At 33.4% G+C, this 61851-nt stretch overlaps 1 protein-coding gene across 6 annotated transcripts; it reads left to right on the top strand.

The window, feature by feature from the left end:
* Positions 1-14414: 14414 nt before the first annotated feature.
* LOC127734847 (protein FAM184A-like) lies at positions 14415-29822 on the top strand. Of its 6 annotated transcripts, XM_052244883.1 has the most exons (6): positions 14415-14608; positions 22744-23652; positions 25410-25433; positions 26574-26609; positions 27331-27573; positions 29377-29822. In XM_052244883.1, the coding sequence occupies exons 2-6, from the start codon at positions 22825-22827 to the stop codon at positions 29506-29508; spliced, it is 1263 nt and encodes a 420-aa protein (XP_052100843.1). In that variant the 5' UTR covers positions 14415-14608; positions 22744-22824; the 3' UTR covers positions 29509-29822. The 6 variants fall into 6 exon arrangements, with proteins under 6 accessions (XP_052100843.1, XP_052100844.1, XP_052100841.1 ...); XM_052244884.1 differs by lacking the exon at positions 25410-25433; XM_052244881.1 differs by lacking the exons at positions 25410-25433; positions 26574-26609 and adding an exon at positions 24579-24680.
* The last annotated feature ends 32029 nt before the right edge of the window (positions 29823-61851 follow it).

Raw genomic sequence — 61851 nt, 5'->3', positions numbered from 1 at the left:
CGGTGATTTTTCATTTCGTATTGGGAAAGAGTTGTTTCTGATGACGTACAGTTGGTTATTTTCATTCTATCATTTATCGATTGAGCGGTGGATTAGAATATTTATTTAAAGATGCATATATTTTCAAGTGGCTTTTTCATTTCATATCATATCGCCGAAGATGATGTTTAGAAAGTCACCAAGGTTTTAAATGAACACAGTATGTTGAAGCTATTTGAAATACCAAGTCTTAACAGACAATCGTCAAGCCAAAAAAAATCGGAATTGCTTGAACTTCAAATGGGATGTGACCAGATGCGTCGGTGGGCTTAACACGTCATCATTCGTCATCATATTCACTCAGGCAATGGTGTCAAACGGACGAGTCAAATATCTCAAGTTAGTTGAGAAACTAAAATAGTGTAAACATTAAACTGCTAAAGAATGAAGACATAAATATTAATTAAAAACATATTACAATATCACAATTTCCACTCAAATGGTTAAAAGCGCCTTTCATATTCGAACAAAAAAAAAGAAATTTGCACACTTCAATAGTCGAGATTATTTTTCAGTTATGCCAGTAGTTGCAGTGTTGATTTGGAACCAAGAAATACCAGAAAAAAGTTCCCTTTGTGAACCAAGTGGTGTTTTTTAGAACTGATAAAACACTTGATTAAAATTTCCTTGTAAATTTCTATCATCTTATCCAACAACATCCTAAAAGGAAACAAAAGCATCAGATAGAGGAACAACTGAGCGATGTAGCTTGAATGATCGCTCTTACATATACATAAATAATACAATTTATTATTTCTCCACCTTCCCTCACTATCAATTTCCAGTTGTTGATTGAGGAATGAAAGCGGCCTTCTGTGTATTTGAGGCATCCTTTATTTGAATTTAAATGGGATAGAAGCGATTTTAATGGCAAAAATCATTGAAACACTCAGTGAAATGATTCATTTGTAAATTGGAACGTTAATTAAAAAGAAAGTAATAACTTATTTTCAATCTTCTTGAGAAATTCATATTTGAAATCTTAATTCTTACGAGTTAAAGATTAATTGATTGGTTGTTGTTTTCTTGACGTATAGTGGCAAATATTTCATGTATATCCAGGTCAAATACAAATTAAAGTTGCTACAAGGTCGATCAACCGTAATGAAGGGCGGGCATTTCAACTGCCTCCGGAAAATTGAGGTGTTGGTAAAGGTAAAAAGTTAAGCCTTGCATCAGATCAACGACAACTCCATCAACGAGTTGTTCAAAGGTTTATTTTAACACAGAGAGCGTGGCACTTTCCATACACGAGGCATACGATTTAACTTCCGCACTTAGACTGGACGTTTCTGCGTATCTATACATCCCTCACAGCCAAACGGACATGGGTTTAATTGCCTGGAGAAGTCCAAGGGTGACTACAATTCTATACCTCATTTAACCCATAAGTTCAAAAAAGAGGGTGTGACGTTTGTTCCTATAGGATGCCGACTGTCTATAACAGAGAAAGCGGGCAATCTCAATTGATTTAACCTATAAAACGTTCATAGATTGAGCAAAATCCGTTTTAAAGGCTCTTACTCGAAATGATATTATTCGTCCTTTTATGTGTTATTTTACGAGTTTGAGAGAATTTGATTTTATAAAACGATCGTCAATTTAAGTAATTACCTGACACTGTAATTTTGGATTAATTTTATATATACATTCATCATTAATGCTTTCAATTTCAAGCCAATTACACAAGCTCCGATCGCCTGCAGTGGTATAACAATTAAAACATTGAAGTAACTAGATAATGCAACTACAAACCCATGGATCCTTAATCAGAATGCTTATCACTTATATTTTCACTTTGCTGACTCAGCCTAGGAAACCTTACTTTGGTCAAAATATGCATACATACCTACGATATGCATCAAGCCAGGTTATATCAAATTAACTTTAATTCATTCATATTTATCATCAAGCAGTATATGATCTCTGACCAGCGCATGTTAAAAACAATAAAAGGAAGAAATCTATTTGTTGTACTTTTTGACTCTACGTATCGTGTAAGCATTCATTTGTTTTCTTTAAACCATCAGAAAATGCTTAACAGACTCACACTGGCGTAATGCACTGCGTGAATCATGATTTCCGAATAATTCTAATTTTTTTATGTACTCTGTCGTCATATCAACTTTTCCAAAATGTTGTGTTCATTTTCGAAATCGAGATTAATTTAACGTGAGACCTTTAAGACAAAAGAACAAAAGCTCATATTTCATAACTCACCAAAGACGGTCTCTTTTTTTAAGGATTCTAATTTATAGATACATATCTCTATATATGTGAATTTTATACACATGTGTTGCATAATATCACAAAAAAGGAATAGACTATAACGGGCACAGCTATCTAACAAATACTACCATATTTTGTCCAATAATTTCATTGTTAATAATAATGACTTGCTGCCATTTATACAAAAGCCGTTAGGTATTCATCACATTCGCACGAAACTTTATTCATTACCCCTTTCAAAACTCCATTCTCTGTTCAATTTATGTTTGGAAACCACTGTTACAAACCCTCATTCAAACCAATACAAACTTACAGCTATCATTTCGGATATTGCAAGTCACAGACTTTTCAAACCAGTTTGCATTGGAAAAGATGAAAAAGAGAAAAGATCTTTTCTTAAACTTTCCTTTGCCAACAAAGGTCTCGATGGCGTCAACTTAGGCAATATCCTTCATCATAAATTAGTTCAGTCGAAAATACCTCCTTTTTTAATGATCAGTCTGTACCAATAATTTCTTATACCTATACCAAACCAATTGCAACTAAAATTTTCAATTACAAACACATTTTGCAGGATCTCAACATTGACGACTTCAAGTCTAAACCTCCTGAATGCACCTGTGCTAGTTCCCAATTCACATATAATCCGGCTGGCCACGTTATTATCGGAGACCTCAACATTGTCAATAACACTTCCCTGCGAAATTTGTTATCCTAATAAATAAGGTCCGAAATATCGTGAGCCTAAATCCATCAATTGGAAATACAACTTCAAAATACTGATGGATTCAGTCGAGGATTTTGCCAGGCAATGGGCTAAACACGAGAAAGAAGACGTAGATACTCTTTCCGAATGGATTGAGGCTGTGAGGTCGTTGATACAAATCCGAATTAAGAACCTAAATGGGTCTATCAATACCCGCGCTACGTCAATTTCTAAAGACTCAAATGTTGCAAAATAATTGTCCTACCTCCATGACAAATATGTTGTTGTCCCCGCAGATAAAGCCCCAAACAACATCGTTTTTGTGTGTAAATATCATTACATAAACTGCTTGATAAATGAATTAGGTATTGACAATTCACTTGGAAACTCAACATATACCCTCACGACACTTACCAAAGAGGAAATCCTGGATAATCATAGGTCTGTTCTATGTTCCTTTGGAATTTCAACCAAAGATGACGAACTGTATCTTCCATCACTGTATTGGATACCTAAACTACATAAGTGTCCTTACAAACAACGGTATATTGCTGGGTCTTCCAAGCGCTCCACGAAACCTCTCTCTAAATTATTAACATCTAAGTTATCAGCAATCAAAGCTGGGCTCCAAAGTTATTGTGAAACTGCCTATTCTAGAGGTGGCGTGAATCAGATGTGGATACTAAAAAATTCCAAAGATCTTTTAGAGTACATATAATCTAAGACTCTCTCATCTTGCAATAGTATTAAAACATTTGACTTTTCTACACATTACACTAGTATTCCCCATTCCAAACTAAAAGACAAATTGAAAGAGTTGGTATTACTTTGTTTCACTAAAAAGAATGGCGAACATAGATACAAGTATCTTGTCTTGGGGAGGGATAAATCCTACTTTGTAAAGAATCACTCTGATTCAAACAAAAAATTCTCTGAAACTGACATTATCAAGATGCTTGATTTCTTGATTGACAACATATTTGTTACGTTTGGAGGACGTGGTTTTCAACAAACTGTCGGAATTCAATTGTGCCCCTCTTCTTGCCGACTTGTTCCTTTATTATTATGAGGCTGACTTCATACAAGAACTTCTTAGGAAGAAAGATAAGAAGTTAGCAATATCCTTTAACTTTACGTTCCGCTATATACTAGTAGATGATGTTCTCTCACTAAATAATACAAAATTTGGTGACTATGTTGAACGAATCTATCCCATCGAACTAGAGATAAAGAATACTACAGATACAGTTAAGTCTGCCTCATATCTTGACTTACATCTAGAAATTGACAATGAGGGTCGGTTGAAAACAAAACTTTACGACAAAAGAGATGATTTCAGCTTCCCAATTATGAACTTTCCATTTCTATGTAGAAACATTCCAGCAGCGCCTGCATACGGAGTATATATCTCCCAATTGATACGATATTCCCGGGCTTGTATTTCCTATCATGATTTCCTTGATAGAGGATTGCTGCTCACAAGGAAGCTATTGAACCAAGAGTTCCAAATGGTGAAGTTGAAATCATCCCTTAGTAAATTTTACGGACGCCATCACGAGTTGGTTGACCGTTATGGAATAACTGCTTCACAGATGATATCGGATATGTTCCTTATGTCGTAACTACAATACCCTTCCCCTTTCACGAATGTGACCTACCGAATAAGAGTATGTACCGGATTTGTAATTACATAAACAACACGACGGTTGCCACATGTGGAGCAGGATCTACTTACCCTTCCGGAGCACCTGAGATCACCCCCAGTTTTTGGTTGGGTTCGTGTTGCTTAGTCTTCATTTTTCTATGCTGTGTCATCTGTACTATTATTTGTCTGTCTGTCTTTTTATTTTTGGCCATGGCGTTGTCAGTTTGTTTTCGATCTATAATTTGACTGTCCCTCTGGTATCTTTCGTCTCTCTTTTAGACAACCAAGGGATACACCAAAAGTCTGTTAGATAAGTGCAAAAAAAGAGCATGCCCGTTTTGATTAACAAAAAAAAAGAACGAAAGGAAACTTCCAGCGAAGTAGTACGCATAGAACTTATATCAACAATAAGTATGTATTTAACGTGAAAATAAAAGGATGGACACCTAAAAGAATGAAAACAACGTTTTTACAATTAATGTTTTCGAAGCACTTTTCTAGATCTGGATTTACTTCATCAGAAACGTTAAAAGCACACGGAAGCCATGGATGTATACGATCCGAAACAGTTGAAGAGCTATATGACCGATATAAGATAATAACCAAATCAATCTATGGCCAACTTTGCCTGAGGGAGTTGAAACCTTAGTTTGTAAATAATTTCTTAATTTATAATCGGAGAAGATTTAGAAAGGTTTGCTTTGGAGAAATTTGTTTTTCATTCGTTTGATGTGTTTGAGCTTTTGATTTTGCCATTTGATAAAGGACTTTCCGTTTTGAATTTACCTTGGAGTTCGGTATTTTTGTTATTTTACGTTTTATATCACAAGAATAAATACATGTCTGGAATTACTGTAAAATAAAGTATGCATATCAAGTACAGACGTTTTACGACCTCCTTTCAACAATAAATGTTGGACTATTGTTTCAAAGTCATTGATAATTCCTTATTAAACATGTTTGGAAATATAAATTTCAATGAAAATAATTAAACAGTAAATCAATTTTGAAATAAAATGTATTGCCACAGCAAAATACAATCCATTTTATTGTAAAATTATGTTAGTTCTAAGAGCCTAGAATTTGCATTGCAATAAATTTCAGAGATGTAAAAGGTTGTGTTTCAATTTAAGTAAATATTTATGATATGTCTGGTCGGTCTGAATAGTCTACTCCCATAATTTTAACTAGGAAACAATGATATTAAAACCTGGATTATTTGATAATAATAAACATTGAATAAATCCGATGTTTAATGGTTGCTGTCATGAATTTCATACCCGAAGCATACATACCATGCAAAAATCTATGCATATATATTACATTGTTACATAACTTTCATCGATAAATAGGATTTTTCGGATGGAATCGATGTATTGGTTAGACTGCTTTTGTTTTAGGATTTTGCTTTTAGGAAAAGGAATGAAAATAATTCCATAATCGGAAGATTTTGACTATAATACAAAGGTGTACGTAAAAAATACGGCAAAGTAAGTATAAGTCTAAATGCTTGTTTTTGAGAAACAAGAATTCGAAATATCGGATAATAAAGATAGTATTGAAGTACTTCAATAGTAACAACCCTAATATTACCCTTTTTCCACGTGAAATCATGATATTGGACTTCTGTCAAAACAAAAGTAACGATATCTAGTTAGTACCTTCTAGAAAATTATTGTATAGACTTAATTTAACTGCATCTGCTTTTAAAAATTACTCTCAAATCTATAATTTCTGACAGCAAAAAATCTGTTTGAATTTCATTTATCTTATATCAAACTGATGTTGATGGTTAGAATCTTATTTCAAATGTTTATTCTGTAGGGTAAATCAGACATATTTACAGTTGGAATTTCGCCAATAAAAAGACTACATTGAAAATAGTGACGAAAATAGCCTTAGGAAGGATTTATGTGTAATCGATTAATATTGATTACTCTAATTTTTGTATGTAATCGATTGCAATTGATTACTTTATCAGAAGTTATTACATTACCTTTCGATTACTGTCCATTACATGCTACAAAATTATAAAAAGATAAAACACATTTATGTTGCTCAACATATATTTATAATGAAAATTCAGTACTTTACAGAAAAAAAACAGCATATAAAGCATAGTTTCTCAATGTTATGTTGACAGTTGTTTTCTAGATGGAAGCTCTTACCAAGGTTCCGAAATATCTTAAAAGTTCTTGAAATTTTTGTTTTCATCAACATGAGTGAGTGGTGATAAATATCTTGCCGTGATTGAAACTGTCTAAAATTTGAAATGTGAAACAAACAAAATATAAAAATAAGTTGAAGTTTACTGGTGCAGTAAAATTGGTACCTTTAATGTTATTGTGAAAATATTAATAACTTCAAATTACTAAAAAATTAACCATTATCAAAAAATAACCTAAATCTTTAGCTTTCCAAAACTCTGATTACTGGCCCAGCGGTTGGGAAGAATAGTTATTTCCAATATTCCGATGAAATGAAAAAAAAAACAGGAATTTAATTTAAGTTTTGAGTATATTTAAAACTTTTAAAGGCATTTTATTTGAACATTCCCCTGACACAATGAAATGGTATTTGATTTAAAAAGCCGGACCAAAATATTGGCTGTGGAATAAAATTAGTTGTAACTCAAATGCATTTCTTGATTTAAACTGTAAATTAAAAAAGGATAATTCCTCACTAAAATATTACATGATTTACAGTCATACTCACAATCAAGAAACATATTCCTACATTTTCTTTGTACTGTTGTGTCACCTAATGTCTACAACGCATCTTTTTTTTAAATATTTCCCAAATCATAAGAACGTCCTTTCATCACTAAAACTAATCCATAAATGAAATGCCGAAAAAGGAAGTCATGCATCAATTATAAACATTGCATTGACAATGAAACTAATTCATGAATACAACCAATCAAGAGATCATTTGATCCTTGAGCACTTTTCAATATTCTAAGTTTGTAAGAGAATGATAATCCCTTACTTCATGATAAGTACTCGCTAACGCTCGTACTTAATCAGGAAGAAAGGAATTATCATTCTCTTACATATATCATGGAAGTTCCTGTCAATATAATACTTCCATGCATATATACTAAGACATAATTGAAATAAAAAAAAATCTGCATCGCATTGATTAGAAGTCCTTGATAATCTAATTAGTAAAGACAAGATTGCAGTTGAGAATTCTTTATTCTCTATTCAAAATCATACACAATACATATTTTAGTGTCAAATTGGATACATGTATCAATTACTGAACAAGAATTTCAATGCATTTTTTCATTGTCAATAGGATTTTGTAATCCATCTTAATCTGTATATCGTAACATTATGATGAATCAAATGTTTATCTATTCTATTTTAATCTGATTTCTTAGTTTTAATATAAAAGGTCTTAATGTATTGACAAACATTAAAAGTTATTTAAATTATTTCAAAAGCTATAAATACAGTAAAATTTGTTAGATCTGGTTGAATATAATGCAGCTTGAGACAACAGATCTGAATAAGGCATTTGATAGAACTCTCAAGTCATATTTATACATAGACTGAAGCAAAAATGCAGTTGTATATTTTCATTTACACTAGGTTATATTTCATTAAACTATTTTACTAAAGTAATCGAAATGTAATCGAAAAGTAATCGATGATTACATAACAATTTTTGCTGTAATCGATTAAATTTGATTGATAGAAACCCTGACATTTAAAAACACATGACCCTTCAGGTACTGAATCTGATTTAACCGCACGTAAAGAGATATATTCATTTTCAGTTGAAACACCTGAAGTTCACAAAAAGTAAATCAGCCACCAAATTTCCAGGTTTTGATGCCATGCAATGTCCTTTTACAGTCTTATCCTGGACGATTACAATACTATTTTAAGGTCTCTCTCAAGCAAGCGTTTTGTCTGTTTTTTTTTCTGTACATTCATTTGCAGACTCCATCCGTCCTTCACATACAAACTAATTTAAATGAAGACAATATCACCAAATAAAAAGCATTATTTTCCGACATCTTAGGCACGAATGTTGATTCCACATTGTACGAAAAGGTCTTATTGATAGCGAGACAACATGGGAGTTTAATAGTCACGTAGAAGATCTGAAAAACCTCTTAGGACTGTATTGTATCTCTACATTCCACACATGGTTGTGGCAATCGAGTCTGAAAAATTCATATGACACCTTATCAAAGAAGTAACTGACCAACAACATTTTGAAGGTCACTTCTGTAATAAACTAGTAGAAATCATTAACAACAACGTGAAGGACTGGGTTGGCAGGTCATGTAGTGTCACACTGTCGAGTTTTTCATGCATGCTTCACATTTGATTAGACCTCAAGTTAGTATTTTTGGAACTTCAACACATCTATCACATCGGATTGAGCTTGTAAATAGTTTCACAAAAGCTTTTTAAGTTCAAAAGATTATATCCAGAATCAAAAGTGCTGATATTTGGAGTTAGATTTTTGTCCAACTTTTCCAAACTAAAAAGATGAACCTCAATATAAAAATAACAAGAAATAACAAGATTTCCAGTGAGACAGCTATCCACCAGAAATCAAATGATGTGGATGTTAGTAACTATAGGTTACCGTACTTGCAGTTATAAATTACTAATTGCAAGTTCAACGCGTTACAACTTACGAATAACTTATGTTTTCATATCCTAAAATATCAATCAGTACATAACCAACGGATTTAGTCTAAAGACGTCATAAACAGTCCGACTGAGAAAGCATGACCATGCTTAGTGCAAAAATTTAAGTATCGACAGGATGTTAAAAAAAAAATATGGTCCGTATTTTGACCGATAATTGGACTTTTATTTTTAGTGCATACATGTATGTACATGATTACAATATTTCGTTACGCTACATTTTGATTTATATTATTTCGTTCAGCCTTTTTAACAATTTTATTTTATTTCTTTTCGTTTCGTTTCGTTTCGTTGAATCCTTTTACGTTTATTTTTTTTTTCGTTGATTTCTATTTCGTTTCGCACTTTATAGGAACCCATACACTACACAGATGCCCGTTGTGAGCAGTTTTCTAGTTCTTTTCTCTAATCCCTTACTTGTAGTTACATTAAAACTTTGCTGTTATCGCTTTTACTTTGTGTCAGCATTCATCCTGTATGAAAGCTCCCAACAAGTTAATGAAAACGTCTCTGGAGATAATTATGGTTTAGTCAAATAAAAACCAAATATTCAGATAAATGACAGGTGGGTCAGTCCTCCGATTTTGTAATACCCAACATTTTCATGAAAATGGTGAATATAGAAATATCAGTTTTATCTTTTTGCGTCAATCCAAATTAGATCAGATATATGGTATTGTTAATCATGCATCAGAGTTTATTTTTTATGAATTCTTTTCCTTGATAATTACCTTTTCATTTATACATGTAATTATCTAATACATGTGCATATACTTGGATAGTTTGTTTGTTTAATATTTCGTTGATATACATGTATACACAAAAAGTGTCACTGTGTGGAGAAAGAACAGTAACTCAAACCGTCATGTCCGCTAAATATTGGAATTATCTTAACAAAAACAGTAACACGGTGAAACAAACTTGTTTTACTGAATAAATAGTCATAAGTAAATATACATGAAAAGGATGCACTATTGTAAGGGTGCACATTAAACAAGTCATGCAAAATTAGGAAACAAAAAATATACAAAAAAACACAGCTATAGTTTCTGTTTGATCTTGCAATTTTACATGAACAAAAAGCTAACTCCTTACAGAAAATTAAGATTGTGTGTAATTCTGAAGGTATTGAATATTCAATACAGTGTCCCCTACCGGCAGAAATATTGAATAACTTATACACTCTGATTCCTCTCTGATGATGGATTCATTCATCATTCTAAGAGTTGACAGAGAATCATGTTACAACAGTTATCAGATACATAGCAGAAAACTTTCTTATGGAGGTGTTTGTTCTTACACTTCAATGCAATGGGCATTACAGCTATTACATGATCAGAACCAAGGACTTGATAACGAACTTTTCAAGGCAGAAAGGGATCATTCACTGTCAGTTCTGGTACTTAATGTGTATATATAGACCTCCATTGGTTGCTCTTAAAGACTTCAGTAGAAACTTACTACAAGTTATTGACAAAATAGTATTAACACTACCAAAGGCTTACCTTCACATCTTTATCCTTAATTGAATGGCAGCATGTTGGGAATATGGAACAGGGATTACTCTATCTGCTATCTTCCTACTTCGATTATGGGTGACCTAAATATCAATATTTTGAAAGAATCAAATAACTTATTAATAAAAGCATTGGCTACAAAAGATTTCTGTCAAGTTGTGTATTCATCAACTCATATATCTGGCTCCTATATTGACTATATATATATATAAACTAAAGGACAAAGTATATGATGCTAGAGTAATCCCTGTTCCATATTCCCAACATGCTGCCATTCAATTAAGGATTAAGATGTGAAGGTAAGCCTTTGGTAGTGTTAATAGTACTTGTAAAGTGAGATTTTGTTTGCCCAGTGACAATATGCAGGCGTGGGGTAAATGAGCGTGCTCACAAAGATTCTTTAAGTTACACTTATTTGGGACAAACATGAGATTGATAAGGAAGTTTGGTGATTTATCATTTCATATTGGGAAAGAGTTTTTTCTGATGACGTACAGTTGGATATTTCCGTTTTATCATTTATCGATTGAGCGGTGGATTAGAATATCATTTTGAAGATGCATATATTTTCAAGTGGCTTTTTCATATCATATCACGTCCCCGAGGGTGATGTTCAGAAAGTTACCATGGTTTTAAATGAACACAGTATGTCGAAGCTATTTGAAATACCAAGTCTTAACAGACAATCGTGCAAGCAAAAACAATCGGAATTGCTTGAACTTCAAATGGGGTGTGACTAGATGCGATGGCGGGCTAAACACGTCATCATTCGTCATCATATTCACTCAGGCAATGGTGTCAAACGGACGAGTCAAATATCTCCAGTTAGTTGAGAAACTGAAATATTGTAAACATTAAACTGCTAAAGAATGAAGTCATAAATATTAATTAAAAACATATTACAATATCACAATTTCCACTCAAATGGTTAAAAGCCTTTCATATTAGAACCAAAAAAAAAACAACTTCAATAGTCGAGATTATTTTTCTGTTATGCCATTGGTAGTTGCAGTGTTGATTTGGAACCAAGACTTACCAGAAAAAAGTTCCCTTTGTGAACCAAGTGGTGTTTTTTAGAACTGATAAAACACTTGATTAAATTTCCCTTGTAAATTTCTATCATCTTATCCAACAACATCATAAAAGGAAACAAAAGCATCAGATAGAGGAACAACTGAGCGATGTAGCTTGAATGATCGCTCTTACATATAAATAAATAATACAATTTATTATTTCTCCACCGTCCCTCACTATCAATTTCCAGTTGTTAATTGAAGAATGAAAGCGGCCTTACGTGTATTTGAGGCATCCTTTATTTGAATTTAAATGGGATAGAAGCGATTTTAATAGCAAAAATCATTGAAATACTCAGTGAAATGATTCATTTGTAAATTGGAACGTTAATTAAAAAGAAAGTAATAACTTCTTTTCATTCTTCTTGAGAAATTCATATTTGAAATCTTAATTCTTACGTATAGTGGCAAATATTTCATGTATATTCAGGTCAACAACAAATTAAAGTTGCTACAAGGTCGATCAACCGTAATGAAGGGCGGGCATTTCAACTACCTCCGGGAAATGGAAGTGTTGGTAATGGTAAAAAGTTTAGCCTTGCATCAGATCAACGACAACTCCATCAACGAGTTGTTCAAAGGTTTTTTTTAACACAGAGCGCGTGGCACTTTCCATACACGAGGCATACGATTTAACTTCCGCACTTAGACTGGACGTTTCTGCGTATCTATACATCCCTCACAGCCAAACGGACATGGGTTTAATTGACTGGAGAAGTCCAAGGGTGACTACAATTCTATAATATACACCTCATTTAACCCATGAGTTGGAAAAAAGAGGGTGTGACGTTTGTTCCTATAGGATGCCGACTGTCTATAACAGAGAACGTCTACAAAAGATTACAAACAGTTCAAAGTTAAAACACCAACATTTTTAATTTATCAGTTTCAGGTAACTTTTACCTATCATAACCAGCCCTTTTTGCACAATGAAAAATATCCGTTCTAAAACAGGATAGCTGTACTAAGTATATCCATTCTCTTTTATTAATAAGTGAATGATTTATAGTCTTAGTCAATTAAGACTGGTGTCGAAATCGCACCTAATAGGTGTGGGAACTCGCAACCCCACTGTTGACAGTCCAGTGATACATCCGTTTAACTAGTTAGACCAACCTTTAGCTATGCCCAGCATTTGGGGGAAGTTTATTCCTGAACCTGCTAAAACTAAATTCTTAGATGCAAATCCTTATCAAGGTTTCAGTCTTCGGCCTGATAACATTGATACATTTCGGTACATGTATATACATCGTTTACTATTTTATTTGTAATGACCCTTTAGAGCAACGAAGTAAAGTTTGGGTAAAAAAATAAGTACCAGCTAACTTCTTTCAAGATTTGTTGCAGCATTTAAGCGATTGGATTTCTTCAATTAAGACAAACATGCCATTGCTTTAACGAATTTATTTCCCTTCATAAGTAAAAGGGAGGCGAAAGATACCAAAGGGACATTCAAACTCATAAGTCGAAAATAAACTGACAACGCCATGGCTAAAAAAAAAGACCAACAGACAAACAATAAGTACACAAAACACAACATAGAAAACTAAAGACTGAGCAACACGAACCCCACCAAAAACAGGTGCTCCGGAAGGGTAAGCAGATCCTGCTCCATATGTGGCACCCGTAGTGAAAATTTGAAAAATGAACAGAATTTATTTAATCAACCAGCATAGTAACATATGCCTTACATTCTTTTTACAATTCATAAAAGTTTATAGATATAAGAAGATGTGGTATCAGTGCCAATGAGACAAAAAAAAAGTAAACCATTATAGGTCAAAGTACGGCCTTCAAGTTCAATTCAAACCATAAAAGGTCATATGGTTACATTGATGACACTGAAAATATTGCTTGTACAACTAAAAATGTACGTGATATATGTGCTTTTATATTATTTCATTTCGATAACTCTTTTTGATGAAAAAAAGTTGCTCTCAAAACAAATTATTTTAAGTTTTTCAACCAATTGGAATCTATGAATTGAATAAAACATATTCAAATTCTTAAAATCCGTTCGTAGGCTGAACAAATATTTACATATTAAGAGATTATAAATCACCAATGAAAAACATTTTGGAATTTATATCCGAAATGTCATGTAACGGATCTAATTCGACAGCCCAATATTTTTAATAAAGATATTTTTCAATAAGCTTAAATATCAAGCGAAATTTCAGTATACTGTTATGAAAAAAAAATATATTTAAATTAAATCACTAAATATATTCAGAAGAAAAGAACCAATTTAAATCGAATCACTTCTATAATACACTTTAGTCAAAAGATAATATTTTAATCCTTGACGTACACCGTAGGACATGATTACTTAAATAGATAACTTGTAACCTTTTCAAAATTACGAAGAATAAAAGAAAGAAACAAACTGTGGCTTTGTCAAGGAACGAACGGTGCGTACTGGCACAAACAATAGATAAGTCAAGAAGGGACTCTTTTAAGACCTAGCGAGACATAACGGTAAACAAATTGTGATTTAAAAAATAGGTGAAGAAATTTAAATCGTGTATTGCTTCTAAACGAAACAACACAGGTAGACATTGTGTACGTATAAACACGATCACATATTTAGACAGACGGGTATTTTGATACTAAACACATGGTGTCAGATTTCAGTGTTCAATATTTAGATGTCTATTGAAAATTCTATCGTTTGAACGGAAGTATAAAACATCTCGATGTTAGTTTGATTACCATGGTGATACAAAGTGAGTGTTGAGTTTCTTTCAATTCTTTTTTTTTCTAGTTTATGAATTATTTATGTATATAGTAGATTTTTCTTTCGTATATTTTTTTTTCAGATTAAATATCTCGTACGAACATGAATCACTTCCAATGCCTTTTAAATCACGTTTGACATTTGCCTGTTTGATTTAAAACGCATATTTCTACATATAAATGAGTTAAATATAGTATTTTCTTTCATACTTATACGTGCATTGCAGTAAGATTAACGGTTTCCAGACGAATAATTAAGAACCCACCTTATTAAAAGATATACCTAGGCAGCTAGTAGTGTGGGTACAATGTCTGATTTTAAGTGCAAGGGACTCTATGTCACATGCTCCGTTTATCGAAAATGGATACACATGCTGCCTACAGTACTGTTGCATTTAGAAAATGTACTATTATATATGTGTGTCGTTAGGTTGCTGTCTTGTTGAAGTATAACCTACATCTTCGTTTATTCATATTAAATATTAAAAAGAGGCGATAGATGTCAAGGGTTAGAATCAAAAATAAAAATCGATGAAAAACAAAAAATACGACAAAAGACATACAAAAGTCTATAAAACCCTACGTAGAAAAATCAAAGACTGAGCAAAACGAACTCTCCAAAAACAGTGGGGAATATAAGGTCACGGTTCTGGAAGGGTAAGCAAATTATGCTCCACTAATGACATCCGTAGTGTATTCTTGAAATACGAATATTTTGAACATAAATGATTTTAATCTCTGAATTCAAAATAAACTCATTTTAGAGAGCTTTTATCATTTATTTTGAAAAAAAAATTATTTTAATATTTTCAAATCCTGTTAAAATAATTACTACTAATACTCATGAAAACAAAATTAATTGTAGAAAATAAAGATTAGTAAAGTAAAGTATTTAGGTGTTCGCAGTTATATTACATGTCAGAAGTCAGCAACTCATTGACAACAGACAAAACAAAATTCAAGTTCAGCATACTTTTTCTTAAACAATGAACTACTGAAAATAAAAACAAGAAGATTCGAGACAATAATACAGGGATTTATACAACTATAGCGCCCTGAAAGGCCTTGAACAATGAGCAAAATCCTTAGCGTTCATCCTGCACAACCACAAAGACCCACTGATGGTTAAGTTCTCTAGAAGTTTAGCAAGGTTCTTCGACGTGCAGGTAGCGTGACACTCTTTTTACACGAGGCTGCAAATTGTACCACCTTATTCTGACTATACGTGACTGCGTATTTATGCATCATGCATAGCCAAAGGGACGCCCTTTTGAACGTGGGTTTTATTGCCGGGCGGAAGAAGTCCAGTCTACCCATGTTAACCTTTGGGGTTGTATGTCAAAAGAAAATGAACGTTCATTTTTTTTCCAACTAGGTGTACTATGATAGCTATATTTCATTACTTCTGGTATCATTTGATTCTGAGATGTGATCTTATATCTATAGTCTATAGTCGATTGAAATTGCGTCAAAGGTAACTGTGCTGAAACAAATAGTTCCAAGTATGGTTCTTTTCGAGTTTTATGCACATGTTGTCTCTAAGATATGAATTTAAAAAAATGTGAGGTGCAGTACTTTAGTATACATCCATATAGTTTATAGTTTAATCATATACTGCGTAATGTTCAGCAGCCGGTTGTACGAACGTGTCATTAGTCTAATGAGTCATTAAGTCTTCATTAGCCTAATGCATCATAAAGGCTTAATGAAGACTTAATGACCCATTAGGCTAATGCCACGTTCGTACAACCGGCTGCAGGCCTCGTTTTTAATCAATCGCTTTTAACGTTAATTTTGATTATTAAAGAAAATGTATGTATGTATTGGGGAAACGCATGTGGAAATTTATAGTGATAATAGAATATACAAAATATGGCGGTAGGTTTAAACTCTAATTGATATCCCAAGTAAGAATCAATCCATGACTTAACAATATTCAATTATCAATTTATTCTAAAATTCATCTTTCAATAACAAAAAGTTTTTAACCATGTCATTCTAATTACATTTTCTGAGGTCTGTAATTAAATTTTCATTTCAATTTAACTGTAATGGCTCCTTTGACATTAAAATCAAACTACGTGTGCGTAAAAGTTAAAATTTTCTCGATAAGTCTACGTAAGCTTTGATAATATCTTTGTCGTTAAAGTAATTACAGACTCCGTTTTCAAAATCAACTTAAAAAACAGTTCATTTTCTAACTAAATATTGTTTAAGTTATAATGTAGTACATGTTAGGCAGGAAGAGAGACTTTCCATTCGAAAATATACTTGTATTTACTGCGGAGTATTTCAGAAGAAAGTCACGATTTGTTTTCTAGTTAGGCTCAGAAGAACTAAACGGATTTTCAGAGTGAGTGAAGTTTGTCCGTAGGTTAGCAAGGCCGTAACTATCATTGAGGCAAGTGAGGCAATTAGTGAGGCAATTGCCTCACTAAAATTTTGACACTGAATTTTTTTTTTTGTGTATTTGTTTATGGTAATTAAATACGAAATATAGTCATTGGTTTTTTTCTGTCTCAACCTTAATTTCTATAACTTCACTTAGAATAACTAATGTCGGGAATTAAAACTGCCTGTTGTTGAATGACATTTTAAACTAATTTCATTAACAAAAAAAAATAGTGGAAAATAAACTTAATTGCATGAACACGTGTGCAAATATTAACCACAATTGCTTCAAGAATAAAAAATGGATTTATTTGTTGCTTTTTAAAATCATACCCTTTAGCAGTGAGCTTAATTCGACATTTTTAATTTCCAGTTGCATTATAACTACCATAAGCCGTTTTCAACATGTGTTTTAAAATCTTCTACAGTGTAAAGTGTTTAAAATTAATCTTTATGTTAGTAATACAAGTGCATTTGCATATTCATTAAATCTAAGATTGAATTAATCGTCTTTGTCAGAATTTAAATTGGTGTTAACGAGCATTGGGACTAGTAGGTATTTTAATAATCGAGGTCATTTTTAAATAATTCGTGATTTTGATCTTCTAATCTCACGCATAGAGACGAGAAATTATTTATGTATACACGCTGTTTATTCAAGACTTATCCGGTTCCATGGGAAATATTTCTTATTTGGAGTAGTATAATTATGTTTTATATGGATATTTGTTCCAACAGGTAAGAATATTGAACTATTTTAATAATAAGACGAAGAATCTTTTAGAAACTTTTCATAGCTACGCCCCTATTGTGCAGTAACAAATGCAATCATTGATAATCCCCTCAAATAAACTACAGATTCGGAACGTTCAAAACAATCAACGTTCGTCATATTATCAATAGAGGTCTCTTTTTCATTTCAATTCAAAATTTCATTATTGTAAAACTGATTTTTCTCGAGATTGAGTAATTTTATGTTTTGTGTAAGCTTAACATGTTGAATTTATAGGTTACGTGTCACTTATATCAGCCAACTTGGACATCATCTGTAAAATTTCGAATTTAAAGGTCACTATCTACCTTACCCATCCCCCCAAACAATCTGTGATGAAGGAAATATTTTATCCCAATGCGCTGCAAGATGTTGGCAGGAAAGATTACTAACCAATGCATAGATTGAGACTTAAAGGGGGGATTGTTGAGATCTTAACAATAGTTTAACCCTCCACATATTTACGCTCCATATATGTAGGTGTCTGTCGTATGTATTTTATAGTTTGACATATTGTAGACACATGTCTGTTGTTGTAGACAGTACATTGCTCTCAAGATATCCTTTGGGTATTTTTGTCTTTGGGTTGCAGTCTCATTTGCGTATTCTCCACACCGCCTTTTATTTATATCATATAAATACAGGTTAAACAATAAGATTAGTTCAAACGAAGTAAGTTAAAGAATAATAAAAAAAAAAAAACAGTTTTGACGAAAATGTAATGTCACGCTCTTTTGTTTTGAAGTACAAATATAATGGGAAATTGACTGTTTTTTTTCTCTATTAGACCCCAAAAAGTTGAATTGATCAAGGGGTTTAATCAGGATACAATCAGATATATTATGTAATTTTTACGGCGTCTGTTTTTGTAGAAAAAAAAATAGCAAGTGTGAACCTGAACTGCCTTAACACCTTTGAACATATTAGCCACTCAGTAACAATAGTATATAAAAAGTAACAGTTTAAGATAGATTAATTATTTGTTAAATACTAATAATCAAATATTTATACTCGTTGCTTAAAGGCTTAAAGGCATTCAACGAAAAGGATGAAATATAGAAGTTATTTTTTTAGCGAGATGACCCCCATTTCCCCTCGCCCCAATTTTGATATGTCACAAACTGATATTGCAAAATTTAGATCTGTGACTGTGTATATATGCAATCCACACAGTCACGAGGGCCACTTGGAAGTATCATGAAATGCAGGTAGTTCAATAAATGGTAGCTGTAATTCAATACTCTTGGGTTTTTTTTCGGTGTGGCTCGGATGAATGGCAATGCAAGCTTTCAATATACAATTTCAACTCTTAATAGAATACAAATAACTTTTGACGTCCTACATTTTGCCCAAAAACTTTTAATCATATATCTTGACCTTTTTTGTTAAAGGATGGATTTTAGGTAAGTGCATTGCATATAACTTAAAGTTTTTTCACCTTTTTTTAAAAAGATGCCGAATTACAACAAAATGAAGTAGTTTCACCTGTTTATGTTCCATGACATGGAATCTAAATGTAGTGTAGAAATATGGCCACATAGACTTCTTCCAGCCGGCATTCAGCATCTATCTGAGACTTGGTGGAGGTACTTCAGTCTATAGGCGTGCTGGATTTATAAATACACAGCCACGTCTCTTCCCAAATACGCTCTTGTTTTGCATTGGCTGACTGATGATTACTTTCCTCTTCTCTAAAATTTATCAATCGTTTAGATATAATAAATTGATGTATTGTTAACGTCTCGTAATAAATATATTTCCCCAAACTGTTATCCAAACATGGAAAAATCGTATAACCTTTAAAAATTAATCAGTCTAAAAATTTGTTTGCATATTCAGGCAAGAACTATGTCAAATTCTTTGGAAGACTCCGTGTAGAATTTATTCACTATTTTACTAGACTAGGGACGATTAAGAACTTGACATATGGATTAGACACTTGTGTATTGTTAAAGACCATAGATTACCCTCTACATGTCTTTAAGTGGTTGTTGTCTTATTGACATATAACCCCACATCCCGTTTGTATCCATATGAAAGATCTACTTCCTCATTTAAAAATACCAATATTCGAACTATAGATAAATAAAACGTATGGCACTGATTTCTGTGCGCACGACGTACGTGTTATTTGAATGACCTATATTCTGTACGCTCGAAACCAAAAGTTTTAAAAGTTCAAATAAGAAATATAAAATCTTTGACAGCATAAAAACAAAAAAGGCCTATCCAGAACGATCAAAATCGTTTGAGATCAACTGCTCGAGAGAGTTGGTTGGGTTTGTGTTGCTCACTTTTTTTTGTTTTCTTTATAGTGTTTTGTGGAATTGCTTGTCTTTCGGTTTTTGCCACGGCATTGCTAGTTTTTTTTACGACTTATCGGCTTTGGGTGTCCCTTTGGTATCTCCCGCTCATGTTTTGCAATCTTAATGATAATAAAAATTATATAATTCATGAACTGGAAATTAACAAACAAAATGTCTCAAACATCGGTCATGTTAGTACTGAAGCACTGTGTACTTGGCATATGACACCTTGGAGAATGATAGTGTAGTGGAGGAGGTACCGACATAAAAGCAGTTATGTTACGAATAAGCATCTTAAAATGTTTTTTTAACATGTAGATACATGAACAATGTCAGGTTTGATTTATGAAATATATATATATTTGATAATGGTCTGCCTTCGTTACTGATCTTTTTTTTTAAACTGGCAATCATGCAACAATGTAACATAACCGGAAACTTGTGATTTGATGCAAGTAAAAAATGGATTTTGAAGTATATTATATAATTGATAAAATAATATATGATCATGTAGGATCATGTACAGTAGTGATTTCATTTCCTATACAGATACAATATAACAATAGAGTTGATGCATTCTTTTCAAAATCCACCACATGGTACCTGATGGTATTTGTCTATTTACGAGTTATGAATTATCATTTTTTTTATTTGCTAAAATATTTTCTAACAATGAAGTATTGACATAGACCTTATAGTGGAATCAATACTCGATTGCATATATGACTTGAAGCCAACTGATAACGTTTAAAGTTCTATCTTATTTGTCAACTATTGTCCCCTATAAATGAATGGTGTACCGTGTAAAATTGTCAATATTCTCAGGTGTAATATTGTCTTTTCAATTTATCACATTATATAACGGGTTGAATCAATATATTTTAAGAATTCGGTCGTTTATTAAAAAGTCAAATGACAAAGTATTTAATAGTTATTGGCTAACGTTATACATTGTTATTCCTCCCAATAACTATGCAATTTGTTAACTGAAAGAATATTTTATCATTGGAATGAGTCATTTGATATATTTGCAGTGAAATGGATAATTAAAAAATATTGTTATTTAATATTGTAACGGTTAAAAAAAGGCCACAGGCCTCTTGACCAAGCGATATTGTATCGGACTTTGACAAAAAATACAGATGCGTGTTTATATATAAATATAGGGAGTTGTGGCAGAACCTGTAGAGATGTATATGATTTTTACTTTTTTCTACCCACCGTCTTGATCTAACTTTGAGATACATTATATATTTGGTCACCCGTTGAAGAGCTTTGAGTAGATTGAAAGAAGAGAATTAATAATCCAAATTTTTCTTAGATATATATTACCCCAAAGGTAGACTGGGTTATATAGATATGGTCATCGCTTTGGTTTCTCCGATAAGTTCCGAATTACACCCTTGCTGAAGTGGGTTGTCAGTTTGGCTCTGTGGGATGTATAAATACACAGCCATGTCCGATCGGAATGTGGACGCTAAGTGTATAGAGAGTGCCACGCCCGATGTGCTTTATGAACTATTGTAACGACTCTCTGAAGGGTCCATGGGTGACCTGTTGTCAGGCAAAATTTCTGTCCGTTTCCAACATAACCTCAGTTAAATGTTTCCAGTGGCAATTAAAATTTCCTGCCCTCGTCTCAGTCGAATCCTACTTTGCAGAACCCACTCATTGTATTAAGTATTATTTGTTCTCGTCCTGCAAATGCGTGACATATTTACCTGGACGCTAAGCAAACAACAATCAATCAAACCTTTTCTTTCAGATTTTATTTACCACCCAGTATTTCATGAGACTTGTTTTCTCTTACGTACATTCATCCTATATTATTTCTGTTCCAATTAAAAAAATATAACAAATATATTGAACTACGAGGCAAGCTGAAAGTCAAAGCAGAGTGATCGGTTGTTGTTTGCTTAGCGTTCATTGGCAAATTTGCCATGCATATTCAGAACTAGAAGAAATAATCAATCAATTCAACAGGTAGGTCGGGCAAAGTGGGGAACTCGCCTCCCCCGAAACTTCGGATTATAAAGACTAAATTTTTACGGGATTTGTACAACCTGCACGGCAAAACGAGGGCCTTTCTCTAGCATGTGGTTTAATGTCCGATTGGAGAAATCCAGGTTACCGTATTTCAATACTCTTTCTACTTAAAATGTTTATTTTGTCAGTCAAAGTCGAAATCAGAATAACTCATACAAAGATCTGAAACTGAAGAACGTTACTTGATACAGACACATGCAAATGAATGTTATAACAAATATCTCGATTACACTTTGGCGTCTTTATGTTGCGCCAGTCAATTATTTAGTATATCAGCACACTACTATATTTACTTTGTTGTAATAGTGCAATATGTTGGGAAGAAACAGTAGTCAACTCGCACAGTGATATTTGCCTATAACGACAAAAAACACCTTAAAAGCAATATGTTTGTATTGACAGAACTATACTGGGATATATCAATGTGAAAACTGTCAAAACATCAATTTTCAATATATGTAATTAAATTTGCTAGTACTATATTGAGTTATACCATTTTAATGATTTTATTGATAACAGGTATTCAGATTCTGTCATTAGCAATAATAATATTATCTAAAACAAATATTCCGTGAAGAATGAACCTAATGATTTTCACATTATTTTGCAGGTAACTTTTAACCAGCGAGATTTTTTATAATAAATGATGTGAATTTAAACGTTCTGAAATAAGAAGCTAAGTAATATCAAAATGAATCAGTTCAAGTTTGACTCTGGCGATTCCGCCAAGAAGACGTTCGAGTTTCGGATGTCAAAAAAAGTTTCCGAATTGACTCAAGTTGTTCATATGTTGTTTACCCGCAATCATGAGAAAGAGGTCGAAATTGAGGCTATGAAAGAAGCTTTTGAATATGAAATATTATTAGTGCAAGAAGACGCACAAAATAGAATTGACAATTTAGAAACTAAACGATTGGAATTAGAACTGGAATTAGACAGAGAACGAAAAGCCGGACAAGATCGTCTGAAAAGTGCACTGAAAAATGAAGCAGACAGTCGGGAGGAAGAATGGAAAGCCAAATTAATAGCAAGTGAAAAAAATTTGCTTGAAGAAAAATCCGAGTGCCAAAATCTTCGAGATCTCTTAATAAATGCTCAGAGAGATATAGAAAAATTAAGACAGGGTGTAGCGGATCAGCTTGCTAGTAAAAACGAAGAAATTCTTAGAAAAAACCAGGAATTAGATAAATTAAGAAAATTAGTCGCTAATTTAGAAAAGACCCAGGTTGAAACAGAAACTCATTATAAAGAAATTATACGTGACCTTGAAAAAACAAATGAAAAATTAGAAAAAGAACTTCAACAGTTGCAAGCATTGTTAGAAGAAACACACAGGAATAAAATGAAACTGGAGGAAAAGAATGCTAAATTAGAAACAGACTTGAAAAATTTGCGGAAAGACTTTAGTCGAAAAGTTGCAGAAGTAGTAGCTAGTCAAAAAATGCAACATCATCAGCAACTACAACAAGTTCAAAGCCACCAACAGCCATCAACAAGGCTGTCTCCTGGAGCTTTCACGGTAAGTGTTTCTTTGGTGAATCATGCGTCTTTTTGTCATTTATGGTTAATTTTAAAAGTGAAAATACGAGCTCATTACAGGAAATAATTTCGTATTTTGTTAAACGAATATGTACATTGTGAATTTTAAAAGTCACAAATATCTTTAGTAAATTCACTTTTATTTCTATCCTTACTTAAAGGAAAGTAATAGAGACAATAGCTTTTGAAGCAATTTCAAAATAATAAATTTATAATAAGTATGCATCGATAAAAACAAAACTTGCGCAACTTGTGCAGTAATAATTTCGATCACTGCGTGTGGTAGTTAGTACTAATACACTTTTGATTAAAGTAAGAAAAAAATCAGACATGTTCTAAATGTTAATGTAATTTAAAAGTACAATTTCTACGGTAAAGTGATTTGAAATAAATTTTGGAATTATACCAAGACTTCTTTGAAACATGAACAATCTACTGTAATATACAGATGAAGGGAACGATATTATATTACATAATATTTTTCAACTCAATTCGGATATTTGTTCAAGATATTGAGAAAATAGAAGTTTAAAAGCCAAACAACAACAAAAAGATTACAACATTTATTTAATGTACCAGTCTATAAAAACTGAGTAAAACTCATCAAACATAACATACTAACAATTTTGTATGTCAGACGCAAGTTTTGTCAAGTTTTGTTAACCAGCTGTCAACTAGAAATTGGAGAACTGAATACCAAACAAACAAATAAATAAACAAACAAAATAAATAGTGTCAATGTTTCATATGTTTTGTGTTGGAATACTCGGTGTTCTACATGTACAATGCGGTCTATTAAAAAAAAACAAAAAAACCACACACACACACACAAAAACTAAGCCTAATGAAATTTATGAACTAAAAAAAATAGTTAATCAAATAAGCATATTGAATACTTCTTAAAAGAGAGAAGACAGAGTACGATCATCACGTTCACCCATTCCATCCAATTCTGCAAAGAGAAGAAATAGCCGTGATTCAAGGCAAATTGCCCCCAAGCGCGATGAGGTACTTTTTGGAATAACGTTTAAACAACTACTAAGCGGCACTCACGGATTCATAATCATGTCTGTCTGCACTTGTGGCGATTTTACATTATTTGTGAAAATATACCACTTTGAATTATAATCGAAATTAATGTTTTTTATAATCTTTTTATTCAGTGTGATTTTTCACGTTTATAAGATATATATTTACCTTGCACAAGTTTTGTTTGTAATATCACTGCAAAGTACATGTATGAAACTTTAATGTATCTTAAAACGATCTTGTTTTACTCTTTTCAAAAATTTACTTACTGGTTAGGACCAAGGATTTGTATAGTAACAAATCCTTGTTATGACATACTATAATTATTTTAAAACTGTATGCATGTTTTCCAATTTCATATTAACATATTCTTTATTACGATATTTCAGAACAACAAACGAATCCACTCTCAAATTAAATCGAGGATAGACGTATTCAAAATTACAGTAATCATGGCAAAATAATTAAAAAAAAAAAAAAATGTGGATTTTGATCAACTCACTAAGACGTACGTTTGTGTGTGTGTAATAAAACACCTTAGACATGTCTTAAATTGAAAGGGATAAAATCTGTATCGTTTTAGGAGATTAAGTTCAATATTATATATCCAATAACGATATAACATGGGTATAATCCTTTAAGCGGATTTTTCATTAAATTTTACTGGTAAACAAATAACTATAATTTAAAGTTACATATTATTTTCAGTCACATCATTCATGTACAAACAAGGTAAACTTATATACAGTCTTTTCACTTATTATCAGGGAAACACTTCATTGGCTTCGACAAAGTTGAATTCGAATGTTTTAGATTTGTTGTGACACTTATGAGCACTTAAAATTCAATGAATTTTATTTTTAAAAGTTCAAAGACTAAGGTGAAAAGACTTGTAAAAAATCCTGCCTTTGCTATTATTAAAGGTGGAAAGACATATTTAAGAAATAAATATCTTTCATTGATATTTATATAAGTGAAAAGTAAAAATGGACTATCTTTGATAAAATGTAAATTGGACTTCAGCCAACTTCAATTGTGAAGCACCTTTTTGTATTCAAAGCTTTAGTTGACAATATCAAGATAGTGCAATTCGCAATTAGTAACAATTTTGTCTCAATTTCAATTTCTGTGAATCAATGAAAATTTATTACCTCTGTTAATTAAGTATTGGATGCAATTTAAAATTACCAACTAAGAAACAAAATATCAGCAACAATTTCCAGTAGCGTATTACATCATTTGGGTTGAAGAAGGGTAATAATCATAGTTGATTAATTGCTGCTTATCGGTTGTTAGCTGAAGTTTTAATTTCTAAACGTTTATCAAAGATGGTGCCATCAGCTATGTCCTACTGTCTTGAAATAAGCTATTTATAGTCTATACATATACATGTATGTTACCAAACTTCAAACAATACATATACTTCTCATTTCCGACATTCTTCCTTTTTATATATGACTCATATATCAATTTTTCAATTCTATTCATCCATCTGCTTTCCATCTGTCAATGTTAAAAATAAGCATATTGCAAAAAAAGCAAACCTGAGACACCCATGTAATCTGAAACATTAAATTGACTGAATAGTTACAAACCTCCTTTAAAAATACTGTGGTCATTTCCTATGGAAAATATAGTTTCGAAAGAGCGCGATAGCTAGCGATTATCATGAGGATTTCGAGACCTGTTTTTTGTACGAGCAGCAAGTTTCTAGTTAAGTGGTTAAATTTCCTGTTTCCTTTCAATTTCGTATGTTGTCGCTGACTTCAAACTAAATACTAACATACTTTTTTCTAAATGAACACTTTCCACAGTCAGCTCCTGATATCTAGTAGTTTTGTGTTTAAAATGAATCCGATTATTTCTTGGAAGGTTGGACGTTCGAAATTGCATGATCACATGCACAAGGTAAGCCCTTACACGGGTAAACCAGTCACAAGAATCAAAATAACCGTCTTTTGTAGATGTTTAATATAAAATAATATCTTTTCATTGCTTTTTTATCATATTAGAGTTGTCGAACTTTTATTGTCATTTTGCATGAAATAATTAGTTGGTTTTGTTTTTGTTTTCTGAATTTCATTCTTTGCTTTGCTTCCTCATGTATACAAAGTAATGGATAAGTCTTATGACAGGGGTTGATTTCACATCAACACTTTACTCAAATACATTTTTGCATCTAACCTTTTTTACTTAAGTAACAGATGTACTTGTATTAGGTCTTTATATTTGTTATCCAGCTATCATAGCTTTCCACTACCATATTAATAAAACTTCATACAATTTTGTCATAGCTTTATCAATATTTACGAACTTACATCTTAGTTGGGTTATTTAGTTAACTGGAAAAAAGTAAGTATAATAAAATTTAAAAAAAATGTGAACGAGAAAGGTTTAATACATCGCCACTGAATAATATGAAATAGCTTACATATTTGCATATATGATTATTATATTTAACTCAGATAAGACTGCATTTTATGTATTTAATATCAATCACATGTAATTCCCAATTAATTAATTGATTATGTCTACAAATACGTATACTGAATAATATTGATCAGAAGATTATAATATCTTAACTTTGAGTTAGAATATATATAAAGTTACATTTATCTAATTTTCCTAGGATTATAACGATGAATTGGAAAAATTACGACGAGAAGTTCAGCGATATCGGATGGAGCTCAGTAACCGTGACAGTAACTTCAATAGAGTATTCTCTACTCAGCAACCTCTTACTGTGGACCCTAGAGCAGGAAAGATCGGGATGAGTTCCCAACAAGTTATTGCTTCACACAGGAGTAATGAACCACTGTTATCAAAAGAGAAGTCGTTTTCATATGCCTTTGTACAATCAATAGACGAATCCGTAAGTACTATTGTCGGCTTATGGGTTCATGATCTGTGTTATGTTACTGTTGAAGATGAATATATTTAACACTTTATAAATTTTATGCATTCTTAGCGCTTTTCAAGATTTACCTTCATCAGGAACACTCAAAGACAAGGATGCATAAGTACTGAAGCACGTTAAGATCGATATGACCAAAAAGGGCCTACAAATTATAGCCAAAATCCATCTAAGATCAACTTTGCATATATGTTAACACTCTCCGAAGGGGCAATCATTTAAGTAAATTAGTTCTACTAACTTAAAGGGAGATATGCGTTTACGACGAATATACGTCCTTTTGTGTCACAACTCGTTTGCGTCACTATTTTTCAATAAACCTAGTATTACTTGCACCAAAATTGAAGAAAATTTGTTGCATCGATTCTTGTATAATTTTTTCTAAGTTTTAAATTATGAGTCTCCTCACACTTAAGCAAGGTAGTTTATTATACTTGCTTGAAGACTGATGTTTATTGGTTTTTTTTAATGCATATACCTTTCTGGAATTATGTCTGTTTCTTGCGATTGTTGCTTTTGTACTGCGTCATATACATAAGTAAGTTTATAGCGTACAGTTGCTGGAAATTATTTAGACAATTCTCTTCATTGAAATTGAACAACACTGAACACTGACTTTTGACGATCTCTCGGATACTATTTGTGTCACATGCTATTCAAAGAAGCTTGTACTCTAACGTCTGTGTCTTTGTTTTGCGCAGATATGACAGAAATCCACTAAACACAGTCTTGATCTAATCATCCGAATTCTTTTCACCAATCGTCTTTCTTCGATGAAAGTCCTGTTTTCAAAATCCATATTTTATTGTATTTGAGATATCATTCATCATGGACTTATATGTGTAATAGGTAAACATGGGTGAATTGACAAATCAAAAAAATTAATTTAAGGCAATATAATTCCAAATTCTGACACAATTAATGCATTCGAAAAAAATTTCGGCGCAAATTTCATATCGAAAAATAAATGGAACAAAAATACAGTAGCCGTTGGTGAAGGCTTTAAATGTTTTTTTTTTAATCGTACTGAAATATGGTATTCCGTTTGTTTCAATTGGTTATATGACATGCATAGCTAGAACGTAAATAATCATTAAGTAGTTCGTTAACCTTTGAGAACAATCCGAATCGTAAATGTTGACAGTCATAAATAATGTGTTTTTTGCCTACTTATAAAAGACCCCTGAGTCTCAGTGGCGCATCCAAGGGGGGTTGAGGGTTCCGGGGGTTGGAACCCCCCTTTTTTTGGCCGATCAATGCATTTGAATGGGGACATATGGAACCCCCCTTTCTCCTAGGTTGGGACCCCCCCCCCCCCCATTTTTTTAAATGGCTGGATCCGCCCCTGAGTCTTTTGACTGTTCTACATGTGTAAACAATGACGCTATTTTCCGCAATATGATTTAGTTTCATTGACACATTAATTTTGATAAACACGGAAAAGTAACATCGCCGTTTCTGGAAAGTATTAAAAGTCTTAGTTGATGTCTTTCTATTTATTTTTACTAATTTCCTTCCGACGAAATAGTAATTAACAATGTGTTTTAGTTGATCAAGCTTGGGAACTGTATATTGTTAAGCAGTTTAATATTGTTTTTTCTCTGCAATTGTAAAACATTACCAAGGAATCATATGTACAATTTCAAACTTTAAAATCTATCTATCTAGTTGTTTCAGTCGTTCCAATGCGCTTGACTTCCCCTAACCGACTAAATATCAAGGATGTTTTTCTTATGCTTAATTTATGTATTTTATTTTCAGAAAAGACCGTCCAGTTCCAGGGCCTCTTCTGCAGCATCAAGACTACCGGTGCTTTCACAAGAACAGAAGAATCGCCTTACAAAACTTATGCGACCTAAACCATTATCTAAAGAGGCTTTGTACAGTAAATAAGACGATTTCTTTAAAAGAAAAAAACAATTCTATGTGCCAGACGGACAGTGGTACTCTTTTATAACGTCATAAGAGTACAAATGAACATCAGTCGGACAATTCAAACTTGAACTTCACAGAAATGTTACAGAAAGAACTGCACAAGTGCACTTCACCCCAGTGCTTCCATTGCATTTACGATTTTTCACAACCAAAGCATTTAATGCATCATTTTTCATAATCTATTCATTTCACTTACATGCCCCCTATATTACTTGATTACCGAAACAGTTAGTAAAAGAAGTAAAGGAATAATTAAAATTATACATGTGTGATATTTTTGCTTTCTTTACTTTCTCAAAGTAGTTTCCCTGTACAAAATTGCCTAACTATATATGCTAGATTTTAAATTGGATATGGAAAATATTGAATTATTTAAAGGAAATTTGAGGATGAAATTGTAGGGAATGTAATACTAGTATCTGATTTCTGCTCAATTTAAAACGCTTGACATGTATCCAGTAAATTTTAACTGAATTACTGAATAAACGAAGTTGTGGGATATACTTCAATGAACAGCAAACCCAACGAACAATTATACCAAATATATATATACCAATGTACAGAGTATAACCAAATATATCACAAGAGCAACGTCCAATCTTCATCCATAAACAGTTGTCAGTACACTATGTTTAAGCTAAAAATCGTCACGAGCCTCTACAAGTAGTGAATAACTTTAACAGAATCAACCAAAGATCTGCTAGCAACACCATATTTTCCAAATAAACAAAAGAACAAAACATTAAGGTTTGACATAAAACAACCACTTACTGTGTATTAGACTTAGGAAAGGCATGACTTAACCCTCTCCTTTTAATATCGATCATTGTTGAACTTGACAACAAATACACACAAAAACATAAAATAAAAATCAGTGCAGAAATTTTTTTTAACTTCAAAGGTGAGAAAAGATAACAAGTTAGGATGTATAAATACCCTGCCACGTCCGGTCTGTGTTTTTGTTAAATGTTTTTCTGCTTTGTATAGATCTGATGAGTTACATATAAGCTCACAAACATGTTTAACCCCGCCACATTGTTTATGTGCCTGTCCCAAGTCAGGAGCCTGTAGTTCAGTGGTTGTCGTTTGTTTATGTCTTGTTTTTTTCGTAAATTCTTTTGTTATGAATTAGGCGGTTAGTTTTCTCAATTTAATTGTTTCATATTGATGTCGGGGCCCTTTTTAACCGACTATACGGTATGTTTTTTTTCTCATTGTTGAGAGCCGTACGGTTGCCTATAATTGCACACATCCACTTCATTTGAACTTGGATGGATAGTTGTCTCATTGGCACAGCTCCTTATTTTTATAAGCAAAAACATATAAAAAAATTAAAAATATTTTACCGCTCAAAGAACACTCCCAGTTACTAATACCTAGCTCAAAGTGTACTTAACCTGTTGATACGAAAATGAAAACAACACTTGATAAATTTGGTGCGTCCGTAGCGCTTTTCATGGTTTACCTTCATCAGAAACTTACGCATCGACCAAATATTAAAATAGTGCGGATATTAAATTTTAATAAGAATGTCAGGTACGCTTAAACATTTCAAAGCTAAGGATGTATAAGTTCTTGAATACGTTATGAGCTATATTACCAAAAGCGAGCATAAAAAAAGCAAAATCCATCCATTAATGTTATTACTACCACTGGCTTGATACCCCTGCTGGTGGATTGTTAGTTCCCGATGGTATCACTAGCCCAGTAGTCAGCACTTCGGAATAAAATGGGGATATTAATAATTCCATGAAAATAAATTGTGAATTACAAAATTTACTATTTCTGTCACGTTTATCCCAAATGTTATTATCAGTAATTTTTACGGTTACAGTTATTAAATTATAGTTCTCACCATTTCCTCAAATATATTGAAATAGATTATAACCTTATTTGCATCAACACATTAATGTACTCTGGACAGCTCGAATTAAAATCATTCCTTATGAGAAAAAAACTGGTATGTTGCTACATGTACTGTATTAAACTACAGTTAGATATACATACGGAGTATATATCTCCCAGTTGATACAATATTCCAGGGCTGGTATTTCCTATCATGATTTCCTTGATAAAGGGTTGCTGCTCACAAGGAAGCTATTTAACAAAGAGTTCCAAGTGGTGATGTTGAAATCATTCATTCGTAAATTTTACGGACGCCATCACGTGTTGGTTGATCGTTATGGAATATCTGTTTCACAGATGACAACGGATATGTTCCAATTATAACTAGAATTTCGCCCACATTTTCCCGAATGTGACCTACCGAATTACTCATCACCGGGTTTGTACTAACATGAGCAACATGACTGGTGCCACATGTGGAGCAGGATCTGCTTACCCTTCCGGAGCACCTGAGATCACCTTCAGTTTTTGGTGGGGTTCGTGTTGTGTTTTGTGTACTGTTGTTTGTTTGTCTTTTTCTTTTTAGCCATGCCGTTGTCAGTTTATTTTCAACTTATGAGTTTGAAAGTCCCTTTTGTATCTTTCGTTTCTATTTTGATATATAACAAACTGGACGTAATTACATTTCCGCAAATTTCCTAAAGTTGGAGTTTTTTTTCTTTTCCACAAAAAAAATTATAATATGCTTCCCCAAAAAAAAGTACTTCTTTTCCGAAATTAACTTGGTCAGTTGCTGGCAATTTTCGAAAGGGAAAGAAATGTATAATTTATTAAAAGAAGTTTATACATACAGTTAAAAAATGAAAATATGGTTGGTATATATCGCATCTAAATTAACCATGTTGTAGATTGTTAAATATTTGATCAACTTCTTAGACCATAAGCTCCACAGGGTGACTGGGAAATAGACATATGATCATTTGTCTTTCTTCGACCGGCAGTAAACCCCTTGCCAAAGTGGCGCTTCCCTCTGGCTGTACGGAATGTACATGTACGCAGACACGTCCGATCAGAATATGGACGTTAAATCCGATGCCTCGCACAGAGATAGTGCCAGCCACGTCTTGCAACTAGGATCTGTAATTAAAAACGAACCACCGAAACTTTCCAGCCAAGACCCTAGTCTACAATGAGTACCGCCGCAAAAGGGGTTCAATAATCTTAGATACTTTGTTGTTCTTTTATTTTAAACAATAGCGGACGTTTACTTGCCCGTATAGAGTTTTAGTCTAGACATATAGTACAGAACATGGCGAAAAATATGATTTTATAGATAAGAGCAACAACTTAAACATGAAGAATTTTTTAATCTCCTTTTTTGAGACATTTTTGACAAAAGACAAAGGAAGTGGCCAATATCAAATTATTAATGTTAAATTTCAAAAACAGTCCGATTTTTCAGGATTTATTTCTTATGTCAAAGATCACATTAAATAGATATGATAGACAAAATCTTTTGAAACTGTTTACGGATATTACTTGATATATATTTATACATGTATTTATAAACACTGTCGGTTATAGCATTCAAGGAGTAAAAAAATCCAAGAACAAACATCTTGTATACAGATGATCGATAACCTTCAAGCTTCTTGCTATACATAGCAGACCCTGAAGTATCAATTTACCTCCAGAATACATCCCTAGTTTTGTCCCCAGCCGGAACGTGATGTGGGTGGGGCATAAAAATATCAGATGTCCGTACATGTGTCCGTCCTCTCGCCAAAGTGTTATCTGTTTATTTGCGGAATGAAAGTTTACGAGGAACCCCTTAATGCATGATATTGATCAAATACTTGTAGTATAAAAATAAGGAGATGTGGTATGAATGCCAATGAGACAACTATCAACAAGAGTTCAAAAGACCGATGGAATGCAATAATGGGTTACCGTACGGCCTACAACAATGAGAAAAACCATAACGTATAGTGAGCTATAAAAGGCCCGTCATGAATGTGAAACAATTCAAACGAGAAAACAAAAGGCCTAATTTATAACATTTCAATACACGAAAAACAAATACTAGTAATGACAAACATGAACCAACGAAAACCGCTAAATTGCAAGCGCCTGGCCTGGTACAGTGACATAAAGAATGGCGCGAAGTTACAATGTTTGTTAGCGCTTAACTCTGGGGTTGTTGTGTTACAGCAAAACATAAAAGAACAAGCTCTAAAAATCAGTTGCAAATCGCTGAACTCGATAGATCGGTACACGTACGAAGCACCCGGCCACGTGCACTTGTATTTGTAGTATTTGTATTTTTATCCATCTAATGAATTAGACCCAACATCACGACAGTGGTTGCAAAGCTTCTAGTCAATGTCAACTTTATTTTGAATTGGGATTACACAGTCGTGATTATGTAGTAGCTCCTTTTGTTGTTTATACAACACTGTCAGTGATTTACGACAATGTCATTTGATGTGTTCGAGCATCGCCGCACTTCATCACTTTGTACACTTGACCATTCATTGGATACACACGAATGTTTGCACCGCCTTCGTAAATTGATTGACACCATATTAGCTGTGTGCTGTAATAGGGAGAACACATATTTTATGTTTAAAAAATGCATCACTCTCCCAAAAAAGGAAAAAGATTGGTGCACAAGTTAGAAAATTTCAGATAATATATTTTGTACCGATGTTTCAAATAGTAATCACTAATCAACTGTGAAAGATGTTCTCTAGTCCTTAATTTTACGAGATCCATTGATTTCATTTAAATTTGAAAACAGAGGAGGTGCATACATTTGCTTGAGTTTTTTTTTGTAGGAAAGGAAATTTCTCTTTTGCATAAATGTCTGTAAAAATGTGCTCCTCCTTGTCGATTGAGATTTTTGCCACGTGCGTGAATATACATTTGTAAAAGAGGCAGCTTTTTTCTCACTAGTCATAATGAAAATGGCTTTCAAGCTTTAATCATAGATGCATAAACCCAATACAATGGGTTAATACATCTATGCTTTAATTAAACTCACGATTTTTTTTTATGAACAAAGATGTGATAGACAAAAAACTATACATTATTTTAAATGTTCTTCGATGCAAAATGCAAAAAGATACGGCCAATTTCCCCTGTATTTGTTGAACTCGTAAGGTCAATATTTAAAAGTTGCAAAATCCTACTGAAAACCGATTATCAAACAGTCTTTGTCATATTCTTAAATATTATTTCCCAATCTAAATTTTTATAGTTCGCTTAAACTAAAATGATATTCGGCGCTTCCTGCTTCTGTTGAATGCATATTTTGATACAAAAATGAAAACTTTACCTTTTTTTTAGTAAAATTTTGCATCGCTAACCACATTTAATTCATTTGAATCCGAAAGGCATTATATGTGTACACTAAGCTTTACATTCTTAGTGCGGGCCGTTTTACAAAACACTGTCCAGAAACGGCACAATTTCAGTACCAAATATTATTTTAAGTGAATTGTTATAAAATCTTGTATTTTCAATTGATAATTAATGACATAATAAGATATATAGTAATCACGTTTATTTTTTTTAAAATAACGTTCCTAATATTACATCATTTAACGTCATAGGGTAAGAACGTCACGTCTTCAGCAAGTTTGGCGCTTTTCAATTAAATAACGTCAAGCACTTTGCGATGCTAAGAAGAAAAACAGAACTTTTTTTCCGAAACGTAATGCAACCACAAGAAACGTATCCTGTTCACTTACGAAAGCGTTAAAAGAACTATTTGAACCCTATACAATTTTCTTTCTTATGTCATGATTTTAAGATGGGGGTATGTAGCTGTATCTTTATCTGGTCAACAGAAAAAAACATACATTTTTCCAATTTTTTAATTCGGTTCAATGACAGTTCACATCACCAATCGTAACACATCGTATATATACATCTAGTAATACAGCAAACAACACAGTAGTTAATGAATTTCACAAGTTATTTTACTCTTCGTGTTGACGTTGCTTGTATTTGTGATAGTCCTTGAAACACTTTCCTAGACAGAGACCTTCTCTGCACTGTTGGTACCAAGTTCTAACCTTCCGTTTATGGCAGGAAACATAATTCCTCCTCTTTCTTCGAGGGATTTCAAACAGGAAATGCTCTGATGTTGCTCTACGAGCCATTTCTTCTCCATTCCTACCCAAAACTCGACTTTGAATGTTATGCTCCCCAACTAAGCCAGTCACAATTTCCTGTTGAAACTGGAGATGGGTTAACTTTTTCCCCAAGAGGAATGATCTCTTGTGGCAAATATATGCATTCACTGTAAGCAGGAATAGTATAACATATATATAGCTAAATAATAGTTTTGAATTCTTTGGAAATATTTTACATAATTAAGTTTCGTCCAAAATCGTCTCAGCGATTACGTCATTGTGTGACTGTCGTGCAGCGACTTTTGGACTTTATGAGCAATAACAATATTGTAGTTCGTACATGAAATGTATCTTAGTTGTAAATTTTTTATATCATAAAAAGCGCTTTTAAACATGTTTAAACCCGCCACATTCTTCCCGTGCCTGCTCAAACCAGGAATCTGTAGTTCAGTGGTTGTCGTTGGTTGACGTTGGTTCATGTTTTTCATATCTGATTTTCGTAAACTGTTTTGTTATAAATTAGGCCGACAGTTTTCTCAATTGAATTGTTTCATATTTTCTTGTCGGGGCCTTTTACATCCGACCTTACGGTATAGGTTTTTTTTTATTGTTGAAGGAATTACGATTGTCTATGATTGCTTAGTACATCCACTTCATTTGAACTTTTGTGGATAGTTGTCTCTTTGACAATCATACCACAGCTCCATATTTTTTTATATTATACAGTTACGTTATATTTTTGGCATCCTGAACTCAGCTAATTAAGATACTACTTTAATGATAAGGATAACGAATATAATAGCATATGTGAAATGTTTGCTAATAAGACGGACGTTGGTATTCTACCGCAATGATCATTTGAGAAGATGCAGTAGGTAGTCGTAAATTCATTGACGATTGGTTATCTGAATCACTTTGTATACGTATATATATATATATGAACAATAAATAATTGCCATTCGTTTTTTTCTTGTTAGATGGCACATTTTATTATTGAAAAAATAATTGTATTATAAATAACTAAAATACTAACCACAAGCAGTCAATAAAAGATTAACAAGAATCTTTTTCCACAGTTTCACTGAACGTATGTCTGGATCATAAACTGATATAAGTTTATCTCCTAAATCTACTCCCCCCATGTCTTCATTGTAAGTATGGACAACTCCCGGAGCGACCTTTTCCTTTCCCTTAGAATTTGAAGCAGTTCCAACCTTGCAATAAAAATAACTTATAAAATCAGATTCATAATAGACTTTAACTTTACTTTCATATTACAGATTTGCCTGTATATGCTACAACAGAAAATCGTCATCATCATCACCATTTTCATTTTTCTTTATTCATTATTATCATCATAAATTATCTTCGTTTTAATTTTTTTAATTAATAACTATCATCATCAATTATCATTATTGTTATTGTTGTTGTTGTTGTTTACTATTTCTTTTATTACTATTACTATTATCATTAATATTATTCTTATTACTATTATGATAACCATTAGTATTTTCTGAACACTCTATACAACAAATTACAAAGTTATTAAAACTTCAATTATGAATTCAAAGGTTCTTAGGCAGCTTATCTAAAAATAGTTTAAATGAACATAACAAACCTGCAATGATCAGACGATGTAAGAAATCGCACCTGTCGACGATCAGACCAATGAATTGCCAGTACATTTCCCTGCTTCTTAGCATTGACCGTTCCTTTAGGGGTTTTTAAGGTTTTGAAACTCAATGGCATTCCCTTTCTGCCTGCTATGACTGTTCCGGTCGAGTTAGTGCCATCACCAAGTAAGTCGTGAGTGAGTTTTGGACTGGTAAAGAGACTGTCTGTTGTTACATGATGAAATTTATTATAGTGTGGCTCTATTAACTCTGTTACAACTGAATAGCCAACTCCATGAGGGTATGGCTGCTGACGGTTACGTCTTCCATAGTATAACTGTACGTGCTCAGTATATCCTGTATCAGATTCACTAAGAACCCATACCTTAGCTCCCCACTGATGAGATTTTTTCATTGAAATGTATGGGACGATATTATGTCTACCTTTAAATCCTACTATTCGTTCATCTACACAAATATCTCTTCCTAACCTGACGGAGAAAATATTTCTAATGAAAATCACTATATTTTTCAATCGACTTTTTTAATATTTTCAATTACATAGTTCAATAAAGTTACATGTCGTGGTCTAATTAATTATAAACTTTATAAAACAACAAAGAAAAGGGGATGGTATTTTAATATACATGATATACACGCGTATTTGACAAAAATAGAAATATATATTGCACGTGCTTGAAAAGGCGATGCGAAAAGTAACTATTGTCTGACTACAAAGAGAAGAAATGAATCGACCTTAATGCCATGGCATATTTCATTTTAGTAAAATACACATCGGATAAAACTAACCTTTTTGTGTTCTTGAAATCTAACGTCTATGTTGGTGACACGGATTAATGCCAATTAGTATTGAATTACTAGTATAGCTACTGTGTATTTATTTGTTCGTGTAGTTATTTAACCGATTTATTTACTTTTTTGTTTATGTTAATCTTTTGCAATCGACTTTTGTCCGGGTGTGTATGTAATATTTGCCACTGGAAATTTATAAACGTACTTTTTCATCGGATGTAAATGAGATCATATTAAAGAAACATTAATGCTGTACCTGTAATTCTTCCTAAATGCTGTGTTGCATACATCAATAACTGGTCTAACTTTGTACATTGGGTCATATTGTGGATGATCCCTTGGCAGTGCTGTCTGGTTATTATTTGCGTGTAGATTAGATAGAATGGCTAAAAATCTGTCCCTTGCCATCACACAACGGAAGGAAGGAGTTCTTCTCAACCACAACCACAACTTGTCCCGAGTTTCCCAATACGAAGCTAATGTTGGCTTCTGAATTATGCCCATTAGCAACAAGAGTCCGAGGAAAGCTTTCATTTCTTCATTACAGACTGGACGCCACATATGGAGCCTTGATCGTGGTTTCAGATTTCCCATTGATATCCGATGTTCAGCGTATCTGTTTGTTTCTTTTACAAGAACGTCCACCACATTGTTCTCTACATTTTCTGGGTCCGTCAACATGGATAGGAATATTTCTAATAATAATTTCATGTGGTTTATCATCCGGCCGAATGTCTACTGGTCCAAAACGATTTCCACGAAATTCCTGCATTTCTGGCATATAAAACTCTTCACTGAGTGTTTAATACTGGAAACCATGGACCAGGATTCAACGTTTCATTCTCTAAATCTGAATCTGTATCTGTATCAATTTCGGACATTTCGGATTCATATTCCATGGATTCTTCGGATTCAAAATAGCTCATTGCTAATTTTTTTAGCTCTATTTTACCGTCAACTCGATTGCGACGTCTTATGACGTCATATAAGTTATGACGTAATCATGACGTTTTAAGAAAAAGAAGAATAAAAAAAACCAAATATTCTAAAAATTCTTATATTTATAATCTATGCAATAAAGGAGGGAGGGGGTATAGTTTAGCACATGCTATGAAAAACAGCCGTATTTGCATACACAAAGGACATTTATGTCCTTCCCGCAGTAAGCCAGGGGAGGACACATATGTCCTTCCCGCAGAAAGAGGGTTAAGGGCATACGATACAGTTACAGGGGAGGTAATGACGTTGCTAAGTAAACGTAAAATGTTATTAAATCGTGACGTCAAAAGGAGACTCAAGAATGTAAAGTTAACTGATAAATTTTTGAAAATACTGTTGAATTTGTGCAATTTACGTGTTAATTACTTTACCCATTTAAATTTTCGACTGATATAATTCTCCAAAACGCAAGACCAATTATTAAAAGTTCTTTTTTTAATTGCATGGGAATATTGTAAAGTATTATGCAAAACTTATTTGCCACCTACAATTTTGGCTATATATTTTCATATCATAACAGTTTTTAAAAAGATATTTTAGGGTTTTATCTTCGATTGTTTTTGTTTTCTACTGATGTGAACATTGATATTAATATTTTGCAAACTAATTTGGGTAAAATATATGAAAAACTTCGGGATGAAAAATTATTGTTTATATCACCAGTAAAAGATAATTGTCCAAGGATAAATATTACTTATAAACATATTAGATTTGTGATAATTTTTTTCTATTAGTTGATTGAAATCCAATTAGAAATAACTTTATAAAATTTATATTTAAAAAATGTAATATATAGCCAAAAGTTGTTCGTGAAAAATACTTCTCGGCCACTGTATAAAAAGGAGTTGTACATAATTTCTTCTAAAAGGGTAATGAAAGGTCAGTTATAATCGTTTTTCCCCATGTTCAAGAACTTTTATTTTTCTATAAGTAACATTTTGATTTAACAATTACCGATAAAAAAGAAGGCGAGTAATGTCGTGATATTTTAACCTAGCAACATTGTCCTGTGCTGTCTCTATACATAAACCATGTGAGCAGTAGTCTTTTTTTTATATTACATGTAAGAACATGTTTTTCTTGCATTTAATGTTTAGGGATAAATTCAGAAGACGGGCTTAAATTTATCTTAACTTGTCTCGACACGGGACTATTAAATATATGAAGTTATATAGATGTGATTGCGTATTGAATGTTTGTCAACCTCTGTTTGTCATGATTTTTTTTAATTTATTGTGTCTTTTGATGTAGGCCTAAACCACTTCTTTTTATCTTGGAGATGGGGTATTGAAGGTAACAATACTCCTTTTGTGTAAATTTCTGTAGAACAACCTCAATTTCAAAAACATACAGCAAATAAAAAACAGTATGAAAGAAAGTATTGCCCGTAACTATTATCGAAAATAATTTTAGTACCCATACTCCTTGTATTCTTCACCTGCAAAACAACTTATATCATTTCTAAATGGTATATTTTACATCATTAACCGAATCAAAAGGTTAAAAATAGTTTCAGATTTTAGAGGCCGTAATAAGCGCTGCTGGTTTTGTGTAAAAAAAATTGTGCCAGTAGAGGGTGTCTCCTCTTATATATCTTTTCGTGTTCTCTTCTAACAAATGCATAGACATTGGGTGTTCATTTTGTATTTTTTAATGTGAATCATCGCACAGAGAAGTACGATTATCGACAAGATCCTTTTAAGTTAAATAACAAAAATGAATTTCGAACACTCGGAGAAAATATTGTTTCATCAGTTTATTCTCTATAATTTATTTATGAATATTTCATGACCAGATCTGTGGTATCTGTTTAGTGAAATTCAAATCCCTAGCTTCTGTTAAATCCGGAAAAGTCAGACTTCAAATAAAAAATACTGGTCCCTCAGGCTTTAAAATTTCAAGCTGGATACAGATGGTGCATGCATGGCTAAAAATACCAAAATAATGTCAAAAACATTCAGTAACTTTCATTTTTTTTTCAATAAATGATTAAAAAGTTGTGTGTTATACTTGAACATGAGAATGAATAAGCCATATAGTATTAGAGATGAGGTTTTTCACTACAGTCTAGTCTATATTTAATAAGACCTTATGTAGTATTATGAATTAGGTCATTAATTTTCTCAATTGAATTATTTCACATTTTTCATTTCGGGGCCTTCTATAGGCGACTAGTGGTATTGTTTTTCTCATCGTTGAAGGCCGTACGGTTGCTTGCAATACTGCTGGCATCCACTTCTTTTCAACTTTGGTTTATTTTTGTCTCATTTGCAGTTATACCACATTCCCATATTTTTATATCATAAGTATAAAATATTGGTCGCTGAACTAAATGACATGCAATTAATTAATCGTAAATTCAGTTTTAAAATTGCTTTACTTAAAATTAGAATTAAATATTTCGTCTATCAACTATGTGAAGCCGACTGGAATTGTCCGTCAATAATGCACCATATAATGTTCAATGACACGATTTCATTCTAAAATGTTGTAAAATATTTTTCCTGCGGTGTTCACACAAATAAAACAGTCGAAGTTCACGAAATATATGTTTTTAAAAAATGGAATTAAACCTTTCCTCCTTCACGACAGGAACTCAGCTAGCAATAATAAAGAACACTTTGAAACATCAAAAGGAGTTAAAAACATGGTTCAATTTCAATTATCGAAAACTAATAAATACGAAATTTTGTTTATTAAATTAAAGTAAAGTATTTGTCGCTTATCAGTCAAACACCATTTGGGTAAAAGGAACTCAATTTAGATAAGAAACTGAAGGCATTGGCAGTGTGTATTTTATCGACAATGTTAGTGAATTTCTGTTGAGTTCCATGTTTAAAATTAGAGTTTTTCTAAATTTCCATAACTCCAAATCTCAATATTCTTTTGATATTTAGCGAGTCCTAACTGTGCGTTCTCTTGGGCCATGATTCTGTCATGGGTGGACCGATTTCCCGTTTCGGACTGAGAGGGTAAACACATAAACATTACTATTCGAACATACGTAATGTGCGAAACTTTCTAAAGTACTTTTCAACACACAGCCTGAACAATATGTCGGATATGCGGTTAATAAAGTGTTTTATATTATGTTAGTCTGGTAAGTTACAATGCAAAAAAAAAGGGCGGCCCGGTCTTGTTGTTCAATTATCTTGTATTTCCAGCTCTTATGTCGATCTTTAAATCGTCAGCATCAGTGTCATGTGCGTGCATGCAAATATAAAAACCAACGTTGTCGTTTGCCGCTGGAAGACGGGTTTTTTTTTCAGAGAAAGAAAGCTCAATTTACTTGTGCCATAATTATAACGTCACAATGACGTCATGGATATTACGTCATTGCTCCAAAATACACTTAGATGACCGATGGTCAACAATGTTATAACGCATTAATTATTTAGTGTAGTAAAGGTTGCAAAGTTTTGATTTATAATATATACTTATTGTAATATTGCTGAAACGTCATATATGTCGCCTTGGCATCAAACCCCCAAACGACTTATATGTCGCTTTGGCATCAACACTGAAACGACATATATGTCGCTTTGGCATTAAGAGGGTTAACGGTACCAATCTTAACGCGCCTGGGCATATACTGTATAGTTCCCTGTTCCTTGATTGGTACGATATTAATAATTTCCATAAAATCCCTGTAGAGGAGTTAAAAAATCCCGATAGAGGAGTAAAAGTACATTATCATTATGATAATTCGTCTTAAATCATAGTGAATTAGTCGTACGTATGTACTTTTGCTTTTGAACTTGTTCTCTGAATAAGGAAAATCTGTGGTGTAATTTATAACGCAAACATGTTTTGCATTTAAAGAAATCTAATAAGAGAGAAATATATAAACAATAAATTGCATGACATTTTTTACAATCCCTGGAGGGAAAGGATTCGATTTCAAATAATTAGATTCACGTGGTCCAAATATTTTATTTAATTGTTTGCTGTATACTAAGTAACTGGTTTTCAGAAAGCTTATGGAATTTTAAACAACCATTAAATGGTTTTGGTATAAGTACAAAATAAAACAAGGAAATGTGTTATGATTGCCAATGAGACAAATATCCACCAGGGACCATATGACGTAGATGTCATACCAACTATAGGTTACTGGACGGCCTTCATCAACTAGCAAAACCCATACCGTATAGCAAGCTAAAAAAAGACCCCAACATAAAAAAATGTAAAGCAATTCAAACTAGAAAATAAAAGTATGAATTATGAAATATGTACAAAAACAAAACAAGAAACGAAAAACAAATATGATATACAGCACCAAACAACAACTACTGGACTAAGAACAGGCACACTTGGCGGGGTTGAAAATGTTAGTGGCCCAAATCCTCTAAAAAATTCTGGGACAAAGGTGCAACAAGAACGTTAAAAGTCAATGTTATTTTCTTGCACCTCCTTATCATACAATATCGCATTTATAATTGTTGATAAAAAACTGATCCAAGATATTAAAATGTCAACAATATATGACAGATTACTAATTTGTGACAATAATTGTAGAATGGTGCTGCAGCTGAGAGTGGGTCATGTTGAAAGAATTAAAATTGAACTTTGAAAACAAAAACATATGAAAGAAATAGCTGTTTAATTATGCAATCACATTGTCAATGTGCATACCAAATATGAAACATCAACAATAACAAAAATAACCATGAATATTTCCATTTGCCTATGCATGATAAAGAGGTGATTTCAAATCAGTAATTTTAGTATCACACAGAAGACGTTTTGAAGATTCCGCCTTCCCGAAACTATATTTTTCATGGTAAAACAATTTGCAATGCCACAATTATAACAGGAAACAAAATAATTTTTTAAAACACAATTATAACATTAGCCAAATTCTTTCATTTGTGTATTTTCTAAATAAAACTGAAGTGGTGATGTCATAGTAAATATACAAATTGTTCTAAATGCAAAAGAAAATACAAAATATAAATTTATATTTCAAGTCATTGTCAATCTCGCCTTCCGATTTCAGACCATTAGAAACCGGCTTTGTCTTCAAACAATGAAAAGTTATGATAACATCACTGTTTGCTATGCACAATTCTGAGTACACAATTTTCTATAGTTGTAAAACAATTTGATTCACACATTTATTTTACGAACTTTAATAATTGTCACTTTTTCAGAAAATATCTTAAGCTCCTTTTCTGTTCCGAAATACAGAATATGCCTCCTCTCTATGCATTTCTGTTGCTGCATGACAATCAACTGATCTAAAATCACTTTAAAGTTGAATTATCGGACAACAGCGAATAAAGATTTTTCACAAACGAAGAGATTATTCCAAGTTTCACAAACGCTGCCGAAATTACTCTTGCAGGTGTACTCTTTTCCAGCAGTAACTAACAGGACAACCAATCTCTCCAATCCAGTGTTGATTTGTGTGTGCAATAAAGGGGAAAAAAACGATATTTTTTTCACCCTGAAAAAACAGAATTTTAATTTCTTAAAAAATGTATCATTAAATCTATCTCTTGACATCCCTAGTTTACCAACACAATGCAAATGCTAAAATAAAGCGAAATGTTTTGAATATGGAATTGAACTAAATATAGCATCTGGCAATTTGGCAATTTGCATATTTTATTCAATCTGGTGGAGATTTTTCTACACTCGTTATATCGATATTTCATTATCTCACTTTTCTCTCAGAGCTCTGCCAAAACATTAAAATATGACGACTCCTGGAATTTAACGTGGATATATGTGCGAGTTACTATCATCTTCATGACCTTACCGGCATGAAAATTGCCCTCCAAAAAAAACCCGAAAACTGCAAAGTAAATGTTTTTTTACAACAGTTTGCCACGTTTTTTTGAATTAGTGTATTGTTTATAAATTGGTTGAAGAAGAATAATTAATTTAAGATGGGGAAGTGAAAAAAAATTGTTCACTCTATTGTAAGTTAGTTTTAAACAAATAGAAACAATACAGATTTAAAAAAATCCCTGTTCTCATCAATTGTTTGGAAACATTTATTTTATGATTTTAACTAAAGTTGAAATTTCTGCCGGAAATAAACAAATGCGCTTCCTTTCCATATTAAGATGTGTGGTGTAAATAAAAAAAAAAAAATCGATTGCTAAAATTAAGATAATATTTCACGGGAAATTTTATTTTTAAATCATTCATGTAGCCAACAGAAAAGAATTGAATATTCGTTTATTTCTTAACACAGAGCCAAAAAACCAAACAATATAGACATAATTGAGTTTAAATCAAATTGAAATGACAAAACAAAAAAATATTCTACAAGAATACTATTTGTATTCAAATAATTATATATACCTCGAACCCTCAATTCATCATTTCTCTGTGGACCCTGCATTACTGAAAGTGGACGAGCCTATCTATATCCACGAGTAACATCTGTCCATTGGCGTCTAATTCTTAAAGTTTCGACGTAGATTTATGTCGCCAGCAGTCTTACGGGTTAGATTCGATGTAAATTTTAGTTCTGCGGCCGGTATATTCTAATTTAGAACTGGTACGTGTGTCTGGTTAATCGTTAATCTTATCTTTGATGTGCCGCATAAACATCCCTATTATGTAAGTAAGTCAGTCTGTGCGTGACCCTTGACATAGGACATTTGTGCATTTCATTGGTTATTTTCTATCAACTTGAAGACCCAGACAAAACAGTAATCTATTTCAATTTACGTGTCGGGAGACGAATTTGTGTTCAAACATTTGAACACATTTGTATCTGATTTTCACAAAATGCGCTTTATTTTGAACCGGGATGAAAAAAAAAACAAGTTGCTTTCTTTAAAAAAAAGAAAAGCAATACGTGAACCTAAGACCGCTGATCGCCGGGTAACCAAACGATTGTTACTGAATTTGTTTTTGCTTTTGAATTGAAATAATTGACTGTGATTAGAAGAAGTCATTTGAAAGTGTATATTTACATCTACTATTTGAATATACATTTTAAAGCTAGACTATTTTATCTAGTACTTGGGAATGTACATAATTTTCCCTATGATAACCCTTTTGCAAATCCCAATTTCTACAAACAGGATGACTTATGCAAATTGCACAAACCAATCGCAATATAAATTTATGCACTCAGTTTGCTTTATAATCTGGAATTCTGCATGCATTTATTTTATCTGTCATATCTTTATATTTTGCTTCCTGCATGGACCTTCATGTTCTCAACTCGTTATTGAAGCTGTCTGTACTCATGGTAGATGTTAATTGTATAGATAAATCTAAAGTCCAGTTTCCTTGTGCAATGAAACCTGTGGCATGCAACTGATTGGGACATCTTATAAAGAGAAATTTTTTTGGTCTAATAAAACATCTAAAATTTTAAGGATTTCCTGATTTTATTTAAATCAATTCAAATGTTCTACAGGGAAACTTGTTTTGCCGAAGAATATCTTAATTCAGAAATTTTATGAATACTTGTACATACCCTCAAAACAACAAATTAATATAAAAAGGTATGTAGATATAAAAAGATACCTGAATTAAAATGATGTTCGCCAGACGCCAGTCTACAAAAAAGCATCAGTGACACTCGAATGAAAAAAGTTAAAAGGCCAAATAAATTACAAAGTTAAGGAATCTATTCCTTGGGTAGACAATCCTTAGCTTTTCGAAAAGGTCAAAGTTTATTATAGGACAGTGACTCAAAAAAGAAACAAAAGAGAAACAGCTAGAGGTCAGACTACCGTAAGTAATGATGACCGTGCATGAGAGTCACATGTCAATCTCTTACAGTTGAACGGCAAACGCCTGAATCTGGTCCGAGGACACAGTTATCTACCTTCAGTCCACAAATGTAGTTCCCTTTAATTTCAGTGTTTTTTTTTCTTATTTTTTTTCTTTGTCTTTTTTTGGAATTTTTCATTATTTGTTTGCATTTAGGTGAAAGATAAGACTTCGAATATACTGTCTGAAAAAAATCTTTTTGAAATTTTCTGTAGAAATGAGTGATTTGGTCAGGTAAATAAAGGTGGAATTTCCTCTTCTCGGAAGCTCTCTGGCTTCATCCTTACCGGTGTCCTTATGTTTGGGGTTACCAGGAGAGAATGAGCTGGTAGACTTTTCTGAATTTTTGATATGTTTTGGGATAAAAGTCAAACTTTATGCACACCAAATCTTATTAGAATAGAGCAGGTGGAATTTTTTTTAATTACCATTATGTTTTAATAGACAAATAGGGGAAAATAACTGTGTTCTCGGGCCTAAGAGGCTGAACCCACTGTACCCCAAAATGGACATTTTGGTCCCCTGATTTGCACAATTTGCCTCAAAATTGAAATGTAAAGATATTTCATTGTTAATTTATAATAAATAATTGGAAAATATTTTTAAATGCCAAAAAAAATCCTATTTTGCCATATTTTTAGATTGTTATTTATATGTTGAAACTTTTGGGGCAAATCTCAAAACAGGGGCTCATAATTTTTCTATTTTGAGCAAATTCCTACTCATTCTGATAAGAAATAGTTCTCTAAAGTTTAAATGGAGGGATTTATTCAAAAATATTTAGCAAAATTACAAGAAAAATCTGCCCCTGGCCAAAATGGGCACTGTCTGATTTGGACAGGGGCTTGTACGCCTAATGGCAAATATGGGGTGATAAATTTCAAGCATCCCAATGCCGGCGGGTGGAGACAAATGCATGTGCACAGACTTGCGTACATGATAAGGCATCTAAATTTTCATTTACCTAATTTTGATGTCTCGCATCTGTGCCACAACACAAAATGCATTAATGTTGATCATCTGGTGTTGGAGCCACACGGCTTCAACAACAGTAGAAAAACTTGCATTTCATGTGGCCATTGCTTGGGTCACCCAGCTCCATTGCCACCTTGCAAGTTGGACTTAAAGATGGCAAACAATAACCTTGGTATTATTCATGTTTTAGGATTTATAAATTAAATATTTACTTTATTTTATTTTATTGATGTAAACAACAATTTCAGATATCTTTTTGAAAGATTTGGGTGGTCCTTAAAAGGACCTTTGGTTGAGTTACTGTGTTGCTGGGTTGCTGTCTCATCTATGGTGCTGGTGGTAGTTTTCTCTTGCAGTAGGTACTATGGCTAAGTAAGGCAGGCACTGGGTCCAACTGCCCTTTTCTGTAGACATCGCGCTCTTTACTTTTTACCTTGGCCTCTCTATTATTCTACTATTTTTTCACCACTCTGTGTGAGACGTCTACGTTTAACTTCAGGTTTTTTTTCATACTCTTGCTTGTAGGTAAACTGTTTGTCCATACTGTCGAGGAACTTTAAACTGGAATCAGATAAATTAACCCCCAGATGTTCACACTTTTGCTTTGCTGAGGTTCCTGGCATGTTGTTGTTTCTGTGAATTCCAGATGCTAATCTGGCCTCCATGCCTCTTGAGAAGATTACATTCTTGGGTAAATTCACACTCAAGGATCTGTGCACAGCTTCATTCTTGTTTGTTGTATTGTAAAGCTTCATACTACTAATCGCATCTTCACTAAGCTTCATTTTCAAGATCTTTTGCAGTAACATCTTGTCTTTTTCGTCCATTTGCAGGATAGTAATGTTATAGCAGCCAAGATACTTGGAGCGGGTCCACCAGTTGTAGCTCTCATCACCTGCACATACCACTGAGTGCTGTTTACACATGGAGCAGTCACCATCATAACACCTGATTGTCGCCTGCAGAGCCTTGGGTAAGTCTTTACATACGTCATCTGTATTTCTTTTGTACTGTTCCATTAGCTGTCCCACTATCATCGAACTCCTACATTTGACATCCTGACTAAAAGCTTTCTTCATTTCTTTCTTTATCTCTTTTGTACGCCCATAGAACATGCCTTCGCTGAACTGAGCTCTCAGGGATGCTCGGAACTGTGATTGGCCAAGGTGGACATAGTCAGCTAGCCTTTCGACCTTCCACATGGGATGTAGGGCCCTGGTTGCGTCATCTATCCCTTTGGCAGCCCGTCCGTCTCCATCTGTTGTGGCATTCTTTACAAGGATGTCTTGAAGTGCCAGCTGTGAACCAATTTCTTTACCCATCTGGTACTCTGACACTGGAGCTGCTCTGTATAAGTTTGCAGTGCAGTCTTCGTGGCCATTGGGACAATTAACATCAAAACCTTTCCCCCTCAGCCAGGCTCCTTTCCAGCACATCTGATTTTGGGCAAATGATGCAACAATATATTTCCTCTCTGTCATTGTCTCAATGGCAAGTGTGAAAGCTTGGGTGGCATTCAGTCCCGGTTTCTTGCGGCTGGTAATGGTCTGACTGTTGTACCTTCCGTCGACTGTAACATTAATCACATTTTCTGGTAGCCCCCTCTCTCGATTTACTGATTTAACAATCTCCAGTTTTTCTGACATGTCTGTCCTGTTAAGTTTTACTAGCTCCTTTCCAACATTATGTGACATTCTCTGCATGCTTGTTCTGGATGCAGGAGGACAGTTTATTCTAGCAAACAGCTCCTGGAACTTTGTACTACCCATGGGACAGTCATGTAGGACTGCAGCTACTGCAACATTGGGTGCTCCAGGGTTGGTACCAGGTTTATCGGTGACAACTTCTTTGTATAACTTTATAACTGGGCTCATGTAGGTGCAGTTCTTACATCTAAGGGTATATTTCCAGCAAACTCCCCATTTAACTTGTCTGTGTGCCAGTATTTCTGGATTTTTGCAGTACTTGAATTCTTTTGTGTGAGCCTTTATAACAATGTTCAGCATCTTCATCATCTCTTCATGATCGACGAACCTCATACCAGAAAGTGAACTCCAATCTTCTTCTTCTGTTTTCAGGTCATAGGATGATACCAGTAGCTGGGAACGAGTCTTTATGCCATCATTGTGTACAGCTGAAGTAGAAGTGATTGTAGGTTCATCTTTATTGTCCTTCTGTTCAACATTCATTTCAACAACAGGAGCATTATTGATATCTTGGTCTGGTGTAGTGGACAACTCTAGTACAGGGACAGGAACAGGAACATTCCATGGAATTCTGCCATTCTGGAATCTACCAACAGATGCAACTCTCCTTCTCTGCAGCCGTCCAGCTAAGCCTTTGTTGAATGGCCAGTAACCTTTTGGATACATGTTGAGACAAATATTTTGGTGGTGCAGTGTAAAGCGTCGAAAGAAACTTGGATGACAGACCATAGAAGTGTTAGTTTTTTATACTTTTTGTCATTATGTAACTTTGATTCAGATTTTTAATTGGCTAAGTGATGCTGTCAATCAATTCTGTGGATTCTTTTGATCTATTTTTAGCTGCAGATTAAAGAAATGACCAACTCTGGCTTCAAAGGGTTTGGTCCAGTTCAAACAAAATTCCTTATTTTGGCCTTTATTTGTGAAATAAAAATTCTTTTCCTATTCAGATTTTACAAACGTTAATTTTCCAAATTTTAGAAAGTTGTTTTGTCATTGAAAAGTGATTTTGTAATTTATTGTTAATTTTTTGGCTCTAATTTTGTTTGATTTTGAAAAAAAAAATTAATTCTAAAAATCTGTTGAATTTGTTACTTTTTTTAATTGAAATGAATTTTTGGCATCTTAACCTTTCCAAAACACTTTATTTCATCTCAAAATTGCAAAAAATAAGGATTTTACAGCATTTTAAAGTTTTTATGACATCTTGATTTTGCCTTGGGCAGATGGTGTAAAGGGGGTGTTGAATATACAGGTAAATAAGCAAAAAGTTTATTCAAGACCCCCATAAAGTTAAATTTTGTGTATTGTAGTATGACTATAGAATTTTTTAATGCAATTCTGAAAACTGTAGGTTGAGTTTTGAATTTTTCATTGATTTTTTTAAATATTCTGGTTTGGAATTTTCGTGATTTGAAATGAATTTAGAAAAATAACCTGAGTTACACAATAATGCATTCTAATTTTTGAAAATTTTATCATTGATTAAATTTGATCAATGTTTCTACTTTAACAAACACTTTAGTTTTTCATAAAACTTGCACTAATAAAAAAAGTTATGAGCGTTTGAATAAAGAAGGTATTTTGAGGAAATTGAAAATTCCATACCAGAAAAATGATAAAATTTGGGTGTGAAGGTAGGGGTGTAAGAAATGCATTTGCTGGTGCATGCATTGTCTGATTGGTCTGAAATTTGGTATGTAGTCTTGATATATATTAAAGTTAATGAATGTAAAATTTTATTTCATTTGGACTACTGGAAGGGTCCTATTAGGTCCGAGGACACAGTCATAAACCTTCAGTTTTCGTTGTCCACAAATGTAGTTCCCTTTAATTTCAGTGTTTTTTCTTATTTTTTTTCTTTGTCTTTTTTTGGAATTTTTCATTATTTGTTTGCATTTAGGTGAAAGATAAGACTTTAAATATACTGTCTGAAAAAAATCTTTTTGAAATTTTCTGTAGAAATGAGTGATTTGGTCAGGTAAATAAAGGTGGAATTTCCTCTTCTCGGAAGCTCTCTGGCTTCATCCTTACCGGTGTCCTTATGTTTGGGGTTACCAGGAGAGAATGAGCTGGTAGACTTTCTGAATTTTTGATATGATTTGGGATAAAAGTCAAACTTTATGCACACCAAATCTTATTAGAATAGAGCAGGTGGAATTTTTTTTAATTGCCATTATGTTTTAATAGACAAATAGGGGAAACTAACTGTGTTCTCGGGCCATCTGACAGATAGAGGTCATTTTGTCGACATAAAAAGTACCCGTATGTAAAATGCTAACGCCCCAAAACAGCGCCACCTATAATTTTTTCTTCGTCGTTTTTGAGCACGATGCTCCGTTCTTTAGGGAATTAAAACTTTAAATTAACTGAAACATACAATAGTAAGTATAGAAAACATATTTAAATATATATATTTACATGATTAACTAGGTATGATATGCTGGCAATATGCGCAATGATCTTTAATTCCAGTTTGAAAAGGAGTTTGTTCCGTATGTTAAAATGGCGGATTTCAATGTTTACATTTTTTCGTCAAAGTAATAGCTGACACAATTTCATATCCAATCATTTATGAGCAATTTTATTATTGTTTTTTGAAGATCATCCAATTAAATTTACCGTTATAAAGTGGCTACACGTTACCAGCCATCGTTACATAACCACGTTGTTTTCGAAGAGGACTTCTCACGGAAGGTTGTATTAGCAATTTTCTCCAGAAAAAAACACAATTGTTTTGTAATATCTCCATATATTAAGCTCTTGTAACAACACACACATACTTATAACATCTACGAAGTATCCAGACGTGTTTTGTTGTTAATCTAAACACAAATCTGTGTAAATTCAACCGATTTAGGTCCTTGTTTATCAGTTCCAATACACGCGGCCATCCTTTTTTATTCAACATGTACATGTATTTTCATACGTTGTTGTCCCTGTACACTTAGCATTACTTTATTCTTTAATTGTAACGGGCATTATATTGATTGATTGATTGATTGATTGATTGATTGTTAATAGTTGGACAATGCCACAAAACACTAATTGTAGCTTGGTACATAGTGGAAGGGAGCCAGGCCCCTGTAAAATTTGTGGCACACATGATCAGACAAAGCGTTATGTTCATATGTGTCAGAAAAAGGATAGATTACCTGCATATTATAAATATGTAAAGGAACATCATTCTATAGAAGATGAAGATTGCATTTGCAGGAAATGTGATGCAAAGTTAACAAGGGACAGTCGTCTCTTGAGCGATGATGTTACACCCCCTACTAAACGCAGAAGTCTAGAATTCTGTGATAGTGCAAGTAATGCACCAGATTTTTCTGGATCTATTTCAGGTGCATGTTCCACTTTCAGTGATTGTGCAAGTGTTGCACCAGATTCATGTGTTTCTATTTCAGGTTCATGTTTCCTTTCATCTTTACATTGTGATATATCATGTAGGGTTGCTTCAGTTGAGCCCCACAAGTTTAAGAATTGCTTTAAGACTTGGGACTCTGTCTCAGCAGCCCCTTCCTGATTCCAGTGATGTTAAGGTTACATTATGCGAGGATCATTACAGAGAGTATCAGAAATGTGTTCATGATATAAACTGTTGTATATGTGACAAATCTTTAAAATATTCAAAAAAGTTTGTTACTATATCTCCAGATAAACATGACCATTTCAACCTGTACATTACAGAAGAATTAAATGTTGAAAAAGAAATAGAATCTGAAAGCATGATAGTATGTTTGAGTTGCTATAGATCATACAACGTGTTTTCAAAATCTACTAATTTCACATTAATTCATGCACAGTCTGATGGATTTTAGTTGATTGTTTACAGGAGTTTGATGAGATTGATATTAAATCAGTTGACGTCACAAACATTGATTTATTTTGTTTAGGATGATTCTGGCAGAAGTTGTAAACAAGTTTTTGACATATAAACCACTTTTACTGCAGTCTTTATACTCAGAATATTGTGGACATGTCTCAAAATTGTGCAACACTTTAAACATTTCATTAAATGTTGAGAGTGAAAATAGAACTAAGCATGATATTAGGTGGATTTTTAAAATGCTTAAGTCATGCTTAGGTTCTGCACTTCACTATTGGGTGCCAGAGGGTTTGAAGACAGGTAGGATGGTATATAGAGTAGGTACAGACTTCATGCGCTGTGCACATTCACAGCTTCATGGTCATAAAAAGAGTATTGATGAACTTCAAGCTGTGAATAAGGCCTTGCAGATTAAACTTGATGACTTGTCAGAAAGTTTGCAGGCAATGAAGAAGATTGAATGTCTCACCAGAGAGTGTATTAAGTCATATGTTTCTTCAAGTGTTAATTCTTCTGAACTACCTGATATTAGATGCTTTGATGTGCATGATGAGATACGGAAGCTTGACCCTGTTCTTTGGAATTTCATTTATAGACTTACTGCAAATGAAATTGGGGAGAAAGAATTGCGCAGAGATGTGTTTAATTCATGGGAAAACAGCTATTTAGGTATAGATGATTCATGTTTGAGATTATTTCCTAGGCTTTTTATTGCTAGCTGCATTTTTAATGCTCAAAGTTCTAAATGTGGTCAACCCCTTCATTTGCTTCTAAGTGATGTCTTGGACAAATACACTGGTTTTTCTACAGAACTTTTAGCAATTAGCAATCGACTTGGTGCAACTGTTTCGAAGGAGTCATTGAAGCGTTTTATTAGTAGTAGGTGCATTCAGCTTGATAAAGAACCTAATTTGTTAAGTTCAGACAGTTTCACTGTTGCATCTTTTGACAATTTGGATAAAAACCAAAAGTATGCTATAGTTGGGACAGGAGCAAACAAATCAGGTTTTCATGGCACGACTATTCAAGCAGTTACACCAAAGCCGAGTGTTAAGCATGATTTTACGTATGTTCCAAAGCCATCTGAGTCTAGTGATCCCGATCAGAGTGCTTCGGAAACCGGTGTAAAATCAGTATCTAGGAGTATTCCATCTGATTTGATTAAGGCCTTAAGGGAACCTGGAGACAACATTGGTGAACCTTCAAACATTAAAGTAAATAGGTTTACTCGATTATCTTTAGATGGTTTTTCCATATCTGAGGCGGAGAAAGTTGCGTGGGATAAACATGTGTCAGATTTGTCTGCGTACTGTTTCTCTAAATCAGTGTTGAAAACAAATCATATTGTACTTCCTGGTCTTAAGGCTTATTTAGCATATGACTGCAGCCAGACAGAGATTTCTGAGTTTCACTTAATTGCAGTTTTGGATGAAACAGCTGACTCCAAAGCTACAGTTGAGTTGACACTCAATATTTTGTATGAGAAGTTCAAGGTTGGAACTAAGATCAACTATTTAGTTGTAGTTGGTGATGGTAAGTCTTACGATATTCTCATTAAGCTGAAATCAGAATATGGTAATGCACTAGATTGGGTTTTGCCATACCCTGGAGATTGGCATATTCTGAAAAACCTGCTACCAGTGTTTATGAAAATATACTATGATGCTGGTCTGAAAGAACTAGCTGTCAAGTTTTATCATGGTGCCACTCTGAAGGTGTTAACAGAGTGCACTAGATTTCCCATGACCCACCGGTTTTTATCACATGTTTGGGAAGCCATGTTCAGATATCAGGTAGAGTCTTTCATGAGGTCACACAGGTCACCAGGTGTTGCTTGTTTTGATAATGATTTTCAGAAAATCATTTCTGTCATTTTGGAAAGTGCTGACATTACAGTTAGTAGAGACTGTAATGGGAATCTTGAAGGTGATATTCAAGATTTCAAGGTATGGTCTTCTGTTTTGGAACAGAAGGATAGGTTTTCTATGATGTTGCAAGGTGTACAAGTCGAATTCGATGAATGGCGTAAGCAATCAAGTGAAAAAAGCGAGACATTTCGTTTTTGGGATAATTTCATTCATGTAGACTTTATGGCATACCTTGGTCTATACGTTGCCATTAGGGAACAGAATTGGGATTTACGAAATGCCTCGCTGAAGAACTTGACTTGCCTTTTCACTGCTTTTGACAGGCATAATTACATGCGTATGATTCCTTATCACTTTGCTGACCTACTTACATTCCCTCTCGATGTCATATACCATTTTAAGGCTGGTTGCTTTGCAGTGTCTTTGTCTGGGGATAATTTTTTTTCAGTGGCTCTTGATGAAGCTCATGAGATGGAGATCAACCTCAAGACCAAAAAGGCAATAAACACCTTCAGTTTACCTTCATTGACTGCCATGACATATTATCTGCCTTACAGAGCTGAAACATTGCATAATCTGAAGGTGAAGTTAGATATTGAAAGTGGTCAGTCAGGTGAACGCAAGGAATTGTCAAAGTCTTACATTCATAGTGAAGAGCAGACCATTTTCCAATATGTGGAAAAATTGAAGGTTTCCTCACTATTTGTTGACGATTTGGTAGGTAATCTTCATCACATATTTACACACACCACCGCTACTAGTGACCAGGCAGAATCCCTTTTGAGGTACAGGTACTATGGTAGTGAGGACATGAATAATTATATTCAGTGTTTCTTGATCAGGGTCCCCGATATTTCAGTTAAGCAGCCACACAGGAAAAGGCGAAACCTTAAAACCTTTTCTTCTCCCAAGGTGACTGTTCATAAGCAGAAGAAAGAGATCAAGGATAATAAGACTGTGATCTCTTGTTTACGCAAGCAAATAGCTTTTTCAAAACTCTCCTCAGAACCAGTTTCTGATCTGGACCAGTTTTTGGCTTTGCCTAGAGCTATTTGTGATGCGGAAGGCATTCCCCTGAAAGGTCAGAAGTCATTGTCCCTTCATCATTTTAGGTCATGCTATCCTGATGCCTTCCTTTCTGCTTTACTCACAGAGACAGGACTTACTGCAGTTATACTGGAAGGCATGTTTATGATTAACTCCAACCCAGCCCCTCAGCATAAGACCTTTGGAGATTACGCTAAGTTTATATTTGATAGGTGGATTGTTAGGTCATATAAGCAGTTTTCTGCTTCAGAAATCCATGTTGTGTTTGACCACCCAAACAGGCATGGTTGTAGTCCGAAGGATGTGGAGAGGTCACGAAGAGATAGTAGTGTTCAGGCGACTGACTCTACTGTGTTAAGTTCAGTGGTACATGAAGGTCTTTTGCTGCCTTCCAGTTGGAGGTCTTTTCTAGCCAACCGTGAAAACAAGAGAAACTTGGTGAATTTTTTGTCCTATGAGCTTTTAAGACTAGCATTGTCATTTTTCATAGATGGATTGTGTACTGTCATTACAGCTGGTGGTTTTGACGACGACAACCGTGACAAAGCACTTGGGATCTCTTATCTTCACGTTGGCATTGTAGAGTTTGCACAGCTGTCTGCAAATCACGAAGAAGGTGATACACGGGTTTGGTTACATGCGTCTCAGGCAGCTGCCAGTCGAGTTATTATTTATAGTCCTGATACAGACACCTTTTTTATTGGTCTCCCTGTTGTTAAATCTCTGAGGAAGTCTGTTTTTGTACAGACTAAGGAGACTCCCTATGAGAAGACTTTTATAGATATGATGAGCTTCCTTTCACTTGTTTCTCATGACCTCTCTCTGCAAGGTATACATGATATTGAATCATGCATTCAGATGTTGTATATTTGCAGTGGGTGTGATTTTGTGTCATTCTTCCATGGTTGTGGTAAGAAAGCATTTTTAGATGGCTTTTACCAGAATGCACAGTTTATTGCAGGTGATTTGAACCTTTCCACTCACGATGAAACAGGGCTATGTTCATTTTATAGATTGGTAGCATCAGTATACTTTGCTAAACATAGACCTGCTTTTCGGCCATCTGCTTCTATTAGTGAATTATATAACACTATTGAACTGGGTGACGGATTAGAAAGTCACACAGCATTGGTTAAGATCATACGTGAGCATATGTGGGAGCGTATACAATCTGAGGATAATATGCTCCCCAATTCCGATGCTTTACAGCTTCATTGGGATAGAAGTTGTTGGGTTGCCAAGTACTGGAAGCAAGCACTTGATAATTCTATGCATTTAGAACCCATAGACAAATCTAGTTGGATTATTAAAAACACAATTGTATCTGTAGTTTGGGATTCTGATGTAAACATAGATAAAGTGGAGAAAACTATTAAGTGGTACACCAAGGGTTGCTCTTGCAAAAGTGGTTGTACCACTAATAGATGCAGTTGCAGGAAGTCTGGTCTTAGTGTTGGTGGTTATTGTGGTCCAGGTTGTAAGTGTCAGAACTGTAAGAACATTGCTAGTTGTCAAAATGAACTTCCAGAGTTGTTTGATGAATTAGAATGTTTTTCTGATATTGAGTTAGATGCTTGTAGCGATATTGATTCTGATTCCAATTCTGATGAAGGTGAGGATGAAGTGCAAATTGCCCCATCTCACCCATCAGAAGAATTTCAGCAATATTGGGATACTTTTGGATTTTTAACAGGTGAGCTAGTACCAGATCTGTAAATCTGCCGAGTATTTCTTCGCACCTTACAATTGATTCATTTTGTTTAAAGACCCTTCCAATACAACCATGCCTTGCTGTTTTTATATAACACTAGGATTTTTAAGTTTAGTCCATTTTCCTAGCACAATACGGTCTATTTAAAATAGCAGCCCCAAAGTCCATTAAAGAATGTATTGATTGACGTTTAACACCACTTTAATCACTGTTGGACAGTGGAATTGTTATGGTCGTCTATTTTTGTTGGTAGAGGAACCTGCAGAGAACCACTGACATTCAGAGTCAATTAAGTAAATATATGTTAAGTCCATGAAAAAAAAAAATCAAGCATACTTTTCTTATCAGGTGTTTTTGCAATTTACATTAAAGTTTAATATCAGTAACGTTTCCGTCAAGTTAAAAAAATCAGTCCTATTCAATAATGTCCGCCGAAGTGACTTCCTTCGAAAAAGTATGTTTATGCAAATGCATTGTCAAGGATACACAATTGTTAAGATTATTTTTTAAATTTATATCAAAGGCTTATATCTTATGTATCAAGTTTGGAAAATGAGCTCTGAAGGTTATTTCTATTATTATTTCAATAATAACATCCAGTTATGATAAAATACATTGTAAATGATAAGTAATTGAAGACCTATTGGTGACCTTCCGCTGTTGTCTGTTCTATGGTCGGGTTGTTGTCTCTTTGACATATTCCCCATTCTCATTCTCAATTTTATACATATTAAATTAGGAGATAAGGTATGAATGCCAACGAGACCGCTATCCTTGTGCAGTGGATTTAAGCAACTATCAGTGTAAGAATGGCATTCAACAATGAGCAAAGCTCAATCTGTTCTATCATCTTTATTTACCCAACATGTGAAACATTGCTGACTGAAAAGAAATTATCTCCCTGTGTGTATTTAGTTTCATACATTTGTCTCCTGCATTTTGTAATTTGTAGAATATGTTTAATTTCCTCCTCTGCTGAAAAGTTATTTTTGTGTAGTTATCATTCTTATTCATTTTTCAAATAACTCCCCTACTCCACCATTCACCTATCCCCTTTATCCACCCCATCTACCTATTCCCTACTCCACCCAACCCTCATTTAAGTACACAGCAAGGTTTGGTTGTATCTGTTGTGTTTTTAATATGGATGATATGTATCGGCTGTATGGTGTGTTCCTGTTAATTCCATTGTATCAATATATATGTTACAGTACAAATTGAAATACACTAGAATCCAGAATCCCCCAAGTAAAAATTTGAAATCAAATATCTATCATTATGATTCATTTTTATCAACTACAATATTTGAAATTACTAATCAGAGATTAAGGACAACTCCAAAATTGATGATCTTTAATATATACTTGTATATTAGTTTGATCCGTTTTTTTAATAATACATATATCATGTATATTTACATTTAAGTTTTGCTGGAAAGTTAAAGTACATCATCTGAACTTGTGGTACTGTGAATTTTGAACAAGAATGAAAGATTATGGTATAATTACCAGTGAGACAGCACTCCAGCAATAAAAATAAGAAGATTTCGTATAATAACCAGAGAGACAGTATTCCACAAAAAAAATATTTGGTATAAAGCCATGATAGCCAGTGAAACAGAACTCCAACAATAAAAATAAACATTTTCTACAATAACCAGTGAGGCAGTATTCCACCAAAAATAATTATGTGGTATATGGCCATGATAGCCAGTGAGACAACACTCCAGCAATAAAAATAAACATTTTGTATATTAACCAGTGAGGCAGTATTTCCCCAAAAACAATTATGTGGTATATGGCCATGATAGCCAGTGAGACAGCACTCCAGCAAAAAAAATAAACATTTTGTATATTAACCAGTGAGGCAGTATTTCCCCAAAAACAATTATGTGGTATATGGCCATGATAGCCAGTGAGACAGCACTCCAGCAATAAAAATAAGATGATTTTGTATATTAACCAGTGAGACAGTATTCCACCAACAAAGAATAATCCCTATGTGGTATATAGCCAGTGAGACAGCAGTCCACCAATTTGTGCGAAGAGGATTCTAAATCCTAATGAATTTCAATTAGTACTGTAGCATACTGTATATCCAGTACTTGCAACCACTTTTAAAATGAGTTTATTGAATTATGGCCAAAAACCCCTTATAAGTAATGGTTTTAAGATTAATGTAAATGATGAACATGACTAGTTTTTGGACACATTGACAAAGGGTTGAAGGGAAGGGAAATAATAATGTACAACATTATCATATTAATTTCAGTTATTTTATTTTTCAATTGGAGGCCAGAAATGACCATTTATACTGTTGTATCTGTGTATTCAGAGCATCTTAATTTCTCATTAATTTACTTTAAATTTATTCCTGTTTGAAAAAAACTGGTGTATTAATTTTTTTTTTTATTTCTTTTTTTACAAATTTAAAATTATATTATATGGTAATAATGTCAGCATTCCTTAAGTCTAAATATTAAATTTTGCAATAAAGACTAGTACTTTAAATGTCTCTTATCTGCTTATCTAAACTATGCACTCATAGTTCATAAAGTTAAAACGAAATGTTTTTTACATACTCTAATATTTGATATAGCATGCATACTTGTACAAATGTATTAGGTCATTTTCTGGTGTTTACTTAAGATTGCTACTTAAACAAAGCCCTTTATTTTACTTTCTTATCGTATACACTTTTCAGGTGTATTCAGGGTAAGCATAGTTATTAGTTAATTTTTTATATTTTTTCACAAATTATGAGTAAATTAGATTTAGTTTGTGTTCAAGTACCAGAGAAACATAATGTTCTGGTGCTTGGACATAGTTTTGTTGCTCGTTTGGGAAATGATGTTTCTAAGATTTCTTCTTTAAGACCTGATTTTGACCTTGATCAGGCTGTAGTTCACTGTCTTGGTTTCAGGGGGGGGTGTTATCAGTGACCTTATTGAAGATCTGTCAGGGAGACTTCACAGCAAACTCCATAGTTTTCGTCGAGAAATGGTGATACTACAGATTGGTGGCAACGATATTGATAAAGCAAAAGATTATCATCCACAGTTGTACATGGAGTCTGTGAAGCATTTCATCACAAAGCTCCAGAGCGTATACCAGGTACAAAAAGTTGTTCTGTGCGAGATTTTTCCTCGTCTTAAAGTCCGGGAAACTGATGTTGACTTTAATAATGAGGAAAAAGATAAGTTGAATAGGGAGTTGGATGCTCACTATTCAGTTAGGCATGCATCACCTGGTGTTGTGTTTTGGTACTACAGGGGTGGTATAACAAGTTCAGAGGGTTATTTTAGTAAGCGTGATGGTGTTCATTTTAATGATGAAGGTACTAAACGTTTTTATTTTAGTATCAGAAGGGCTATTGGAAGTATTTACCCAGAATGGTAGTTCAATAGTCCTTCACGTTTGGAATTAAAAGAAGTTCTTACTGTCTGCATGTGCCTAACTAAGTACCTGGGTTCTTCTGTTACGAAGTTTTCGTCTGTCATATGTCTATTTTCCTTGACCTCGTAAGGATAACTATATTTGGTATATATATATAGGTTCCTTTCAATATGTACATGTCTATATTTGATGTATTGAATGATTGACAAGGTTTAGTTGTTTTGGTTTGATATATCTCTCAGATCTATACTATTTCAGCATTAGGGCTACTTTATTTGGTGTATTGAATGATTAGGGCTACTATATTTGGTGTATTGAATGATTAGGGCTACTATATTTGGTGTATTGAATGATTAGGGCTACTATATTTGGTATATTGAATGATTAGGGCTACTATATTTGGTGTATTGAATGATTAGGGCTACTATATTTGGTATATTGAATGATTAGGGCTACTATATTTGGTGTATTGAATGATTAGGGCTACTATATTTGGTGTATTGAATGATTAGGGCTACTATATTTGGTGTATTGAATGATTAGGGCTACTATATTTGGTGTATTGAATGATTAGGGCTACTATATTTGGTGTATTGAATGATTAGGGCTACT

Source organism: Mytilus californianus, unplaced genomic scaffold (assembly GCF_021869535.1).
Source record: "Mytilus californianus isolate M0D057914Y unplaced genomic scaffold, xbMytCali1.0.p SCAF_3, whole genome shotgun sequence".
Classification (NCBI taxonomy): domain Eukaryota; kingdom Metazoa; phylum Mollusca; class Bivalvia; order Mytilida; family Mytilidae; genus Mytilus; species Mytilus californianus.
This window is presented reverse-complemented; position numbering and strand designations above follow the sequence as displayed.

Bases quoted from the DNA above. Each gene is read 5' to 3' on its own strand.
- LOC127734847 (XM_052244881.1), top strand. From the start codon at position 22,825: ATGAATCAGTTCAAGTTTGACTCTGGCGATTCCGCCAAGAAGACGTTC. The intron at 23,653-24,578 runs GTAAGTGTTTCT...ACTTCTTAAAAG, and splicing joins TGTCTCCTGGAGCTTTCACG to AGAGAAGACAGAGTACGATC. The intron at 24,681-27,330 runs GTACTTTTTGGA...TAATTTTCCTAG, and splicing joins TTGCCCCCAAGCGCGATGAG to GATTATAACGATGAATTGGA.